The sequence below is a fragment of the Phoenix dactylifera genome, unplaced genomic scaffold, assembly GCF_009389715.1.
Source record: "Phoenix dactylifera cultivar Barhee BC4 unplaced genomic scaffold, palm_55x_up_171113_PBpolish2nd_filt_p 000532F, whole genome shotgun sequence".
Lineage (NCBI taxonomy): Eukaryota > Viridiplantae > Streptophyta > Magnoliopsida > Arecales > Arecaceae > Phoenix > Phoenix dactylifera.
Genome location: NW_024067941.1, coordinates 249475 through 321563, shown reverse-complemented (window position 1 = coordinate 321563; position 72089 = coordinate 249475). Strand labels below are relative to the sequence as shown.

At 43.9% G+C, this 72089-nt stretch overlaps 1 non-coding gene across 1 annotated transcript; it reads left to right on the top strand.

Moving 5' to 3' along the window:
- Positions 1–31732: 31732 nt before the first annotated feature.
- Positions 31733–31894, top strand: LOC113461006. Its single transcript, XR_003382881.2, has one exon. It is a non-coding gene; the product is annotated as a U1 spliceosomal RNA (small nuclear RNA).
- Positions 31895–72089: the final 40195 nt, after the last annotated feature.

The window sequence follows — 72089 nt, the reverse complement described above, 5'->3', positions numbered from 1 at the left end:
CCCGTATATAGGGGATGCCATACACAATTATACAGGCCCTAAAGCCACCAAGGCATGAAAAGATGGAAAGACCCATGAGACTGCCCACATGAAAGTAACGATGGCGAAGAACCAGCCATAGTTGATGGCGACTTGGCACATCACTTTGATAATCAATCTCTTGCCTTTGTTTTTTTAGTTGTTGAGGTTGCTTTTCAGGTAGTAGAACCAGGCTTTATAGAGAAGAAATAGTGCTTCCAACCTTAAGCACTGAAGAGTGACCGGTCTTATTGCTGGTGGTAGGGACAAGATTTATTCGAGGGGCGGCGTACTAAAAGTATATATTAGTCCAAAAACTTAAACATACAAATTTGTAAAAATACATAATGCTATAACAGATTGCACAGAAGATGGTTAAGCTGGCCTAATGAAATCAGTGAAGGATGTTTGAATCATGCTGAAACAACCAGTTAGGGGTGTACCAAACCAAACCGGTCAGAGACGGGCATGGTTCAACCTTTAAATTCGAGATGGCTAGCTAAGCTTTGTTAAATCCCTGGTTAAGCCCTAGCTCGCACTTATGAAACCCTCCTCCACTGCCTTTGCTCATGATTTTGAGAGAATACCCCTCCCCAGTCTCCAATAGCTCCCCTCCACTAATAGTTTCTTGCAATTGTCCGAAAGCATCTCCAGTGTATCTCTCCTCCCTCCCTCCCTCCTCTCGCTCCAAGGGTTAGGGTTAGGGTTCCCTTTGCCCTTCTTCTTCCCTCCCTCCCTCCCTCACTCCAAAGGTTGGGTTAGGGTTTCCCTCTACCCTCCCCCTCCCTCTCCCTCTCTCTCTCTCTCTTCCTCTCTTCTTTTCTCCCTCTCCCCCTGCCTCTCTGACTCTTCTTGTATTGGTACATCTCAGAATGACACAATATAGATCCGTAGTGTGTTTAACCGGTCGCCGGTTGATACGTCCTCTAGTATCAGTTCGGCAAATATGTCAATATATAGAATACCAAATCTTTGAAGTATTTTAATATTTGAGAAAATAATTTATAAACACAATTTGAAAAAATTGCAATACTAAACTATTAAATATTCATGTCTCTTAAGCTCTATCGTTGCCAATCACAAAAAAAAAGAGAAAGAAGTAGCTAAACAATAATTAAAAAAATACTATTTCTGCTTTTCTAAAAATAAATAAATATAATAAGAAAATAGAAGAGAACATCTCATACAAAACTCCATTACAAGAAGACGAAGTCTGCATCTGGTATCACTGTTACTTTTTTTAAAAAAAAAATAGTAACAAAAATTATGTTTCCATTTTTTTCAAATGTCTGCCAATAAAACATGTTTGGTAGTCGCTACTTGTCCTTTTTAACAACAAAACTAAGAAAATATATTTGGTAAACGAAGCCAAAGATGGAAGTAACAGAGGAAGAGCACTTGAGGATGTGCTCAGCCATGGCGACAGCCGACGACCATCTGCATGCGGGCGTTGAAGAAGGCACAAACCTAGTGGAGGTGTCGGAGAGGCTGTAGGCATTGAGGACAAGGAGGCTAACAATGGAGGGGGGGAACATGAGAAGTGAGGAGGTCGGTGATGAGGATTCACAGGGTGATGAAGAGGGCAGTGTTGGAGGAGTAGAGGGGTGGTGCAGTGGTAGGATGGGAGGTCACTGGGGATGCTAGAATGAGGTGGGAAGGAAGCCAAATGGGACAAGGAGTTGGGGGGAGTTAGGACGTCAAGTGGAGTAAGGACATTGGCCCTTGAACCTTTCAAGGCTCTCTCAGCAGTTACCAACATGTTTATCAGTTCAGTCTTAGTGCATTCAATCTTATTCATGTGGTAGTTTACTATAAACTGACCAAATGAATCAGGAAGTGACTGTAGAATCAAATCCACTTGCAATTCCTTGTGCATGTTCATTTCGAGCTTTCAAGCTCCTCTAGGTCCTTGATCATAGTCAGAGCCGTGATCATGGACAGACTGCCTTCACGCATGCTTTGTCTTGAAGAGTCTCTTGGACACTTCAAAACGAGCTGTGCGACTCTGCTCACCATACAACTCTTGCAGGTGTGCCAGTGTGTCCCCTAGCAGTCTTCATATTTTCATGCTGGCATTGGAGTTCATTGGACATGGATGCCATCATATAGCATTTAACTCTAATGTCATCATCCATCCACTTTTGATGCATCTGTCGCTGAACATCAGTAGGACGTGTTGGTAGTGTGGGGATATCTGAATCGAGTATGTAGCCTATTTTCTCACAGTTCAAAATAATTTTGAGGTTTCTAAGCCAGTCCTTTGGTAATTGGTTCCAGTCAATCGGTTGGTCTAAGAATACAGGTCAAAGGGTTTGAAGCTGACATTGTATCTGCAGAGAGGTAAAGATTCTAGTTAGACTTTTGTACTTGATCATATAATCTGTTCTAAGGTCTTTTAGAATAGATGTACCTCCCACTATTTTTTCGAATCCCCTTACACTCCCTGGTAAGTAAACGAAAATCCTACGCGACTAGGGTTTCTAGTAGGTACTTTTGCGGTCCTCACCAATCTACATGGCACCTCACCTAACAGTTATTGGTGACACATAGATGGATGAGTGTGCAACTCTTGTACAATGCTTCTCAAGCATGTTGCAATGCAACTTGGTCTCTAAGCCATGAAGACCTTAACCTAACAGTTATTGGTCCCATTTCTTTAGTTAAGTCAGACCCACCGTATAACCGTAGAAATAAAGTCATCATTGGGTCCTCACCTAACAGTTATTGGTGCCAACGCCCACCTTTACCTACAATATCTCATGTCTATAGAGAGGTTCCAGCCCCCCGATGCAACTTGACACTGTGTCCAGCGAGACAAATCAACATCAGAAGGCCTTTAGCAGCTCTACTGACAGTGGACAGACCTATTGACCTTAATATTGGTTAATCAGGTCTTAGTGTTTGCAATCTTGAGCTCTTCATAAGAGGTAATCGAACAATTGGCCAGGTAAGCAGGTGGGAGGCTCCCCTTACTCAGAGAGTAAGGTCCTAATTAAGTAACCACCCTTTCATGCTTTTCTAGACACCAATTAGATCAATTAATCTAATATGACTTGCCTCATGTTGGTTCACTCTCGACTTGATTGAGGAGGTTTTAATTTAGGTCTCAATTGGGTTAATGCTACATCACATGTAAACCTATCTACCCGACTCTCATTCACATCACATGCAAACGGCACATTGCAGGCAGTTATAATCGCAGCAATAATTTAAGCTAAACTTCAAATGGGTGATGATCATGGATTCTAATTAGGTCGTATTGCAAGCACATGCACGTCAATCGATCAATTAGTCTTCAACTCTTGAATTGGTTCCAAGCCTCCTTGATTCGATCCTTGACCAACTCTTTGATCCATTATCATCAACCACTTAGACCCCTGTTCATCTCATGCCTTGTCTTCAACTTGATCGTTGACGTACATCACATCACAGAAATATCCAGATGTAAAAATAAAATAATAATAAATTACATCTCCTTTTAGGAGGCACGCAGGCCTCTCAAAACATCAAATAAGATGCATGCAAGCATCTGAAAAATTATATGACATCACAGATCACATCGCAGGTCATTACATTTGATACCAAAAGGGTTTGAATCCTATGATCATCACCATATGCAGCAATTATAATTTTCAGATATGAAAACTAACTGATTATCTCATGACATAGGTTGCTGATCATGCTAATCATGATTCTAAACTTTGTAATCTCATTAACAATGCAATTAGAATCATCATCTTATCACATAAAAATCAGCATGCAAAAATCAGCACCCTAGAAAAATCTGCATGCAGAAAATTTTCAGCATGCATGATCATTTAATTTTCAGATCTAATAAGTCTATTAATAATTAATCCTTACCTAAATCTATGATGCCTAGGCTCTGATACCACTGTTGGAATACCCCGATCATGCCGCTGAAATTTACAAAATTCAGATGCAGCGGAAGAGGCATGCGCAGGATCAACCGTTCATCGCATGAACGTTGTTCAAAAACCGTTCGTAGATAGATAAGGATTAAAAAACTTTTAAAACATTTAGAAGATCAGATCTTCACCTTGTGCGGGTAGATGATCACCGCAAACTGAAGTTCGTGGTTTAGGATGAAGGTTCGCTTGAAGCCGTTCAAGTGCCCGGCCTCTACGGGTATCCACACGAAGCAGAGGACCGATCCAATTGCTCTAATCTCTCCGGGGTGCTAGCTCCCTTGCAGAGATTGGTTTTGATGGCTGATCACCTCCCTTTCTTTCAACTCTTGAATGCTAGAGGGAGGAGGAAGAAGATGGAACAACCAAGGAAGAAGATCACCAAGCTTTGCAGCCTTTATCTTTTCCCTGCGTTGGAAGAAGGAAAGGTGGAGGAAGGGAGCCGCCAACACCACCTTTGTTCTTCTCCTTGCTTGCGGCTGAAACCAAGAGAGGGAGAGGGTGGCCACGGCACAAAGAAGAGGACTTCACCTTGGGATGCCCTAGCTGTTGCCTCACCCCTTTTTAAAGCATGAAGGGCTCCTACAAGTTAGGAGCCCTTGATTGCTTTCCAAGAGGGGCGCCGGCCCTCTTGTGTTGCCGCACCAAGGAGGAGAAAGGGGAGGGGCGTGAGCCCCTCCCTTTTGTGTTGCCCTAATCCTCATCTAATAAGGATTGGGTGGCCCTAATTTGGTTTAGCCCTAATCCAATTAGGGTTTAACCAAATCATGAATCAATCGGGTTCAATCTTTGCTAGCCCTAATCCAATTAGAACTTGAATGAACCATGACTCAATTGACTCTTCAATCCTAACCCAATTAGGAGTCATATTAGATTAATAATTATTTAGGACTTAGGAAACCTTAATCGAATTAGGACTTATTTAATTTTAGTCCTAATCCAATTAGGACTCTAATTTGAATTCGAAGTCCTAATCTGATTAGGACTCTAGGAATCCTACTCCAAGTAGGAATCCAATTTTAATTCAAAACTCCTAATCTAATTAGGATTGTAGGATCCTATTTCAAGTAGGAATCCCAGTCCTACTCCAACTAGGATTTCCAGTCCTAATCCAATTAGGACTCTAGGAATCCTACTCAAAGTAGGATTTGTGTTTAAGTCCAATTAATCAATTCCCTTTGTTCCTTCTTCAATTGAAGATCAATCGAATTGATTACTTGTGATTCCTAATCACGATTCAACCATCGGATCGGTCAATACTTCTAGTGTGTGTGACCCCATAGGTTCTATTCTGACTGGTAGTTGGAGATATATTATGATCTCTATCACAATATCATTGAAAACTCCTTTCAATGGATTGGAACGATTCCAACCTCTACTCTTTAGGGTTTATCGATCATCGAGATAATTCCTGTGAGTCCCACCATCCACCAGTGATACCTAGCAGCATGTAGTGGCTATCCAGTAGAATAGAATGATGAACCTCTAGGTGCAGTTATCGTGTGATACAGTCCTACTATCGTGGATCCCTACAGGACGGAGGTCATGGATAACTCGTCAAACCCCTTCGTCTGTCATATGTCAAGATTTATTCGACTCGAGTTCGATAGTGGAAAACTCTTTCTCCACTTTATATTACTGCCCCTGGCCAAGGTCTTAGAACTCAGTCTAACAAATCACATAGGATCACTCCTCTTCTATCAAGGTCGATAGATTCCATGTAAGTGCATACCCTACTCCTACAGTGAACTACTGCAGCCAATCTACACTACAAGGACCCATATGACTAGAGACCATGTATACGTGTAGTCAAACTACAATAACCTCACAGTGAGTAGCGGAAGCACCGCAGGTCAAAGGACCAGTCATACTACTGCAACATCAAGCAAGTCACTGACGAGTGGATAGACATCCAAGTGACTTCTTGTCTTGGTCACGTTCAGTACCCTTGTTCTCTAACAAGCACCTGCACTATCACTTCAGTGTCCCTATACTGTGGACTTAAGTCTCGTCCATCCAGAAGAAAAGTGATCTGTGCACTGATCGGATCGATCACCGTCCTCGTGATGATCCATTGATCAGGAGCATTTAGAAATTAATCACCAATGATACATGGCTCAAATTCTCAACTCTTGAGAATATGCATCATCATCTTATTAATTTCTTGGACGATTCATAGACACATAAATAATATGAATGAAAAGATGCCTTTTATTTATTCAATAATAAATAGTCAAGTACAAAATTATGTCCCTAGAATTAACAATGTGTCAGCCAGATTGGCTTCTAGGGCATACATCTAACAGGGACCTACTCACTGATTCAAAATCATCTTATCTGCAGAATTTCGAGAGTTGTGGATGTTTACTTTAGTACCTCACGGGCTTTATCTGTAATATTCTAGTTTACTCGCATTTTACAACGACGGCTTTCACACTGTTGTCTTTTTCAAGGTCAATACAATATTTTTTTTAATATTTTTTTTTTAAAGAAAGATATATAAATTGTGCACTTTTACTCTTGTGGTGATTTCTCCGTGTAACGAGCAATCAGTCGACAACTCTCACACCAGTTGGCATAAGGTGTCGGGCATCAAGACTCTCCTACGGACTTATGCTCGAAGTCCTCATCACAAGCCCACTTGACCTGTGACAATAGGTAGCCCTTTTCGATGTTCCTGACTAAATCCATTTTTATTGATGATTTTTTTTTTTTGGATTAGATAAGTATGATTCATCAGGATCCAAGGTTGCTACTATATTATCAACATAATGTCGAGCCTAGACCTTAGAAGGGTCGGCCAGTGTGTAGTGAAATTCTAAAGTATTAATTAGCTTACAACTCCCTAAGAGAGACTTAATAAAAAGAACTTTCCAACTAGTCATTGGGCTTTTTAGATTTTATATACCTTGTGTGTTTATCATTCTCGCATTAATTTATAGAAATTAGGTAAAAAAAATATTTTTTTATTATTTATTATTTTTTTATTATTTTTTTTAATTCATAAAAATGAAAATGAACACTTTTTTTTTTGAATGAAAATCAAGATGAAGACTCCCAAACATAAACCTGACATTGTGAAGTGAAAACGAATGCAAGAGATGCAAATAAAACCAAAAATGCTTAAAAATACTTAAAAATACCCCCAAACCTAAACCTAACATTGTCCTCAATGTTAAAGAAATCTAAGAGAATTGGGTTGCCTCCCAACAAGCGCTAAGTTTATTGTCTTCAGCCAGACACAGTGCATCCTTAATTATTTTGATAAACAGGGTTCGTCAAATTAAGGGATTCGATCAATTGCCCATCGGTAATACAGTCCACATAAGGTTTTAACCTTTGACCATTGACTTTTAAAATATGTCCACCATTGAAGTGTTGGATTTCTACTGCACCATAAGGAGAAATCTTTTTCACTACGAATGGTCCATCCCACCTGGAGCGAAGTTTACCCGGGAAGAGTCGCAACTTGAAATTGAACAGCCAAACCTTTTGACCAGGTTCGAAGGACTTACGGTTAATATTTTTATCATGAAAAGCCTTAGTTCTTGCTTTATAAATTTTAGCATTTTCATAAGCCTCATTGCGTAATTCTTCAAGTTCACTTAGTTGGAGTTTTCGGTGAGGACCAGCTACTGCCATGTCTAAGTTAAACTTTTTGATAGCCCAGAAAGCTCTATGTTCAAGTTCTACTGGTAAGTGACAAGCTTTTCCAAAAACTAATCGGTAGGGAGACATGCCAATAGGAGTTTTGTAGGCAGTACGGTAGGCCCAAAGTGCATCATTTATCCTTTGAGACCAATCTTTTCTATCGGGACGTACCGTTTTCTCTAAGATGTGTTTTAACTCCCTATTGGACACCTCGACTTGTCCACTTGTTTGGGGATGGTATGGGGTAGCAACTTTGTGGGTGATGTTATATTTGCGAACCAAAGCCTCGAAAGACCGGTTGCAAAAATGAGATCCCCCATCACTGATGATGGCTCGGGGTGTGCCAAAACGACAAAAGATATTGTCATGTAAAAATTTAACCACAACTTTGTGGTTATTAGTTTTAGTGGCGACAGCTTCTACCCATTTTGAGACATAATCAACCCCTACTAGAATGTATTCGAAACCAAAAGATGGCGGGAAAGGGCCCATAAAGTCAATACCCCATACATCAAATATTTCTAAAATTAAAATCGGATTGAGAGGCATCATATCTCTACGGAAGATGGTACCCATCCGTTGGCACCGTTCACAAGTTTGGAAAAAGTTATGGGCATATTTGAAAAGTGTGGGCCAATAAAATTCACTCTGTAAAACTTTTGCTGCAGTTTTTCTACCCCCAAAATGTCCCCCACAAGCTTGTGAATGGCAGAATGAAAGAATACTTTGAAATTCGCATTCGGGGACACATCGACGGATTACTTGATCGGGACAATACTTGAATAGATCGGGATCATCCCAATAATAGAACTTTACTTGTGAAAAGAATCGGTTCTTGTCTTGAGTTGACCAATCATCAGGAATTCGTCCTATGGCAAGGTAATTTACTATGTTTGCAAACCATGGCGTTTTCATTCCTTGTACCCCAAATAATTGTTCATCTGGAAAAGCATCATGTAAGGGTGAGGTATTCTTAGAGGGCTCAAGAAGAATCCTAGATAAGTAGTCTGCTACGACATTTGCAGTTCCTTTCTTGTCACGAATTTCTAGGTCAAATTCTTATAGTAAAAGAATCCATCGAATCAGATGGGGTTTGGTGTCCTTCTTTGCAAGAAGGTGTCGAAGGGCAGCATGATCAGTGAATACGGTAACCTTGGATCCTAATAGGTAAGATCGAAACTTGTCTAGCGCGAATACTACAGTTAGCAATTCTTTCTCAGTGGTGGTGTAGTTCAATTGTGCATTTGAGAGTGCTTTACTAGCGTAGTAGATGACATGGGGTACCTTATCTAGCTGTTGCCCTAAAACTGCCCCAATTGCATAATCGGATGCGTCACACATTAATTCAAATGGAAGGGTCCAATTAGGGGGCCGTATGATAGGTGCAGTGGTCAATTTTGAGCGAAGATTTTCAAATGCCTCCTCGCATGCTTTATCAAAGACAAAGGGAGTGTCCTTGGCCAGAAGATTGCACAAGGATTTGGAAATTTTACTGAAATCCTGAATGAAGCGACGGTAGAAACCAGCATGGCCAAAGAATGATCGGATTTGTTTCACAGTTTTGGGTGGAGGGAGATTGGAAATAAGATCGACTTTGGCTTTATCTACTTCAATGCCTCTCTTGGACACGACGTGTCCTAAAACTATGCCTTCTTGAACCATGAAATGGCTCTTTTCCCAACTTAATACTAGGTTGGTCTCCTTACATCTTTTCAAAACTAAAGTCAAATTGTTCAGACAATCATCAAAAGATAGGCCAAAAACTGAGAAATCATCAATGAACTGTTAGATGTATGCCCTAGAAGCCAATTTGGCTGACACATTGTTGATTCTAGGGACATAATTTTGTACTTGACTATTTATTATTGAATAAATAAAAGGCATCTTTTCATTCATATTATTTATGTGTCTATGAATCGTCCAAGAAATTAATAAGATGATGATACATATTCTCAAGAGTTGAGAATTTGAGCCATGTATCATTGGTGATTAATTTCTAAATGCTCCTGATCAATGGATCATCACGAGGACGGTGATCGATCCGATCAGTGCACAGATCACTTTTCTTCTGGATGGACGAGACTTGAGTCCACAGTGTAGGGACACTGAAGTGATAGTGCAGGTGCTTGTTAGAGAACAAGGGTACTGAGCGTGACCAAGACAAGAAGTCACTTGGATGTCTATCCACTCGTCAGTGACTTACTTGATGTTGCAGTAGTGTGACTGGTCCTTTGACCTGCGGTGCTTCGGCTACTCACAGTGAGGTTATTGTAGTTTGACTGCACACATACATGGTCTCTAGCCATATGGGTCCATGCAGTGTAGATTGGCTGCAGTAGGTTCACTGTAGGAGTAGGGTATGCACCTACAAGGAATCTATCGACCTTGATAGAAGAGGAGTGATCCTATGTGATTTGTTAGACTGAGTTCTAAGACCTTGGCCAGGGCAGTAAAGTGGAGAAAGAGTTTTCCACTATCGAACTCAAGTCGAATAAATCTTGACATATGACAGACGATGGGGTTTGACGAGTTGTCCATGACCTCCGTCCTGTAGGGATCCACGATAGTAGGACTGTATCACACGTTAACTGCACCTAGAGGTTCATCATTCCATTCTGCTGGGTAGCCACTACATGCTGCTAGGTGTCACTGGTGGATGGTGGGACTCATAGGGATTATCTTGATGATCGATAAACCCTAATGAGTTGAGTTGGAATCGTTCCAACCCATTGAAAGGAGTTTTCAATGATATAGTGATAGGGATCACAATATATCTCACTACCAGTCAGAATAGAACCTATGGGGTCACACACACTAGAAGTATTGACCGATCCGATGGTTGAAATCGTGATTAGGAATCACAAGAAATCAATTTGATTGATAAGAAGTTGAAGAGGAACAAAGGGAATTAATTAATTGGACTTAAACACAAATCCTACTTCGGGTAGGATTCCTAGAGTCCTAATTGGATTAGGACTGGGAATCCTAGTTGGAGTAGGACTGGGATTCCTATTTGGAATAGGATTCCTACAATCCTAATGAGATTAGGAATTTTGAATTGGATTCCTACTTGGAGTAGGATTCCTAGAAATCCTAATTGGATTAGGACTTCGGATTCAAATGGAGTCCTAATTGGATTAGGACTAAAATTAAACAAATCCTAATTGGATTAGGATTCCTTAAGTCTAAATTAATTAATAATCTAATGAATCAACATGACTCCTAATTGGATTAGGATTGAAGAGTTCAATTGAGTCATGGTTCATTCAAGTCCTAATTGGATTAGGACTAGCGTAGATTGAACCCAATATGGTCAATCCTAATTAGATTAGGACTTAACCATAAGAGAGGCACCCAATCCTCTTTGGAAGAGGATTAGGGCAACACAAGAAGGAGGGATCACGCCCCTCCTCCTCTCCTTGTGTGCGGCATGAAGAGAGGGGCCGGCGCCCCCTTTCCTTCTTTGGAAAATCATCTAGGGCTCCTACTTTGGAGGAGCCCTTGATGGCTATAAGAGAGGCACTAGGGCCGGCGCCCTAGATGAGTCTTCTCCTCCTCTTCAAGCCGTGGAAGCCCCCTCTCCTCCTCTTTAGTTGCAGCCGCAAGCAAGGGAAAAGATCTCCAAGTGTTGGCGGCCTCCTTCCCTTCCCTTCCTTCATCCAACGCAAGGAACAAGAGAAGGCTGCGTAGAGGATCATCTTCTTCCTATTCTTCATCCTTCTTCTTCCTCCTTCTAAGCACAATCAAGAGTTGATTGAGAGGAAGGACATCAGCCATCAAAGCTATCTTTGCAAGGGAGCTAGCACCCCGGTGAGATAGAGAGCTTGGATCGGATCCTGCTTCGTGTGGATACCCGTAGAGGCCGGACGTTTGAACGGCTTCAAGCGAACCCTCTTCCAAAACCACGAATTCAGATTTGCGGTGATCATCTACCCGCGCAAGGTGAAGATTTGATCTTCCTAATAGTTTTAAAAGTTTTAATTCTTACCTAATTACGAAAGGTCTCGAAACAAGCGTTCATGCGATGAACGTCGAACCCGTGCATGCCGATTCCGCTGCCATCTGAAAAATTTTTGAAATATCAGCGGCATGGGCGGGTTCCCAACAGTGGTATCAGAGCCTAGGCTTCGTAGATTAAGTTAAGAATTAATTATCTAAAGGCTTATTAGATCTGAAAATTGAATGATCATGTATGCTGAAAATTTCTGCATGCAGATTTTTCAGGGGTGCTGATTTTTGCATGCTGATTTTTATGTGATAAGATGATGATTCTAATAGCATTGTTAATGAGATTACAAAGTTTAGAATCATGATTAGCATGATCAGCAACCTATGTCATGACATAATCAGTTAGTTTTCAGATCTGAAAATTATAATTGTTGCATACGGTGATGATCATAGGATTCAAACCCTTTTGGTATCAAATGTAATGACCTGCGATGTGATCTGCGATGTCATGTAATTTTTCAGATGCTTGCATGCATCTTATTTGATGTTTTGAGAGGCCTGCGTGCCTCCTAAAAGGAGATGTAAATTATTTTTATTTTTATTTTACATCTGGTTGTATTTCTGTGATGTGATGTACATCAACGATCAAGTTGAAGCAAAGGCATGAGATGAAAGGTGATCCAAGCGGTTGATGGCGATGGGATCAAGGGTTGATCAAGGATCGAATCAAGGAGGCTTGGAACCAATTCAAGAGTTGAAGACCACTTGATCAATTGATGTGCATGTGCTTGTAATACGACCTAATTAGAATCCATGATCATCACCTAGTTAAAGTTTAGCTTTAATTATTGCCGCGATTATAACTGCCTGCAATGCGCCGTTTGCATGTGATGTGAATGAGAGTCGGGTAGATAGGTCTACATGTGATGTAGCAAACCCAATTGAGACCTAAATCAAAACCTCCTCAATCAAGTCGAGAGTGAACCGACATGAGCAAGTCATATTAGATTAATTGATCTAATTGGTGTCTAGGAAAGCATGAAAGGTGGTTACTTAATTAGGACCTTACTCTCTGAGTAAGGGGAGCCTCCCACCTGCTTACCTGGCCAATTGTTCGATTACCTCTTATGAAAGGCTCAAGTTGCAAACACTAAGACCTGATTAACCAATATTAAGTCAATAGGTCTTCCACTGTAGTAGAGCTGCTAAGGCCTTTCTGATGTTGACTTGTCTCGGCTGGATACAGTGGTCAAGTTGCATTGGGGGGCTGGACCTCTCTATAGACATGAGATGTTGTAGGGTAAAGGTGGGGTTGGGCACCAATAACTGTTAGGTGAGGACCCAATGACGACTTTATTCCTACGGTTATACAGTGGGTCTGACTTAACTAAGAAATGAGACCAATAACTGTTAGGTGAGGTCTTCATGGCTTAGAGACCAAGTTGCACTGCAACATGCTTGAGAAGCATTGTACAAGAGTTGTACACTCATCCATCTATGTGTCACCAATAACTGTTAGGTGAGGTGGCATGTAAATTGGTGGGACCGCAGTACCCACTAGAAACCCTAGTCGTGTGGGATTTCCGTTTTCCTACCAGGGGAGTGTGAGGAATTCGAGAAAATAGTGGGAGTCACATTTGTTCTAAAAGACCTTAGAACAGATTAGGATCAAGTACAAAAGTCTAACTAGAATCTTTACTCTCTGTAGATACAATGTCGGCTTCAAACCCTCTGACCCGTATTCTTGAGACCAACCGACTGACCGGAACCAATTACAAAGACTGGCTTAGAAATCTCAAAATTGTTTTGGACTGTGAGAAAATAGGCTATATACTCGATTCAGATATCCCCACACTACCAGCACGTCCTACTGATGTTCAGCGTGAGATGCATAAAAAGTGGTTGGATGATGACATTAGAGTAAAATGCTATATGATGGCATCCATGTCTAATGAACTCCAATGCCAGCATGAAAATATTAAGACTGCTAGGGACATACTGGCACACCTGCAAGAGTTGTATGGTGAGCAGAGTCGCACAGCTCGTTTTGAAGTGTCCAAGAGGCTTTTCAAAGCGAAGATGCGCGAAGGGCAGTCTGTCCATGATCACGGTCTGACCATGATCAAGGACCTAGAGGAGCTTGAGAAGCTCGGTATGGACATGCACAAGGAATTGCAAGTGGATTTGATCCTACAGTCACTTCCTGATTCATTTGGTCAGTTTATCGTAAACTACCACATGAATAAGATTGAATGCACTAAGACTGAACTAAACAACATGTTGGTAACTGCTGAGGGAACCTTGAAAGGTTCAAGGGGCAATGTCCTTGCTGCTGAGTTGACTTCTGGTTCCAAGAGAAAGTCTACTTGGAAGAAAAAGAAGCCTGCAAAGAAGCAGAAAAAAGACAAGAAGCAAAAGAAGGAAGTTCAAAAGAAAAGGGCTAACGACAAAGGAAAATGTTTCCACTGCAATGTCGAAGGCCACTGGAAGAGAAACTGTCCTTCATACCTCGAGAGCCTAAAGAACAAGAAAGGTGACATACCTTCAGAAGGTATAGACTTGCTCATAATTGAAACTAATCTAACGGTTTCTTCTACTTCTAGTTGGGTTATAGATTCTGGTTCTAGTGCTCATTTGTGCACTACCATGCAGGGTCTAAAGGAAAGTAGAAGGCTGGCGGAAGGTGCGGTAACCCTTCGGGTTGGCAACGGGGCAAAAGTTGCTGCTGTGGCTGTGGGCACCTACCATCTGCGACTACCGTCTGGATTTAGTTTAATACTTAGAGACTGCTATTATGTACCTGTTGCTAGCAGAAATTTGATTTCTGTTTCATGTCTAGCACAGGAAGGTCATGTTTTTACATTTGACAAAGACTGCTGTTCTATTTATTTGAGAAATAAAATAGTCGCACGTGGTTTCATGATTGACAGTCTCTATCATTTACATATGGATGTATCTGTGAATGTTACCGAGCAAGATGTGAGTGCCAAAGGATCCAAAAGATCCAGAGATGAGATAAACCAAAGATATTTGTGGCACCTCAGACTTGGCCATATTGGAGAAGACAGAATGAACAAAATGGATAAAGATGGGCTTTTAGGCTCATTGACTTCCGAGTCATATCCAGTTTGCGAGTCCTGTCTTCAAGGAAAAATGACAAGACTGCCCTTTGTAGGACATGGGGAGAGGACCACTGAATTACTTGCCCTAGTACATACAGATGTATGTGGCCCATTCGATGTGCTAGCCAGGGGACGTTATTCTTACTTCATTACCTTTACCGATGATTACTCACGGTATGGGTATGTGTATCTTATGAGACACAAGTCTGAGTCTTTTGAAAAGTTCAAAGAGTTCAAGAATGAAGTAGAAAAACAAACTGGAAAACCTCTTAAGGCTCTTCGATCAGATCGAGGAGGAGAATACCTTAGTGGGGAATTCCGGGACTATCTCAAAGAAAACGGCATAGTCTCACAATGGACACCTCCGGGTACACCTCAACTCAACGGGGTGTCAGAGAGGAGGAATCGGACCCTATTGGATATGGTCAGGTCCATGATGAGCTTCACTGATTTACCTATGTTTCTTTGGGGAGATGCCTTACTCACAGCGATTTATTTATTGAATAGAGTTCCCTCTAAATCCGTTCCTACCACACCGTATGAGATATGGCATGGTAAGAAACCAAGTCTGGGTCATCTCAAGATTTGGGGGTGTCCGGCCCACGTCAAGCGACTACAGGCGGACAAGTTAGAGGCTAGGACCATAAGTGCTCGTTTTATAGGATATCCTAAAGAGTCATTAGGATACAATTTTTACGTCTCAGAGGATCACAATGTGTTTGTGAGCCGTCATGCCATCTTCTTGGAAAATCAGTTTATCCTTGATAGAGGCAGTGGGAGGAAAATTGAGCTTGAAGAGAAAGTCTCTGAAAAGCAACGAGTCATGGATCCTATAGAACCTATTCATAAGGAGCCAGTACACGATGTCCCTCAACCACCTCGTAAATCTAGTAGGGTCTCCCATCCTCCCGATAGATACTTAGGTATACTAGAAGAGGATACCGAGGAAATGTTCCTAGTGGGAGATAGGGATCACATACAGGATCCCAAAATCTACAACGAGGCGATATCTGATATCGATTCCGAGAAATGGCTGAAAGCTATGAAGTCAGAGATAGACTCCATGCATTCCAACCAAGTCTGGACCTTAGTAGATCCACCAGAAGGTATTGTACCTATTGGATGCAAATGGATCTACAAAAGGAAAATAGGTTCGGATGGAGAAGTAGAGACCTATAAGGCAAGGCTTGTGGCGAAAGGGTATAGTCAGCGCGAAGGTATTGACTATCAGGAGACCTTTTCACCTGTAGCCATGCTAAAATCCATCCGGACATTGCTTGCCATTGCAGCATTTCATGACTATGAAATCTGGCAGATGGATGTGAAAACTGCTTTCCTGAATGGATATCTTGATGAAGATATCTATATGGAACAGCCTTTGGGTTTCACTTCCAGTGATGGAGATCACAAGGTCTGCAAGCTGCAAAGGTCCATCTATGGACTAAAGCAAGCATCTCGGAGTTGGAACACTCGTTTCGATGAAGCAATCAAAACGTTTGATTTCATCAAAAACGAAGAGGAACCGTGTGTTTACAAAAAGGTTAGTGGGAGTGCTGTCGTTTTTCTCGTACTGTACGTAGATGACATTCTCCTAATTGGGAATGATATTCCCATGCTAACCTCGGTCAAGGTCTGGTTGTCAAAAGAATTCTCCATGAAAGACCTTGGGGAAGCATCCTATATTTTGGGAATAAAGGTCTATAGAGATAGATCTAAAAGGATGCTTGGCCTTTCACAGAAAATGTACATAAAGGAGGTGCTGAAGAGGTTCAGCATGAAAAACTCCAAGAGGAGTCTCTTACCCCTAAGGCATAGAATTCATCTCTCCAAGAAGATGTGCCCCAACACATCTGAAGAGATTCAACGCATGAGCAAGATTCCCTATGCATCGGCAATAGGAAGCCTCATGTATGCCATGCTGTGTACACGACCTGATATAGCTCTTGCTGTGAGTGTCACAAGCAGATATCAGTCGGATCCAGGCAAGAAGCACTGGATAGCTGTGAAGAACAGTCTTAAGTACTTGAGAAGAACTAGGGACATGTTCTTGGTCTTTGGAAAAAGATCAGAGTTGAAGGTAGAAGGATGCACACATATTGATGATAGAAAGTCTACATCAGAATATGTGCAATTGTGGTTCAGTAAATTGGAAGAGTTCCAAACAACCGATCATTATAGATTCTACCTTAGAAGCTGAATCTTAAGCCGTATCTAAGGATGCAGTGGAAACCTTCTGATTAAAAGTTAATTGCAGAGTTGGGTGTAATGTCATTAGATGCCATAACACTTTACTGCGATAACATTGGCACCATAGCACTAGCTATGGAGCCATGGTCTCATCAGAAGTCCAAGCACATAGAGCGGCGCTTCCATTTCATACGCGACTATGATGTAGAGGTGCAGAGAGTAGACTCCGCGGATAACGTGGCAGACCCTTTCACTAAGCAGCTGAGTCAGCAAAAGACTGAAGCCCACCTTGAGAAGATGGGCCTAAGATATATGACCAATTGGCTTTAGTGCAAGTGGGAGATTGTTAGATGTATGCCCTAGAAGCCAATTTGGCTGACACATTGTTGATTCTAGGGACATAATTTTGTACTTGACTATTTATTATTGAATAAATAAAAGGCATCTTTTCATTCATATTATTTATGTGTCTATGAATCGTCCAAGAAATTAATAAGATGATGATACATATTCTCAAGAGTTGAGAATTTGAGCCATGTATCATTGGTGATTAATTTCTAAATGCTCCTGATCAATGGATCATCACGAGGACGGTGATCGATCCGATCAGTGCACAGATCACTTTTCTTCTGGATGGACGAGACTTGAGTCCACAGTGTAGGGACACTGAAGTGATAGTGCAGGTGCTTGTTAGAGAACAAGGGTACTGAGCGTGACCAAGACAAGAAGTCACTTGGATGTCTATCCACTCGTCAGTGACTTACTTGATGTTGCAGTAGTGTGACTGGTCCTTTGACCTGCGGTGCTTCGGCTACTCACAGTGAGGTTATTGTAGTTTGACTGCACACATACATGGTCTCTAGCCATATGGGTCCATGCAGTGTAGATTGGCTGCAGTAGGTTCACTGTAGGAGTAGGGTATGCACCTACAAGGAATCTATCGACCTTGATAGAAGAGGAGTGATCCTATGTGATTTGTTAGACTGAGTTCTAAGACCTTGGCCAGGGCAGTAAAGTGGAGAAAGAGTTTTCCACTATCGAACTCAAGTCGAATAAATCTTGACATATGACAGACGATGGGGTTTGACGAGTTGTCCATGACCTCCGTCCTGTAGGGATCCACGATAGTAGGACTGTATCACACGTTAACTGCACCTAGAGGTTCATCATTCCATTCTGCTGGGTAGCCACTACATGCTGCTAGGTGTCACTGGTGGATGGTGGGACTCATAGGGATTATCTTGATGATCGATAAACCCTAATGAGTTGAGTTGGAATCGTTCCAACCCATTGAAAGGAGTTTTCAATGATATAGTGATAGGGATCACAATATATCTCACTACCAGTCAGAATAGAACCTATGGGGTCACACACACTAGAAGTATTGACCGATCCGATGGTTGAAATCGTGATTAGGAATCACAAGAAATCAATTTGATTGATAAGAAGTTGAAGAGGAACAAAGGGAATTAATTAATTGGACTTAAACACAAATCCTACTTCGGGTAGGATTCCTAGAGTCCTAATTGGATTAGGACTGGGAATCCTAGTTGGAGTAGGACTGGGATTCCTATTTGGAATAGGATTCCTACAATCCTAATGAGATTAGGAATTTTGAATTGGATTCCTACTTGGAGTAGGATTCCTAGAAATCCTAATTGGATTAGGACTTCGGATTCAAATGGAGTCCTAATTGGATTAGGACTAAAATTAAACAAATCCTAATTGGATTAGGATTCCTTAAGTCTAAATTAATTAATAATCTAATGAATCAACATGACTCCTAATTGGATTAGGATTGAAGAGTTCAATTGAGTCATGGTTCATTCAAGTCCTAATTGGATTAGGACTAGCGTAGATTGAACCCAATATGGTCAATCCTAATTAGATTAGGACTTAACCATAAGAGAGGCACCCAATCCTCTTTGGAAGAGGATTAGGGCAACACAAGAAGGAGGGATCACGCCCCTCCTCCTCTCCTTGTGTGCGGCATGAAGAGAGGGGCCGGCGCCCCCTTTCCTTCTTTGGAAAATCATCTAGGGCTCCTACTTTGGAGGAGCCCTTGATGGCTATAAGAGAGGCACTAGGGCCGGCGCCCTAGATGAGTCTTCTCCTCCTCTTCAAGCCGTGGAAGCCCCCTCTCCTCCTCTTTAGTTGCAGCCGCAAGCAAGGGAAAAGATCTCCAAGTGTTGGCGGCCTCCTTCCCTTCCCTTCCTTCATCCAACGCAAGGAACAAGAGAAGGCTGCGTAGAGGATCATCTTCTTCCTATTCTTCATCCTTCTTCTTCCTCCTTCTAAGCACAATCAAGAGTTGATTGAGAGGAAGGACATCAGCCATCAAAGCTATCTTTGCAAGGGAGCTAGCACCCCGGTGAGATAGAGAGCTTGGATCGGATCCTGCTTCGTGTGGATACCCGTAGAGGCCGGACGTTTGAACGGCTTCAAGCGAACCCTCTTCCAAAACCACGAATTCAGATTTGCGGTGATCATCTACCCGCGCAAGGTGAAGATTTGATCTTCCTAATAGTTTTAAAAGTTTTAATTCTTACCTAATTACGAAAGGTCTCGAAACAAGCGTTCATGCGATGAACGTCGAACCCGTGCATGCCGATTCCGCTGCCATCTGAAAAATTTTTGAAATATCAGCGGCATGGGCGGGTTCCCAACATGAACACTTCTAGAAAGTTTTCCACCATATCTGAAAAAATGGCCATCATGCATCGTTGAAAAGTTGCGGGTGCATTGCATAATCCAAAAGGCATCCTCCTATATGCAAATGTTCCAAATGGACAGGTAAAGGTGGTTTTCTCTTGATCGTCTGGGTAGACAGGTACTTGATTATATCCAGAATAACCATGTAAGAAGCAGTAGAAACCTTGACCGGCCAATCGTTCCAAAATTTGATCTATGAAAGGTAAAGGGAAATGGTCCTTCCTAGTCATTGAATTAAGTTTTCTGTAATCAATACACACGCTCCAACCCGTAGTTGTGCGTGTTTGTACCAATTCTCCTTCCGTATTTTCAACCACAGTGATGCCTGATTTCTTAGGTACCACTTGTGTCGGACTCACCCACTTACTATCAGAAATTGGATAAATGATTCCGACATCTAATAACTTCACCACTTCTTTCTTGACTACCTCCTTCATGTTAGGATTGAGTCTTCCTTGCATTTCTCGGGTGGGCTTTGCATCATCTTCGAGGTGAATTCGATACATGCAAATGGAGGGGTCAACCCCTTTCAAATCGGCTACAGACCATCCTATGGCATGTTTATTCTCTTCTAGCACCCTTAAAAGTTTAACTTCCTGTTCCGTAGATAAGTTGGCCGCGATGATTACAGGGAGAGTATCTTCTGGTCCTAGAAAAGCATACTTAAGAGTTGTCGGAAGTGGCTTCAACTCAAGTTTAGGTGGAGAATCAATGGAAGGACAAAGTGGTGCGCTAGCAATGGGGGGAAGAGGTTCAGGTCGGATCTTCCAAGAAAGGGAACTCATGGGAGATTGATTGTCGAGTAAGATGTTGACTTCTTCTATGGCCTTGTCTATGTCAAAGTTGTCAATGTCAAAATGGGCCAAGCATGCCTCTAGGGGGTCATCTGCTAAGATATAGGGAAGGGCTTCCTCTACAAGATCATCCATTTCGTCAATTAGGCAACACTCATCTTCCCTCACATGTTGGTCAGCGGCATGAAACACATTCCACTTAATTTTCATGTTCCCAAATGACATATCCATTGCCCCAGTTCTACAGTTGATACATGCATTGGCTGTTGCTAAAAAGGGACGACCAAGGATCACAGAGATTTGTTTTTTAAGGTTGGGCACATGTTCCATGTCAAGGACGATAAAATCTACTGGAAAATAGAATTTGTCTACCTTGACAAGAACATCTTCAATCATCCCCCTTGGTATCTTCACCGATCGATCAGCCAATTGTAAAGATACCGAGGTAGGTTTCAATTCACCCAACCCAAATTTTTCATAGACTGAATAGAGTAGAAGATTCACACTTGCCCCTAGATCTAAAAGTGCTCGATCAATGGAGTTATCTCCTATGACACAGAAAATAGTGGGGGCACCAGGATCTTTGAACTTTGGAGGGGTGTTGTGTTGGAGAATGGAACTTACCTGCTCAGTTAGGAGGACCTTTTTAGGCACATGTGTTCTAGATTTCCGCTTTTGGGTGCAAAGGTCTTTGAGAAATTTGGCATAGGAGGGAACTTTTTTGATGGCATCAAGGAGTGGGAGGTTGATTTTAACTTGTTTGAAGACCTCCATCATCTCTTCTAATGAAGTTCCCTTCTTGCCAAAGGGAGAGGGTGCATTAAGTGCTTCAGGGAATGGAGCCTTTGGAATGTGGGTTGTGGCAGATGGTGGACTAGCTGAAGAAGGTTTTGGATTTTCATGTGATACATTCCTCTCCTCTTCTTCACCTTCCTTATTGTTACCCTCCCCAACCTTATTATCTATTATACGTCCACTCCTTAGGGTAGTCAAAGCATTGGCTTGCTCATGATTTAATCGAGTTTCTTGAGCTACGTATTGTCCCCTAGGATTACTCATTGGTTGACTTGGAAGCTTACCTTCCTCTCGCTTGTTTAATGCATTGGCTAGTTGACCTATTTGGGATTCTAGCTTAGCAATTGATTGCGTGTGAGAGTGCAATAGTTGTGTGTTTGCCTCCAAACCTTGAAGGGTAGTCAACACTTTCTCCTCAAAGGCTGTATTTCTTTGGGTTGGAGGAGGAGGATGCTGAAATTGAGTTGAGGGACGGTAGAGATGAAAATTCTGAGAGTTTTGAAAATTTTGGGAGAAGGGTTGGGACGTATTAGAAGCTTGCTGCCTCCAAGAAAAATTTGGATGATTCCGCCAACCCGGATTATATGTATTGGAAAATGAGTCATTACCCGGTCTGGGCTGTGTTTGGGCAGCATTGATGTGTTCTTGCACGAATTCGGGGAATTGGGGTGCTGAAGGGCACTCATGAATAGGATGCGATGGGCTAGAACAGATAGCACACACTTGTGCTTGGAAAGAGCTAACGACATGTCCTCCTATTATCAATTGGTCAATCTTATGGGACAATGCATCTACCTTGCTAGACAGGTCCATAGAATGACTTTTTTCACAAATGGCCCCTTTTCTTTGAAAATTCGGAGGTGCTTGATGAGAACATGAAGCATGGTGGAGGGAGTTTTCATTAAGATTTTCAAATAGTTGCCATGCTTCATGCTCATTTCGAAGCATGAAAGTCCCCCCACATGCAGCATCGATCATCTGATGGTTTCGTTCAGCCAAACCGTCATAAAAACATTGCACTAGCTGCCACTTAGGTATTTGATAATGAGGGCATTTACGGATTAGGTCCCGAAATCTCTTCCAAGTTTCATGAAATTCTTCTCCCTCAGTTTGGGAGAAGCTTGTAATGGCACGTCTAAACTGGTTCGTTCTTCCTATAGGAAAGTATTTTTTAAGGAATTCTTGTTGCATTTGATCCCAAGAACGAATCGAGTTAGCTTCTAAAGAATTCAGCCATTGTTTGGCTTTATCTTTAAGGGAGAAGGAAAATAATCTAAGTTTCAGAGCATCATCAGTGAAGTTCTGAATCTTGACAGTGGTGCAAATCTCAAGAAATTCATCTAAGTGTTTATATGGGTCTTCGTTGGTGAGCCCATAAAAAGATGGGAGCATTTGGATCACACTAGACTTTATTTCATATTGTACCGCTGCTACTTCAGGTAATCGAATGCAAGATGAGAAAGTGTAAATGGTGGGAGTAAAGTACTCCCTCAGGAGTTTGGGTTGTTCTTCAATCATCTTAAGAGGTGGGGATGATCCTAATGTTTTGATCTTAGCTCGAATGTTCCTAAGGGTTCGTTCTATTTCAGGGTCAAAAGGTAATAGGTTTCGTACTCTAGAACGACTACCTTGCATACACTAGTCCTCGATCAATCAAGCATGCAATAAAAGAGAAAAGCACATCAATCCTAGTCTTTGTCCTAAAATCACTAGACAGCTCCTAACTGGTTTGAAGAGGGCACCTAAGCCTCCAATCCGGTCTAATGAACCGAGTTGACCAGGTAAGCTCCCAGGTAAGTGGAGGGGTCACGATGCGTTCGCAAAGGTCCCACTTAAAACCCACTTGCCTCGAACAGATGAACTGTCTCCCTTATAGGGACAAAGCTTGCCTAGACATTAACTAAGCCACAGAGCGAAATTGGTGCAACTTTCGGTGATCTTCGTCCTATTGAGCTCGAATATCCTTAGGGGCCAATGTCTAGTTGATTTTAATTAAAGTGACACTATGTGAGATTGAGTTCAACTAAATTGGGCAAGAGTCCGGTGATGAAATCCGGCTCTTATCTTGTTGGGGTGATTGCCCTTACTAAGTGCAGATTAATTGGTGTATGTGTATCAGGCATGCATTCACACTTTTGCTGAAATTAAAATCAAACAATCACCACAAAATTTCAAGCTAATACTTAATTTAAATAAGAAAGGTTTAGAGGTTACCAAAGGGAATTTTCCCAGCAATTTAAATTTTTTTAAGCAAACCTCTAAAGCATTCCTTTTTGATAGCCCAGATCTCCTCTTCGATTCCTGATCAAATAAGACCAAAAGAAAAATTTTAAAAAAAATTAGTAGAAGAGAAAAAGGCGATAAAAAAAGTAACAATAATAGAAAATAATTTATTTTATTTTATTTTAGATATATATATATATATATATTTGAAAGTTTTTTTAATTAATTAATTTTTTTTTAATGATAGGAAAAATAACTATGCTAGCAATCCCCGGCAACGGCGCCAAAAATTGATCGGTTATTTCAATTTCAAAAATAAACCACGCAATAGCACGTATCCTGTAGGATAGTGATTACGGATGTCGGTCCACAGGGATTGGAAACAAGTTATTTTTCTTTTAAAAATAAATCACGAAGAAGAATTTGCTAACTTGATTTAACTAAATTAATCTATGAGTACGAATTGAAATTTATCAAAGTAGATGGATCTAGGGTTTAGAATCCACCGCGTAGCATGGCATTAGGGATTGTGTTCTTAATTTTTATCTTTTGGAGAGGCATGCAAATTGGCTACAAGCCTTTTAAAATAAAAACATAAAGAGTTTTAGGAACATCCATCTTCGGTATAGCATGAAGTGTCTACCTAAGTATGCTAATCTAGGGTGCAGCACACCTCATCTTCCTAGGTATAGATTATCTTAGACTACTTTAGCAAACACGAATAGTAAATGGCATGCTCAAGGTTTAAACATCATAAAAGAAATATTTCATTGAAGATAAGAATTTAAATAAGCTCCAAAATAATTAAAAAAAATAAGAACCACAATGCCTTGATACATTGCTAGGGCTTCATCCAGCCCTAGATTGGATGTTTAGCCAAGCATGGCTTCCGGACGACCTCCCATCTTCAAATGAAATTGATCAACTCCCATTACTCCCAAAATATCAAAACTATTCTCTTTCCCCCTCCTTTCTCTCCTTTTTTTTTTATTTCTTTTTCCCTTCTTCCCTCTCGGCTCTCTTCTTCTTTTCACCGAAACAAAGGGTCTCCCCTGTTTTTCTCCCCCAAGCTCCACCTCCATCGAACGCCCCCTCCCTCCTTTTATAGCCGTCCGGCGCACACGGAGAGAGGGAAGAAGGAATCACGGCGGCTGATTCCGGGGCATGGTGCCGGGATGCAGATCGCGGGAGAGAAGGAAGAGGGGCCGCGGGATCTGGTCGATGATGGCGGAGAGAGGTGCCGACTGATGAAGTGGCGGGGGATCTGGTCGCTCCGGATGCGCCACAGGCGGAAGACTGGGCGACGATGCTGGGATTTCGACGCGGCTGGTTCGCTGATCTTGGAGGAGAAGACGCCGCACGCGGTGATGGCGAAGGGGCCGGATCTCCGCTGCTGGGAAGAGTCGACCGCACGGGCACGGTGGGCACGCGGCTGATTGCGGCCGACTGGAATCACGGAGGACTGGTCGCCGGCGGATTTGGTCGCGGGATCGTCGGGAGGACCCTGCGGACGGTGGGTGGCCGCGGGATCAACGGGGAGACGCCGGGATTTCGACGCGGCTTGATGGCGGAGCTGGATCTCGGCTGCGGATGAAGAGGCGGAGGAACGGGAGGTGGCTGCGCCGCGTGGAGGATTTCGTGGAGGATTTCTCAGGCGACGCCATCTCCTGAATCTCGGCCGTGATACACTGCGGGGGGTGGGGGAGGAAGATGAACAGTGTTTTTATCTTTTATATATTTATTTTTTTTTAACACTGTTCATATGAACAGTGTTTTCACGGGACACTGTTCATATGAACAGTGAATCCAATAATTCTTCCCGAAATTATTTTTATTTATTTATTATTTTTTTCTTCCCTTTTTTTTTGTTTTGTAATTATAAATTTTATATGAAGGCAGGTAAGGAATTAGTTGGGAATTGACTTTGGATTTGAGGTGGGTCATGATCGTTGCTTTGCTTGAACTTATTCTCGAGCCCAATGTCATTTAAATTTAATTCTTGCTAAACTGCTTCAGACCGGACTCGACAAGACTAAAAGTAGGACCATGACTTAATAAAAAAAAGGGTTAATCAAACCTTTTTCTTCATACAAGAATAATTATCTAATCAGGACCAAAACCTATTTAATCATAGCCTTAGCTTGATTACAACTCCATCAGGTTACTAAACCGAGTTAACACAATCTCCTTTTTATATGTTTTCATGAAAGATCGCAACCAAGGGAGAGACAAGTTCATATTCTGGTTTAAGAAAAGAATTATTTACTTCTTACCATATTTTAAATTTATTTCAATGATTATTCAATTTCATGGTAAAATATGTATTTATCAGTTTAAGAACATTGATAAGTGCTATGGAAAGATAACTAAATTATAAATTATTAAGCACTTATCAAGCCACTGGACCAATTCTACCAGATGGAACACGCCTTCAGCGCATGACACCTGCTGAACGAGAGCGCTACCGACATGAAACATGTCAAATTTGTGGGAAAGAAGGCCATATTGCGACCATCTGTTGGGAACGATACAAAAGGAAGCCTGTTCAATCTGAAGAGATTCCACAAGCCTTAGCTGCTCTCACACTCGATACTTCAGTGCAGGATACTGAATGGACAACTGACACAGGTGCTTCCAATCACATGACAGGTAATTCAGATCTCCTATTTAATTTACGTTCTTATTTTGGGAATGATTCTGTACTAGTTGGTAATGGGGATGCTCTAACCATCAAAGCAATTGGTGATACACAGATTAAACATGGTAATGCAAACTTAACTCTGAGAGATGTATTATTCGTTCCTTCATTAGCTCGTAATCTTCTTTCAGTGAGTCAACTTACAGATCAGTTTCCATTGAATTGTGAATTTTCTAATATAAATTTCTGTGTAAAGGAACGAGAGACAGGTCGAACTCTGATGACAGGACAACGCAAGGGTGACTTATATGTGCTTTCACCTCCTCATCAAGCCCAGTTCTCAAACCGGTTTACAAATGCAACGGAAGAGGTGTGGCATCAGAGACTTGGGCATCCACAAGTTGCTGCCATTCGTATGTTAAAGTCTAAGGGATTAATTAGGAGTAATGGGTCGAATAAAACAACTACTCCTTGTGAGAGTTGTCAGTTAGGAAAATTAAGTAAACTTCCCTTAAATCAGTCTGAGACTGTTAGTTCTGATTTATTTGATAAAATTCACTGTGATCTCTGGGGTCCAGCTCCAGAGTTATCAATTGGAAAATTTCGGTATTATGCTTGCATTGTTGATGATTACTCTAAATATTGTTGGTTAATTCCTTTACGTCTCAAATCTGATTTCTCTTCTGCTTATTTGGCTTTTGAGCGTTATGTCTACAGGCAGTTTGACAAGAAAATAAAAATATTTCATTCAGATGGAGGAGGAGAATTTATATATGCAACACTGATTTTACATTTCAAAAACGAAGGGATATTACATCAAATCTCATGTCCAAATACTCCTCAACAGACAGGCTCAGTTGAACGAAGACACCGAGTGATAAGAGAACTTGGCATGACCATGCTCTTTCACAGTGGTGTACCTAAGCAATTTTGGGTGGAAGCTTTTCATACAGTAGTGTTCTTAATGAATAGATTACCTTGCTCTGCAATTGAGTTCCACACTCCTTACTTCAAGTTGAATAAACGGCATCCTGACTATTCTAGTCTAAGGGTCTTCGGCTCACGATGCTACCCTTATACTTGGGAAACAAGAAGAAACAAGTTTGATCCTAAAACAATCCCTTGTGTCTTTGTAGGTTACAGTGACAACTACAAAGGTTACAAATGCTATCACCCCCCTACACGAAAATTTCTGATTTCACGACATGTTGCGTTCGCTGAGAATATCTTCCCATATCGAAAACAACTCAACAAATTCCTCTCCATCTCCTCACATTACCAATATCTGAATTTAACGAATGGATTGTTCTGCATGACACTCACAATAATGGTTGCTCATCTTTGCAGGATATGTCACACCAAGACAGCCCATCTTACATACCTCTGAGTGATATCAATGTCTCCAGAACTCTCTATCAACCAGCCCAAATTACTTCTTCTGCAGATAATACACCTTCAACAGCTGCTAGCGAGATTTCCAGCCTACCCACAACTTTTGAAGAGAATGTAGACATGGTCCGCACTTCACCTACTGGTCAGCAAGAACAACATCATGATGCTGTTATTGCAGCACCTGAACCACCTTCGGAATCTCTTCATCTTGCACTCGAGCAACTGACTTCCGCTGCTTCCACACATCCCATGATCACGAGACTCAAAGATGGTATTGTAAAACCAAATCCCAAATAGGCACTCATTGTAACTCGGCATGATATTCCACAGGAACCCAAAACAATCAAAACAGCACTCCAACACCCTGGATGGCGAGCTGCAATGGTAGAAGAGCTAGATGCTTTGCATCACAACAAAACATGGAGATTAGTTTCTCGCACGACAGACATGCATGTGATAGGTGCAAAATGGGTTTTTAAACCAAAGCTAAAAGCTGATGGTTCCCTTGAAAGGTTGAAAGCTCGTCTTGTAGCTAAAGGATATCATCAAGTTGATGGTGTAGATTACTCCGAAACATTCTCTCCTGTGATCAAACCAGGCACCATTCGACTAGTCATCAGCCTTGCACTGGTTCGTCATTAGGAAATGCGTCAACTAGATGTAAAGAATGCCTTCCTCCATTCGAATCACAGAAGATATATACATGGTTCAACCACCTGGAATGACGGATCCCGCTTATCCTAACCATGTGTGCAAACTTGAATGTGCTCTCTATGGCCTAAAACAGGCTCCAAGAGCATGGTTTGATCGGTTCAGTTCATTTCTTTTGCAGTCCGGTTTCTTTTGCAGTCTAGCTGATCCATCCTTATTCATTTGTCATTCATCTCATGGAACACTAATTCTCCTCCTTTATGTTGACGATATGTTAGTTACAGGATCTAGCCCCGATTTGCTAACTGAGTTCATTGCAGTTTTGAACAAAGAATTCGCCATGAAAGATCTCGGCTCACTTCATCACTTTCTTGGAATGGAAGCCATTTCTACTTCAGATGGTCTTCATTTATCCCAAACTCACTATGCTTTCACAATTCTGAACAGGGCCCAAATGATTGACTGCAAACCCATGGGAACACCAATGGAGAGCAAAACCAGTGGTCTCAAGGATGATACACCACTTGAAGATCCAAGTTTCTTCCGTGGTTTAGTTGGATCTCTACATTATCTCACACTTACTCGACCAGATTTAGCATTTAGCATTAATTTTGTGTCACAATTCATGCATGCTCCTTGCTACTCCCACTTAAAAATGGTTCGACGTATTTTGCACTATGTAAAAGGGACGTTAGATCTTGGATTAAACTTTAGCTCCCACTCTACACTTGATCTCTTTGCCTTCTCTGATGCAGATTGGGCAGGATGTCCTAACACTAGACGATCTACCACTGGATATTGCACTTTTCTTGGCCGTAATCTCATCTCCTGGTGTGCCAAAAAGCAGAATACTGTGTCTAGATCTAGCACAGAAGCAAAATATAGATCCATGGCTTATACCACCGCAGAACTCATGTGGCTCACCTTTATCTTGCGTGACTTGCGTGTTCCTCAATGCACTTCTCCAGTTCTTTTTTGTGACAACCTGAGTGCTCTCTATATGACAGTTAATCCGGTTTTTCATGCTAGAAGCAAAACATTGAGCTAGATTATTACTTTGTTCGAGAACGGGTTGCTCTTGGTCAACTTGTCACACGCTATGTCTCCTCTACGGAACAACTTGCTGATATCTTCACCAAATCTCTCCCCAAAGCCGCCCTTCAACATCTTTGCAACAAGCTGTGTCTCACGACCCGACACATCTTGAGGGAGGATATTAGCGAAACACCATCCGATCTCAAGCCACGTAACATGGAGTGATAAGATGAGGGCTTGAGAATCGGAACAAACACCCATCCAAAGAGAGGCATGATGTTGGGATAAGCTTGGTTCGAGGTAATCTGTCTCCAACAAATCTGATCTTCAAACATCAGCTTCAGCCCAAGCAATCCAATCGGATATTTAAACTTTAAATTCACTATTGTTGTAACAGCAAATCAGTTGTTGTAACAGCAAATTAGAGAGTGCTTGTTTCTCACAACAGTCTATGGTTTCAATCTTGTAAACAATATATATATATATATTGAACCATACAGAATAATAGTTTAGTTCTGGTGCTCACGTTTCAGAGTTCAGAAACTCAAAATATTTTTTTTCAGATTTCTTCTCTTTTTTAGTTCTATCTGCTCTAGAGGCAAATTTGGCTAAGGCTGTACCAAAATAAAATTCCAACGAATAGCTCTACATAACCTGGTGCCTGGCTTTGCATGACAAGATCAGTATATTCTGCAATTTGTTACAAATTCTCAAATAAATAGATTCAAAAGAAATCACAAAGTCTTTGTCCTCTTATCTCTCTCCTGAGCACCATATCGATCATAAAATATTGTGACATTAGTACCTTCTAAAATGTTGAAAAGTATATCAAAGTGTATCAAGAACACATGGAGTGAGCATGTTTATTGAGTATGGGACTATGTGTTTAAAATGGTTCATGCATTAAAAGCTCACTTGCCTCTGTTGCAATGTTTTGGATAGTGTTGGTCCCTGTATGTGAACAAAATGTGCTTATTTTTTAAAAATCCAGAGTATCTCTTGTGAAATTCATCGGCTGCTGATCTTGTAGTGTGCACCAACAACTCTAGCTACAACTCAAACCTGCATCTAATTTATTTAAAAGATCAGTTCTAGATGCCCCTGCATAGCTCCCTGTTCCCCGGCAGACATATTTTTACCACTCGAGAACTATAATTTTTTTGAGAAAAAAAAGGGAGGGAGACCGACCCATATTATAATTATCGAAGTTCAGATTTTTGGAGATGTATCATCCAAGACTCATATATGACCATGAGGATAAGCACCAATTCGCTAAATAATTGCCTTTTTTATTTTGCGCGTCAATAATAGCACCAAGAACCTTACCAAAAACAGTAAATCACATTGGCTATTTTCGGAAAATGCGAAACCATGGATATAAATTGATGGTAGCTAAACATTGAACATGAATTCTATAAATTTCTAGGATCAGGCTTTCAGTAAAGTGGTGTTAGTTGTACTCCAATTCGCAAGGTGTCAATACCATATAAACCTAGTTGTACAAATTTCCCATGGATTTTGGAAGATCTTATTAATTTGATATGCTTTTCCTGTGGATTTTTTTTTTTTTTTTTGAAGTCAATTAATCACTTCTCCAAATGACTAGGAAAGATACTGGACCTTATATATATGTTGAAATTAATTTGTCAATTCATAGAGGAACTGCTGCTCTAAGTTTTCAACATATTTAGCTCTATCTTCATTGTCCATTAATAGAGTAGGATGTAGAACACTAGATCTACATGACCATTTATAAGAGACATTTACAAAGGAGGAGAAGACAAAATCATCTCATTTTATATCCATGGCACATCTAGCTAGTCATATGACATGGTACGAGGAGGTGCACAGAGAGATGAATTGTGGGCTTTATTTGAGAGAGGGAGGGAGACCTCTCCATGATTAACAATTAGATCTAAATATTTAGGGATGCACCATCTAAGTTTCAAACTTAGAATCTTTTCCAAGGAGAGAAGATGAGTACTCAAAAAATGTTACTCTAGAAATCACTCCACCGGTGTATTTAATGACATCGTTTGCCTTTAATTAACACCGTGAAATGTGCCACTGAATGAAACAAAGTAAAAGGCGAAGAGAGATCACATTCAATGACTCGAATTATCGATGTGGGATCCTTATTATAAAATCTAGACTTGATCGGATTTGAATAAAGATTCACCAAGTTTGACTCCATACATATGGTATCCTTGTGGATTCTCAACGTTAGGTTTCTGGTCTTAGAAAGCAAATGCGTCTTCCTACCAAACTTGCTGTCCTGATGAGTTCACCAAGTGGTTTTTTTGCCATCTAATCTAACCAAACTGTATTACTTCAATCTAAGCAATTTACGATCGAACAGGCACATTCACTTATCTTGTTCAAGATGACTATATGAAACTAAATCAAACATGCACTGTAGTATAGACTTAGATTACCAAGTCAAGAAACAATTATAGTACTTTAAAATAATGAACATATATGTGCCAATCAAAATAAGTATAGTAATTTGTGAGAGCCTTTTCTGCGGTAATTAAGCTTGCATCAATAAACACTGACAGCTTTTAGTCCCATATCGGATGTGAGCAGAGCATGAGAGGACGGGGCTCTCCATAAGTAGAGAAGCTGGGGCGCCTAGAAGCCATACTTACCTGGACGGGGTCAATGGGTGAACAAGAAGGCCCATGGCCTGGGTCAGGGGCCCTCATTGCACTTGGAGGGAGCCTTGGCCTACCATCTCCCTAAGTGGGAGAGTGGACGTCATAATTTGTGGTAGAGGGGGATTCGCGTTCGCGCGGCCCCTGCCCAAATCCGAAGCCAAATTTTGTTTCGCCTATCCGGGTCTTCGTTCTTTGTTTTCCTTCGTTTATTGTTCTTCCAAGAACTTAGTACCTGCCACGGTATCAGTGCTGTTGGCAGCCATCGAGATCTCTGGGTGGCTGCACACCGTCCATTAGATGTACTCGTACACGTTAGTTATGATTTATTCAAAAAAAAAAAAAGCTCTAAACATATGGCCAGATAACAGTATGCACACTTTAAAGATATAAGAATACCGCTGGAGGAGCAGTGGATCGAGTATAAGGCCAACATAGGCTTAGTCTAATTCACCATCTCGGGATTAAGTTCTGACCATAAAATGCAATAATTGTGCTTTGATGGAAGGAGTATTCAATACTATTGAGGTTGGATGGAGGCATCTGTTATCAATCGGAAGTAAGTTGTGAATTATAGTGATTTGGCTTGTGATCTTTGATCTAAGATATTCGGAACAAAGATTCAGATGTAATTGTTGGCTTTCTCAACCGGAAGAGCAACTTCTAATTTATATGTTGGTACAGAGGCTAATAATGCTTCTTCAGAAGGGACAAAGGGACTGATCTGCCTTATTTAAAAAATAAAAAAAATACGTCTTTCTAGGTAGGAATATTTAATTCTTAACTTTCTTATATTGCACGAGGTATCGATCTTTCTTTTCATTCCCTTTGACTGGTGGGATAATTAGGACTTATTTGATGACAGAGGGAAAGGCCCCAAACCCATCATCAAGGATGATGAGGACTTCTGGGAGTCTTCCAACTCTTAACAAATGCAACTAGAGGGGTGTGCAGTGTGTGAACCAGTCTCCCAAGATTGGCCTCCGTGGTTCCCTGGGAGCACCCCTCCAGAATGGCTTTGATGGAAGGTTTTTTTTTAATCTTTTCAAATTTTACATATTAATGACTTTGCCACTTGATAGAGCTTCTAATTTTTTGCAACAGTGAATGATTTTTCTTCATGTAATCTTGCAGTTTCCCTGGAGATTTTGGCTTCGATCCTCTTTGATTGGGTAAGCGTTCGGTCTCAGTCACAGCAAAGTTATATACATTAAGGTTCCGAAACTTTGCAAATTAGTTAAAATTGTAGTACTTATATCTGTCGCTGAATGGCCCGAGAAGCTCAGTTTATCAAAAACTTCCCCTTTATCTTGATTCTTGAAGTAGCAGCAGACAAACAAAAAGAAGGGCTCAGCGGAGGAGGAGTAATTCATCAATCAAATTAATAGAACTTCTCATGGTATGAAGCCAGGGCTCGGCAGTACTTTGCAGACCCTGTAACATTTATTTGAGTGCAGATGAATTATAATGAGATGGGCAGAGCAAAGGAGATGTGCTGACTATATAAAATATGGGTATCTTTGACGCTGACCCAAGTTGCCAAATGGAATGCATCCCAAACCTGATGTTCCTATAAAATTATGATGTGGGATCGCAGGTCGCTGGAGCCGGTGATGGTGGTGTGGACAAAGAAGATTAAGAATAGCAGAACTATCTGCATGATCAATATTATGAGATATGGGTGTCTTGGTAATGCTATGGTGCTTATTGTACCGGTCCGGTTCGCACCAGTACCGGGCTTATACCGCTCGACTAAAAATGATATGAGTTCGGGCTTATACCATTTTCCACGCTTGAATCGGACCGGTCAGGGACCGAACCGGTCCGATACGAGCTGGTTCAGCATACCATGCTATCTACATGATCAATATTATCAACATAGGTTAATGATTCAATTGAAGGATCACTTTTTGAGCTTATTGTCGTAGAACTTGTCACTCCAACTATAAAATATTCTCTGCACTCCAGGAATCTTTGTTTTCTCCTTTTCCGAAAAAAATAATGTTGAAACTATTATTGATTCCTCATATACATATGAAAAAGGATGATAAGGGAGGAGCATGCAAGGATCAATTTAGTGGTTTTTTGCCAATAAAACTCTCTTTTAAGTAACTACCTATGACTCGCCAACTGCCTTTTTTATTCTTTTCTTCTTAACTTCCCGATTTTTTATATTCAGCATCTTTTGGACACATCAGCTTCACCCAAGGATTCTCTTCTTCTCCACTAGGCCAAGATAGCCATGCCCTCTCCACTAGGCCAAAATGATGAAAACCAAAATACATGGAAAAGGAGAAGGGAAGTCGAGCTCCTCCATTTGGATGGGCAGCTTCAAGAGAGCTCCTATTACCACTCACCTTCTTAGTCATTGTCCGGCTCTCTAAGAGGTTCAACCATCTGAGCCTCAGCAGAGAGTCCTCCAATGTCAAGAACATGATGCCATTGATAAATGTGAGGGGGTTTGGGTCGTATCTTTCGCGCCAAAAAAATGATTGACCGTCTTTTCGCGACGTCGACCGTTGGATAGCTCTTGGCATAATTCTTAAAGCGCCCGAGCACCATTTGTTCTCTGCACAACGCTCCAAGAGGACATTGCACGATGCAATGGTGGACGGACATTCATAAGGCTGCAGATGGGTTGGATTGACCTGTGATTCAACTTGGCCTGACCCGTTTAGACCCCGATCCGATCTGATTTAAAGGAACCATGGGGTCGAATCAAGTTCTAAAATTGAACTCGTTCAATTTTTTGGGTTGCGTTTGGGTTTATTAAATTCTGACCCGATCTGATCTGACTCAACCCATTTTAATGGGGTCTTATTTCTTCTTTCTTGCCGAGAGGAGTCGCTTCCAATCAGGTACCGCAGCTTTTCTAGAAATCCTTCAATTCTTTTATTCTTTTTGAAAGTTTGGTTTTTTTTCTTTTTACTTTTGTTTAAGGAATTTTCTGTTTTCCCTTTCTTTTTTGATTGGGGTTGCAATATCTCGAAACATACTGATGGAGAACCACTACAGGGAGAAGAGGAAGAAGAAAAGAGGAGGAAGAAGAAGAGAAGAGGAGGAAAGAGGAGAAGAAAGGGAGGCTAGATTTTATTCAATTCTTCAATGCCCTAATTCATGAAAGGGATGGCTTTTATATAGGCTCTACATCAGGTCAATCAATTGACTACATACCAAACTTGGACCTTTACATCAACTCAATCAATTGACAAAGTCAATTAATTGATTACATACCAAAATCGATCCAATCACTCAACCTAATTACATGACTTAACAGCTAACCCAATTGACTTGTCTGATAATAAAACAACTGACCAAATTGACTTGACTAAAAGCAAATGGCCAAATTGACTCGATCAAATAAAAGCAAAATGCAAAAATAAAAATGAAGCAGATTCAAATGGATCCAATCTAGGCCTGACTCAAACCGGTAGCTCAAGATCATCTCCTAGCCATAATGATGTCAACCTCTGGTGCGAACGCAAGTGAGTGGCTATGATGGCTCGATCGTTTGAACGAATGGCTCTGATATCCCCATCACATACTAGAGAAATATGCTGAAAAGCAGTTTTAAAAGAATTATCCAGAAAATAAGATGATTTTTTTAGTCTTTGCAACACTTGAAGATCGTTATGGTATTGATTCTTTGTTACTACGTCTCTGTGCCAAATTCATTCATGTTTGTGTTTATTTTGAAAAGTTAAATGGCGTCTGGACTAGACCCGAATCAGATCCAAATTTTTTGGGTTAGGACCGAATTATACATAGATCTGACCCGACCCGAATGAGTCAATGGGTAAAAAATTATAGCCGTGGACCTGATCCGATCTAACTCGATCTTCAATTGGCTTGGGTATAGGGCCAAAATTAGAATCCGAACAAAAAATAAATTGGGTCGGGTTTCTTATGACCCGGTCCAACCCGACCCATTTGCACCCTTATGGATGGTGGCCATTTCGGCCGGCGGTGTGATAATCGGCCTGAATTAGGTCCATATTGGACTAAAGTCGGCAAGCTCAACTGACTTCAACCTAACAAAATGAAGGAGGGTCGGGAAGGGTGGCGATCGGAATAGGGGATCGCGATCCTTCGCTCGAGCATCTGCTGCTGGGGGATAAGGTCGTCGTTGCGAGCTTTCCAAGGCAGGTACGAACTGTTGGGAATTATATCCTAAATGTCAATCGTCAGCATATTGATGATTGAATTTTATAAATGAATTGACAAATTAATATAGTGTTATTTGGCATTATTCATCATTTCATCTTCAAATGAACTCTTATATGATAAAATCCTTAAGACTTATATTATGATAAAGGAGGATTTATCTTTGAGTCCTTAAACTTGTTCGCGACCAAATGATATGTTGTTACAAGGACGACAGCATTATCGAGATTAAGTCGTTGTGTGACATATACGTTGGTTGTCCTCTTAACCAAGAAGTATGGAGACACTGCATGCCACACAGGTGAAGTGTAGGAGTACATTTCACTGAACGTAACCAATTTCGGAACACTCTACTGTCAAGAGATGATCCAAGTAGATATGGGTATGAGTTTGGCCCTCTGACCTGAGACCGCAACCTATGACTAGCAAGCAACTCATTGTACTCTGATACCAGACTACCTGGATTTCTAATTCAGTGACGGAAGGTCACTGGGTGCAGTCAAGTACTTGCCTAGTCAGTTGTGAGTCGAGATGGAATTGACCCCTCCTGGAAATAGGAGATAATGTCTTGTGAATAATTTAGCAAAACCTTGGCCAGGGTAATTCCAGTGAGGAGTCACGGGATATCTAAAGTTAATCACATAATGGATGTACTAATTATAGGGTTGACAGTGAGCTCTAAGTCATCCTGGCATTAGGAGTCAAAGTGTTAGAAAACCCTGATCATGCCGCTGAAATTTTTAAAAAATTCAGATGCAGCGGAAGAGGCATGCGCGGGATCAACCGTTCATCGCATGAACGTTGTTCAAAAACCGTTCGTAGATAGATAAGGATTAAAAACTTTTAAAACTTTTAGAAGATCAGATCTTCATCTTGTGCGGGTAGATGATTACCGCAAACTGAAGTTTGTGGTTTAGGATGAAGGTTCGCTTGAAGCCGTTCAAGTGCCCGGCCTCTACGGATATCCACACAAAGTAGAAATCGATCCAATCGCTCTAATCTCCCCGGGGTGCTAGCTCCCTTGCAGAGATATGCTTTGATGGCTGATCTCCTCTCTTTCTTTCAACTCTTGAATGTGCTTGAGAGGAGGAAGAAGAAGGATGAAGACTTGATGAAGAACCAAAGCCCTGATTTCAGCCTTTTCCTTCCTGCGTTGGAAGAAGGAAGGGAGGAGGAAGGAGGATCCGCCAACCACCTTTGGCTTTCCTCCTTGCTTGCGGCTGAAAGCAAAGGGGAGGGAGAGGGCCACGGCACAAGAGAGGAGAGGGCTTCAATTGCTTGCCCAAGCTGCCGCCCACACCCTCTTTTAAAGACATGTGGAGCTCCTAACATTTAGGAGCTCTTGATGTCTTGCCTAAGAGGGGCGCCACCCTCTCTTCATGCCGCACCAAGAAGATAAGGAGGAGGGGCGTGATCTCCTCCTTCTTATGATGCCCTAATCCTCATCTAATGAGGATTGGGTGGCCCTAATTTGGTCTAGCCCTAATCCAATTAGGTTTTAACCAAGTCATGAATCAATCGGGTTCAATCTATACTAGTCCTAATCCAATTAGAACTTGAATGAACCATGACTCAATTGAACTCTTCAATCCTAACCCAATTAGGAGTCATGTTGATTCATTAGATTAATAATTAATTAGGACTTAAGAAACCCTAATCCAATTAGGACTTATTTAATTTTAGTCCTAATCCAATTAGGACTCTAATTTGAATCCGAAGTCCTAATCTGATTAGGACTCTAGGAATCCTACTCCAAGTAGGAATCCAATTTTTAATTCAAAACTCCTAATCTCATTAGGATTGTAGGAATCCTATTCCAAGTAGGAATTCCAGTCCTACTCCAACTAGGATTCCCAGTCCTAATCCAATTAGGACTCTAGAAATCCTACTCGAAGTAGGACTCTTGTTTTAAGTCCGGTTAATTAATTCCCTTTGTTTCTTCTTCAACTGAATATCAATCGAATTGATTACTTGTGATTCCTAATCACGATTCAACCATCGGATCGGTCAATACTTCTAGTGTGTGTGACCCCATGTTCTACTCTGACTGGTAGTGAGATATATTATGATCTCTATCACAATATCATTGAAAACTCCTTTCAATGGATTGGAACGATTCCAACTCTACTCATTAGAGTTTATCGATCATCGAGATAATCCCTGTGAGTCCCACCATCCACCAGTGACACCTAGCAGCATGTAGTGGCTACCCAGTAGAATAGAATGATGAACCTCTAGGTGCAGTTATCATGTGATACAGTCCTACTATCGTGGATCCCTACAGGACGGAGGTCATGGATAACTCGTCAAACCCCTTCGTCTGTCATATGTCAAGATTTATTCGACTCGAGTTCGTTAATGGAAAACTCTTTCTCCACTTTATATTACTGCCCTGGCCAAGGTCTTAGAACTCAGTCTAACAAATCACATAGGATCACTCCTCTTCTATCAAGGTCGATAGATTTCATGTAAGTGCATACCCTACTCCCACAGTGAACTTACTGCAGCCAATCTACACTACAAGGACCTATATGACTAGAGACCATGTATATGTGTAGTCAAACTACAATAACCTCATTGTGAGTAGCTGAAGCACCGCAGGTCAAAGGACCAGTCATACTACTGCAACATCAAGCAAGTCACTAACGAGTGGATAGACATCCAAGTGACTTCTTGTCTTGGTCACGCTCAGTACCCTTGTTCTCTAACAAGCACCTGCACTATCACTTCAGTGTCCCTACACTATGGACTCAAGTCTCGTCCATCCAGAAGGAAAGTGATCTGTGCACTGATCGGATCGATCACCGTCCTCGTGATGATCCATTGATCAGGAGCATTTAGAAATTAATCACCAATGATACATGGCTCAAATTTTCAACTCTTGAGAATATGCATCATCATCTTATTAATTTCTTGGACGATTCATAGACACATAAATAATATGAATGAAAAGATGCCTTCTATTTATTCAATAATAAATAGTCAAGTACAAAATTATGTCCCTAGAATTAACAATGTGTCAGCCAGATTGGCTTCTAGGGCATACATCTAACAATCTCCCACTTGCACTAAAGCCAATCAGTCATATATCTAAGCCCCATCTTCTCAAGGTGGGCTTCAGTCTTTTGCTGACTTAGCTGCTTAATGAACGGGTCTGCCATGTTATCCGCGGAGTCTACTCTCTGCACCTCTACATATTTCTTCTCAACATAGTCGCGTATGAGGTGGAAGCGCCGCTCTATGTGCTTGAACTTCTGATGAGACCTTGGCTCCATAGCTAGTGCTATGGTGCCAATGTTATCGCAGTAAAGTGTTATGGCATCTAATGACATTACACCTAACTCTGCAATGAACTTTTAACCAGAATGTTTCCACTGCACCCTTAGATACGACTTAACATTCAGCTTCTAAGATAGAATCTATAATGATCGGTTGTTTGTAACTCTTCCAATTTACTGAACCACCATTGCACATATTCTGATGTAGACTTTCTATCATCAATATGTGTTCATCCTTCTACATTCAACTCTGATCTTCTCCCAAAGACCAAGAACATGTCCTTAGTTCTTCTCAAGTACTTAAGACTGTTCTTCACAGCTATCCAGTGCTTTTTGTCTGGATCTGATTGACATATGCTCGTGACATTCACAGCATGTACTATATCAAGTCATGTACATAGCATGGCATACATGAGGCTCCCTATTGCTGATGCATAGGGGATCTTGCTCATGCGTTGAATCTCTTCAGATGTGTTGGGGCACATCTTCTTGTAGAGATTAATTCCATGCCTTAGGGGTAAGAGACCCCTTTTAGAGTTTTCCATGCTGAACCTTTTCAGCACTTCCTCTATGTACATCTTCTGTAATAGGCCAAGCATCCTTTTAGATCTATCTCTATAGACTTTTATTCCCAAAATATAGGATGCTTCCCCAAGGTCTTTCATGGAGAACCTTAGGGGTAAGAGGCCCTCCACCGAGCTCTCCTCCCCTCTGTTCTTTGGCTCAACACCCAGCTGAGAGCTTCCCCTCTGTTTCTTTGCCTCCACCGAGCCCTCCTCCCCTCTTCGTCTTCCCCTCTTTATATAGCCAACTCTCACTCGGCTCATGCCTGATCTCATGGGATGCTGGAAGGATTGATCACGGAAGAGATTTGGTTGCGGGATTGCTGGGCGGATCGCTCCGGACGACTTCCTTCTTTGGCCACGGGATGATTCGGAATGGAGCTTGGAATCGCTCGGAACGGCAGCTGGTTTGGCACGTGGACGTGCTGGAATGGAAGGTTGCTACGGCTGGAGGTGCGGACGGAGGCGTTGATCGCGGGAAGGCTGAGATGTTGGGATCACGCGTGATCCGGATTGCTGGGATGGGGAGCTGTTGCTGCATCACGGGCGGAAGAAATGGGAGCAGGGAATCATGGAAGACACGGATGGAAGGTTGCCAGCTTGTACGCTCGGAAGGCAGGGACGCGGTTGGGACGCTGGCAGCGATGCGGAACGACGGGCTGATTGCTGAGATGGGGGGAACGTGATCACAGAAGATGCTTGGGGGATCCGATTGCTGGGGCACGGAAGAGATCTTGGAAGCTTCACGGCTGGAACGGAAGGGAGGATGGCCGAATTGGAAGCTTCGTGGATGGCTGGGGCGGCTGTGAGGCGCTGGGATCACGGAATGGATTTGGGACGCATGCGGAAGGTGGAGACGCTGGCTGGTGAATCCTTTCTTCTCCCCTTCTTTCGCACGGGATCTGGCACGCGGTTGATTTGGAGACCCTGGGACGTTTGCTGCTGGCTGGCACGCTGGGGACGCGGGCGCTGCGATGCGGACGACGGGCTGATTGCAGAATCAATGGCTGATACACGCGATTGGGAGCCGGAATCACAGTTGGGCTAAAACAACGGTGGGATGGCAGTCGGCAGTGACTTGACTCCATCAGGGTGATGGCTGTGGGAATTAAGAGAAGTCAGATGTAGCTGGGACTTGGTTGAACCTGGACATGGAATGTGGGATGCTTGCACGAATAAAACATTAATTAGTTAATTTTATTTTTAATGATTAGCTAAAATACTGATTAAAATGGTCTGACAATTGCACTTTTGTGCTCTCATCACACCCCCCAACCAGCTTATTGCTAGTCTCTAGCAATTTAGTGCGACAATGATAAAATGGGAGTGCAAAAGTTTTATTTATATACATGAACTAAGATAAATACTCACTTTCGTATAGCATTACGATTGTACTTAGCACGTGCAACAAGCTGTTAAACCCTTAGGTTACCCTAGTGGACGAGTGTTGTCTCGTGAAGGTTTGTAGTGAAGTTACCCACAAACTTCAATCCTAAAATAAAATTTGTTTTATGAAATGAAAGTCTAATTTCAAGTACATAACTGATAAGAATTTCGAAAGCACACAAGGTTTTAATTACTAAGTAGCCCAAATTCTAGGTTAGTATGCAATTTAAGTTGAAGTTATTAAGTTTTCTGTTAGGGAGTCGTAATACTTATTTATACTTGAGTGCTCAGTGAAGTCTGGACCATGCACCAGCTAAGGTTTTGGATCTCCAAAATATCGCTAATGCTAGTAGTTTCCAAGAATTGGTCGGACAAGACCTATTTACTGATTCAAAATCATCTTATCTGCAGGATTTCGAGAGTTGTGGATGTTTACTTTAATACGTCATGGGCTTTATCTGTAATATTCCAGTTTACTCAAATTTTTGCAACGACGGCTTTCACACTATTGTCTTTCTTAAGGTCAAAATACATTTTTTTTTACCTTTTTTTTTTAGGAAACATGAAAATGTTTATATTGTGCACTTTTACTCCTGTGATGATTCCTTCATGTAGCGAGCAATTAGTTGACAATTCTCACACCAGTTGGCATGAGGTGTCGGGCATCAAGACTCCCCTACGGACCTATGCTCGGGTTCCTCATCACAAGCCCGCTGACCTTTGACAATAGGTAGCCCTTTTCGATGTACATGACTAAATCCACCAAATAGTTTTTTTTTTTTGGATCAGAAACAGATGGTTCATCAGGATTCGAGGTTGCTACCATATTCTCAACACAATGTCGAACCTATACCTTAGAAAATGCAGGCCAGATGTGTTGTAAAATTTAAAGCACTAATTAGCTTACAACTTACTAAAAGAAACTTAATAAAAAGAACTCACTTTGCACTACTTCCGACTAGTCATTGGGCTCTTATGCCTTGTGTGTTGTAATTTTTTTTTTAAAAAAATTAACTAAAAACTTTTTTTATAAAATTCCAAATGCTTAAAAATACCCCCAAACCTAAATCTAACATTGTCCTCAATGTTAAAGAAAATTTAAAGCAGTAAGAGGACAGAGGATAGACATTACCTGATATTGGACCTTGATATGGCTAATAACTTGAAGATTGGGGAAAATACCCCCAAACCTGCATGTTAGTAATTTTTTTTTAATCTTTAATTTTAATTATTTAATTTTTTTTAATAATATTTATATGTTGGGTTGCCTCCCAAGAGTGCTAAGTTTTATGTCTTCAGCCAGACAATTCTAATTCATTCATGACAGACAGGGTCGGTCAGAAGTGTCTCCTCAACTTCTGGACTCAGATACTCAAGGTATAGTTTTAAACGATGTCCATTGACTTGAAAGGACCTACCATCCTTGGTATTGCATATTACTACTACACCATGCGGGTGCACTTTCTCTACTGTGTATGAGCCAGTCCAGCGAGATTTAAGTTTTCCAGGGAATAGATGTAATCGAGAATCATATAGAAGGACTTTTTGTCCTTGGTGAAATTCCTTACGAATGATCATTTTGTCATGCATGATCTTCATGCGATCTTTGTACTTCTTGGCACACTCGTAAGCATCGTTTCTAATTTCTTCAAGCTCATCGAGTTGAAGCTTCCTATGTTCTCCTGCTTTGTCAAGATCGAAATTTAAATGTTTAATAGCCCAATAGGCCTTGTGCTCTAACTCAACAGGTAAATGGCAGGTCTTGCCATAGACAGTTCTATATGGAGACATTCCAATTGGTGTTTTGTAAGCCGTCCGATATACCCACAGTGCATCTGTTAGCCTAAGAGACCAATCCTTCCGAGATTTATGAACAGTTTTTTCAAGGATGGTTTTGATCTCTCGATTGGAAATTTCGACTTGTCCACTTATTTGTGGATGATATGGTGTACTGATCTTGTGATTAATGTTGTACTTTCTCATAAGGGCTTTAAAGATTTTATTACAAAAATGTTTTCCCCCATCACTAATGATAGCACGAGGGGTGCCAAAACGAGCAAAGATAGATTCTTTAAGGAACTTGATCACCACTTTGTGATCATTGGTCTTACACGCGATAGCCTCAATCCATTTTGATACATAGTCAACTGCCACAAGAATGTACTGATGCCCAAACGATATAGGAAAAGGACCCATAAAATCAATACCCCAAACATCAAAAATTTCTATAATTAAGATAGGGTTCAGGGGCATCTCATTCTTTCTCGAAAGTTTTCCTAATCGTTGACATCGATCGCAAAATTTACAATAGTCATGCGCATCTCGAAAAAGTGTGGGCCAATAAAATCCGCACTGCAAAACTTTTGCAGCAGTTTTCTTCCCACTAAAATGACCACCACAAGCATGGTCATGACAAAAGAAAAGGACATTCCTTTGATCCTGTTCAGGGATGCATCGTCTAATGATTTGATCAGGACAGTATTTGAACAAGTATAGTTCATCCCAAAAATATCATTTTACACGAGCTAGGAAGCGGAATTTCTCTTGTTTGGTCCATGAACGGGGCATTCGTTCAGTAACTAGATAGTTGACTACATCAGCATACCATGGAACATTGGTATGGGAAATCATCATTAATTGTTTATCAGGGAAGGTCTCGGACACAGGCATGGATTCTCCGGATGATTCAACAATTAATCTGGACAAGTGGTCAGCTACAACATTTTCAGATCCCTTTTTATCTTGTATTTCAAGATCAAATTCTTGAAGCAATAGGATCCAACGAATGAGTCTTGCCTTGGCATCCTTTTTTGTGAGAAGGTACTTAAGGGCGGCATGATTAGAATAAATAAGGACCTTGGATTCTATCAGATAGGGACGAAATTTGTCAAGAGCAAAGACAACAGCCAACAACTCTTTTTCAGTTGTAGAATAGTTAAGTTGGGCGTCATTCAGAGTTTTGCTCGCATAATGAATCACGTGGGGAAGCTTCCCCACTCGCTGACCTAGGACGGCACCTATTGCATAATCAGATGCATCACACATGATTTCAAATGGCAGATTCCAATCAGGGGACCTTATGATGGGTGCTGAGGTTAGTTCAAACTTCAGTCTTTCGAAAGCAGTTATGCAAATCAACGAAAAATTAAAAATAGCATCTTTTGCCAACAGATCGCATAAGGGTTTCGACAATTTACTAAAATTCTTGATAAAGCGGCGGTAAAAACCCGCATGCCCTAAAAAGGATCTGACTTCTCTAACAGTTTTGGGAGGTGGTAACTTGGCAATTAATTCTACTTTGGTTTTATCCACCTCGATTCCCCTTTGTGACACAATATATCCCAAAACAATACCTGATTGGACCATAAAATGGCATTTCTCCTAGTTAAGAACTAAATTTTTCTCTTTACATCGTTCTACAACAAGGGTCAAGTGATGGAGACATTCATTAAAATTAGATCCGAATACACAAAAGTCATCCATAAAAACTTCTAAAAATTTCTCCACCATGTCGGAGAAAATGCTCATCATACACCGCTGGAATGTAGCCGGTGCATTGCATAACCCAAAAGGCATGCGACGATAGGCAAAAGTGCCATAAGGACCGGTGAATGTGGTTTTCTCTTGATCCTCACGTGCAATTGGAACTTGGTTATATCCAAAATAACCATCAAGAAAATAGTAATGAGAGTGGCCAGCTAGACGTTCTAACATTTGGTCAATGAAGGGTAGTGGGAAGTGGTATTTCCTAGTCATGGCGTTCAACTTTCTGTAGTCGATGCACACTCGCCATCCAGTTTGGATTCGAGTCGGGACTAACTCATTTTGGTCATTCTTGATCACAGTAATTTCAGATTTCTTGGGTACGACTTGAACTGGGCTCACCCACTGGCTATCAGAAATAGGATATATAATCCCTGCATCTAAGAGTTTAATGATTTCAGCTAGAACCACATCCTTCATGATTGGGTTAAGTCGCCTTTGTGGTTCTCTAGAGGTTTTTGCATCCTCTTCTAGATGAATTTTATGTTGGACCACAGAAGGGCTGATCCCCTTAATATCAGCTATAGACCAGCCGATCGCTTCTTGATTTTTCTGAAGGATATTTAACAACTTCTCTTCCTGTTCTTCAGTTAAATTTGATGCAATAATAACAGGTAAGGTGTTGTTGTCCCCTAGAAATGCATATTTTAGGTTTTCAGGCAGATCTTTAAGTTCAAGCTGGGGAGGTTTGACACTTGAAGGTACTAGCTGGGATTCAGGTATAGGTAATGATTCAAATTTAGTAGCCCATCTGCTAGTATCCATTACAGGAATGGAATCTAGTAATGCATTAACCTCCTGATTCGACTCTCCTTCCTCACAATCTTGACTGAATTGGGCCAAACATCTTTCTAGTGGATCAGAATAACTTGATTCCTCGAAGGACTTGCTGATTATGTTTTCAATCATGTGAATTTCTTCTAAATCGTCCATCTCAGATGGTTGATTACTACTGTGAAAGACATTGAGTTGGACGGTCAAGTTTCCAAATGCTAAGGTCATTATCCCATTTCGGCAACTGATCACAGCATTTGAAGTGGCCAAAAATGGTCTACCAAGGATTACCGGGATGTGACTACCTGGGTTTTTCACTGGTTCAGTTTCGAGGACTACAAAATCCACAGGGTAGTAAAACTTATTTATCTTTACAATTACATCCTCTACAATTCCCTTAGGATACTTCACAGTCCTATCTGCTAATGACAAAGTAATGTTTGTGGGCTTTAATTCCTCCAAACCTAGTTCAGTGTAGACAGAATAGGGTAATAGGTTTCCACTTGCTCCTAAGTCTAATAGGGCTCTCTGAATGATGGTTTCTCCTATTTTAATTTCAACAATGGGGCAACCAGGGTCCTTGTATTTTGGGGCAATCTGTTGTTGAATAAGAGATGAGGCTTGTGCCGCCATCACAGCTGGCCTAGGAATACTGGTTTTTCTTTTCACCGTGGTTAAGTCTATTAAGAATTTTGTATAGGAGGGGATCTGTCTGATGGCATCTAGGAAGGATAAATTTATTTGGACATTTTTTAAAGACTTCCATGATTTCATCGTACTGAGATTTTTTCTTTGAATCTTGTAGTCTATTAGGAAAGGGAGCCTTGGGTGTGTACATCTCTATTGGTTTCTTCTCTATTCCTTGTGTTCCCTGTTCTTGTGCCTTTTTCTGGGTGGGGTTCGGTTCATGCTTTTCTTCTTTTTCTTGTACAAGAAGTTGGACCTTGTTGTCCACTTGTTTGCCAGACCGTAAAGTGGTAATTGCCTGGACTTCATGGGTAGGATTTTCATTAGAATCAATCTGAAACTGACCTCTCGGCCCTTGATTCTGTTGCCTACTAGGGTTAGGCACTGGCTGACTAGGTAGTTCACCTTTCTTTCTATCCCCTAGAGAGTTTGCTATTTGGCTTAGACTAACCTCAAGTTTTGCAATTGCTTGCACATGGAATTGGTTAGTCTGGGTTTGAGCCATGTTGGTCTGTTGTTGCTGTTGGATGAAGTCTTGTTGCTGCTTCATCATGTTAGCCATCATGGCTTCCAATGATGTAGTTTGCTGAGGGATAGGGGCACTATAAGTAGGAATAGGTGGAGCCAATGATTGGTTTATTTGTGATGGACCTATCCTGGAAAAATTCTTCGGAAAACCTGGTGGACCACCTTGATGCTGAATAGGTTCATTTTGCTTGTATGAGAAATTTGGGTGGAACCTATTATCAGGGTGGTAGACTGGGCTGAATGAATTGGGAGTGGGCTTCTTGAAGGCACTATATGAGTTTAGAGCATTTGCCTGCTCAGCCTTAATATTGGGTAAACTAGGACAACACTCCACTAGTGCTCAGAACTATTACACAAGATACATAAGCTATGTGACTCGTGATCCACTTTCATGATGGGATTTAGCTCTTTGTATGAACTCGAGCTAGTGGAAACAGTGAAAGCATCAAACTTTTTGCTTAAGTTGTTCATTCCAGTCACCAGATTGGACATGACATTTTTGAGTTCTGGGCCTGCTTTCATTTCATAATTACCTGGTTTTCTAGACCCGAACTCATCTCTATTTACTTCCTCACCATAGCTACTCCAATTTTGGGCGTTCTCGGCTAAGTCAACAAGAAATTCATAGGCTTGATCCGGGGTTTGGTTTATGAACCTACCCTTGTGCATGGACTCGATTATGTTTCTATATGCCGGAGGTAGTCCTTTGTAAAAGAAGTGGACTAGATCAGCCTTGTCAAGCCCATGGTGCGGGCACTTGACCAAAAGATCATGGAATCTTTCCTAAAGTTGAAAAAATTCCTCTTCAGATTTTCCTCTAAAAGTTCTGATGGCATCCTTAATTTTTTCAGTTTTTACCATGGGATAGAACTTAGCCATGAACTTCTTAGATAGTTGTTCCCATGATGTGATGGAATTAGAAGCAAGAGAATACAGCCATGCAGCGGCACGATCCTCTGAAGTCATGGGAAACAACCTTAATTTAATACCCTCTTCATCTAAGTTTTGATTTCTAAATGTTTGACAGATTGTCAATAATTTGTTTAGATGAATGTAGGGTTGTTCCCTCTCGAACCCATGAAACTTGGGTAACATGTTTATTGTTGCAGCCTGAATCTCGAATTGGGCTGCATTATTAATTGGTAATACTATGCAAGTAGGGGGACTAGCAGATGCGGGTGCAAACAACTCATTCAAAGTTCTGATATGTTCACCCATTATAGAGATTGACGGTTGGTTTACAGTTCGCAGGTTGTGATGAAAAGTTCTATCAATCTCGGGATCAAATGGGGTTAACTTATCCCTTAATGACCTTCTACCATGCATACATTATCAACAATTCATTAGATTTGACTCCTAAAATAAATGAAATCCTAAGAGAAGAGAAGGGCTAGACATAGATGACCACAACCAACACCACACAACAATTTGACCCTATTAGTCTTAGAATTAAGTGAGGTTTAGTAGCTTCTTAAATCTAGTTGCATAGAGATTTATCAGGTTAAGAAGTTTCTGAAATTCTCTCTAGATTAGACAGCTCCTAATCTCCCTTTCAGATTAAGCTTGAGCTTACCAGTTAAGCGATCCAGTAACCAGTGACCAGAAAAGTCCCGGGGTGTGTGGTGGTGCCAGAAGAGATACACCGATACCACAATATCCGTAACAGTTCTCACTGTTGTAAAACTTTCCTAGACATTACCAATTACTAAATTCTCACTGGAGTGGCTTTCAGCCGCTTTTTTCCAAGAGCCTAATTGAGCTCGAAAATCCTAAGGCCAACGTCTAATTTGATTTTAATTTAATTTGGCTTAGGATATGGGTGCAAGGTGGTGATTTTTGGGCTAAGGACAGGTAATGACTTCCCAACCTTATCTTTTTAATGGGTTTTGCCCTTAAATTCTTTTATGCAAATGCTTAATACTAAATGCAGCAAATAATCAATAATTTTTTAAAGTTTTTGCAATGTCATTAGGTTGTACTGATTAAATGAGCAAACAAATTTTTTTATTATTATTATTATTTTAATTTTTTTATTTTTTTATTTTTTTTAGTAATAACTTGAATGTAAACTAAACACAATCCTTATGCGTCAGTCAATCTCCGAATGCCCGTTGAATAAGCCCTGGAGATTACTCCGTGAGGAGTCCCAATAGAGGTATGATAACCTCGGGAGATTGCACCCTATCAATTACTAGCAAAAATAATAATTTTTTAATTTTTTTTTAATTTAATTTTTTTTTAAACTTCAAATTTTGAATCTCAGAATTCAAATTTTGAATTTAAAATTTTTTTGAATTTTTGAATTTTTGAATTTTTTTAATTTTAATTTTTTTTTTGAATTTTAAATTTTGAATTTCAAATTTCAGAATTTAATAACTACGAAATTATTAACTAGAGATTATCAAAATAAGGAAAATTAATAATAAAAAAAACTTACTACCGGAGTGCGTTTACTCCGGGCATCCAAAATCCGATTTGATCTTCGTGATCGTTCTTGCTTCTCGATTTGCCTCCCCGGCAACGGCGCCAAAGTTTTGTTGTCCGTCCACCTCCTATTTACCCAAAAATACGCTAAACAGATCGTTGTTAGAACCGACAAACAAAATTTAATTTAATTCTGCTCTTACCTTTCCTACTCGAAGAATAGCGGTCGTAAGAGGTCGATCCACAGGGAGGCGATTGGAGTTGCTTAAAAAAAAACGTTCACTTGGATTCGAAATCGATTTTTGAATAACGAAAGAAAAATCTTACGTTGGAGATGTTGAATGATTCTCTGGGCTACCAGAGAATGTTTTTTAATTGAAATTAACTACAAGACAAGTAGTCAGATTCAAAGAGCATTTATGTATTTAACTAATTAAAGAAAAAACTTTGACATAAATTAAAATGGATGAAAACAGTGTTAGAAAAATTGCAGACTAAAATATAGATTGCATGAAAGAGGATTTAATGGATTGCAGAACAGAAATTAAAATTACAGAATAAATATAACTTTCTACCCAAATAAACTCTCAAACAAAATTAAAACTCAAAACAAAACCTAAAATAAAACTAAAAATAAGAACAATATGCTTTCAAACTCAAAATATACTTCTCAATAAAAACTTTCAACTAAAGTACAACTAAAACAAAAAAAAATATACATTGCTCTCCTAAATAAAAAAAAAAAACTAAACTCAAACCGAAAATCAAAAAAAATTGCAATACTCTGTTTTCAATGAAGTTGAAAACAGAGTAAGGCCTTCTCTCTCTCTCCCTCGTTCGCCTCTTCCCCTGTTTCTTTGGCCCTCCACCGAGCTCTCCTCCCCTCTGTTCTTTGGCTCAACACCCAGCTGAGAGCTCCCCCTCTGTTTCTTTGCCTCCACCGAGCCCTCCTCCCCTCTTCGTCTTCCCCTCTTTATATAGCCAACTCTCACTCGGCTCATGCCTGATCTCATGGGATGCTGGAAGGATTGATCACGGAAGAGATTTGGTTGCGGGATTGCTGGGCGGATCGCTCCGGACGACTTCCTTCTTTGGCCACGGGATGATTCGGAATGGAGCTTGGAATCGCTCGGAACGGCAGCTGGTTTGGCATGCGGACGTGCTGGAATGGAAGGTTGCTACGGCTGGAGGTGCGGACGGAGGCGTTGATCGCGGGAAGGCTGAGATGTTGGGATCACGCGTGATCCGGATTGCTGGGATGGGGAGCTGTTGCTGCATCACGGGCGGAAGAAATGGGAGCAGGGAATCATGGAAGACATGGATGGAAGGTTGCCAGCTTGTACGCTCGGAAGGCAGGGACGCGGTTGGGACGCTGGCAGCGATGCGGAACGACGGGCTGATTGCTGAGATGGGGGGAACGTGATCACAGAAGATGCTTGGGGGATCCGATTGCTGGGGCACGGAAGAGATCTTGGAAGCTTCACGGCTGGAACGGAAGGGAGGATGGCCGAATTGGAAGCTTCGTGGATGGCTGGGGCGGCTGTGAGGCGCTGGGATCATGGAATGGATTTGGGACGCATGCGGAAGGTGGGGACGCTGGCTGGTGAATCCTTTCTTCTCCCCTTCTTTCGCACGGGATCTGGCACGCGGTTGATTTGGAGACCCTGGGACATTTGCTACTAGCTGGCACGCTGGGGACGCGGGCGCTGCGATGTGGATGAAGGGCTGATTGCAGAATCAATGGCTGATACGCTGATACGCGCGATTGGGAGCTGGAATCACAGTTGGAATGAAACAACGGTGGGATGGCAGTCGGCAGTGACTTGACTCCATCAGGGTGATGGCTGTGGGAATTAAGAGAAGTCAGATGCAGCTGGGACTCAGTTGAACCTGGACATGGAATAGAGTTTTCAAGTTTCAGATCTGATAGTTAATCATGCATGAAAGTTTTAGCATAATTGTTTAAACGATTCCGGCATAATCCTATGTGTTCTTAAGGTGCTGATTTCTAGATTTGATCTTGTAAACATGCATGAATTAAATTATTTGATTCGATTTTTTGCTGTATTTTTTAAAACTTAAAAAGAACTACGTATGGCTTGATCCCCCTTATGAAGAGGTACGTAGGCAACCTGATCAGGTTCAGCCATGATTTTTTTTAAAAAATAAAAATTTCAGCATGCTAAACACCGAAGAACCTAGGATCCACTTTTAGTGGTATCAGAGCAAAGGTTCAAGAGTTGTGACCGATCTCCGGAAACTCTCACGCGTGATCGTGTGATGAAGCGTGGCTCTCCGTCCGAAGGCATATAGAGATGCGTTCTTTGATAGGTATACATGGGTGTCACCCTATTTTTAATAGGACCGAACCCATGTAGGAGTGGAGACTCTCCCACTTTCAGTGGTATCAGAGCCAGGTTCGTGTTTAAACTTTTATATTTTAATTTTTGTAATTAAATCTGAAATCATGAACATGTTTAGATTAGATCTAAAGTATTTTTATGATTGATTTAATTGCTGATTATACATGATTAACTAGATCTGAAATTTTGGATGCAAATGATGCATGTTTGTGTTAGGATTAGTAACATGAATAAATCTGAAATCATAATATTGTTTAGATTAGATCTAAATAAAGTTTATGATTCATATGATCTCTGATTTTAATGAACAAATCAGATCTGAAAGTAAAAGTGAAAAAAAATAAATACATAAGATGTATGTTGTTTGAATTAATTCATATTGTTATGTATATGTGATGCATGAACATAAAATATAATGACTTAAACATGAATTAAATCTGATTACATGTGATTAATTACAAAAACTCAGATCTGAAAATGTGTTTTAAGAACTGAAAGATTGTAATTAATATGTAATTAAAAAGAAATATGCAATGATCAAAACTTTCATAAGTCTAAACTTAATTGAGAATTAAGTGTTATGAAATAGAATTGTAATTTAATTAATTGACATTGCATAATTCTTTGGGCATATGGGTTAGCTTGAATCAAGTTTCTAGGATTGGGTTAGACCTAAGGTTAGAATCATACATGGACAAATAGAATTAATTGATCAAATCTAATTAAGTAGTACTAGATTAGGTCAAGAAAATTCTAGATCAATTTACAATAGTTGTAGATGGATCAAGTCCATGTCTTTGATTAGACCAAGATGGAACTTGATTTAGGCTCAGAGGTGTAACCCGAGTCATTTGAGTAATCAAATCGAAATTGATTAACCAATCGGTGTCTAAGGTAAGTTTGGCAGTTTTTACCGGTGATTTTTAATTGGGAGCTACTCGCACTGATTCATCTTTGTCGAGTTAATGGCATATCCCTTCCACCGATCTCACTTACCTGGCCGACATGGTCAATCACATTTTGATTGGATCACTTAATTATTCGAGTTAGCCCATGCCTATAAGAAAAATCAGTTTGACTGATTTAGGTACCTCCTTAACTGGTTTGAGTCTAATCTGATTTGGTGAAGTCAGTGGAAGAAATTAGACTAACCGGATCCTCTTATCTATCCCAATTATGAAATTCTCTAAAATTATTAGGTCCTTAAAATGAAATGGTTATGGGGATAACTAGGTCATAGCCTCCCATTAAGTTGGGTGATAATGGGTCCAATATTTTGATAATTATTGAAGGCGCGACACGCCTGGTACTTATCAAGCATTGGAATTGTCATTCAATATATGATGAGTTAAGTGTACCTTCAATAGGCGGTCAGGTGAGCCGAGCCACACTCGGACTTGGTTGTCTATTAGTTGATTAGACTTAACCCTATCATTTAATGGTTGGACCTGACTAGGGTATTCGGTGGAGGCGCCACACGCCTGCCGAAGAACTTAGGGCAAAATCATCACTAGAAGTTGCTTGGTGAAGCAATTGGTTAAGAACTTACCAATAGGTGCATATGGGTTAGCCGAGCCACACCCGGGCCTATATGCGATCTATTGGGTTCTAGTGCCTACTAAAGAATTAAGAGTAATTTTTCGAATTGAAGGTAGAGGCTACTAATTTGTATAAAATAGTGGGAGTACCTTTAGACTAAAGTCCAAGTCTAATGTGTTTGGTCAATTCATATACTAATAGCCAAATTTTCTTTTATGCAGAATAGCCACAAGTTTGTCACTTCGCTCATTATTGGATAATGACAAGTTGACTGGTCCTAACTTCAATAATTGGTATAGAAAACTGAAAATTATGCTAGAGCATGAACGGATCCTTTATGTGATAACGGATCCGGCACCTGAACAGCCCACTGCTAATGTACGGGGTACGGTCAGAGATACTTATCAGAAGTAGCTCAGTGATCATATTGTTGGGGTATGTGGAGACCATTGGTGATGAAGAGAATTGAAGGAGAATCAATTCTGCATAATTCTGTCTGGCGGACTGTCGGAGTCGACTCGAGCTACAGTCGAGTCGACTCGGGAACAGTCGAGTCGACTCGGGAACAGTCGAGTCCACCCGGGAGGAGAAAGACCAGAAGACCGAGAAACCCATGTTTCTGTCTGGACTGTCAGAGTCGACTCGAGCTACAGTCGAGTCGACTCGAAGCATCGTCGAGTCGACTCGAGCTACAGTCGAGTCGACCCTAGATCGTGCCAGTTTTGTCCAGACGTGCCAGAGTCGACTCGAACCACAGCCGAGTCGACTCGGGCTCGCGGAAAATCGTACGGACGATTTTCTTTTGGTGTTTTTTGGTAGCGTTTCGACGGCTATGATCATCTGAAGGTCTTGAGACTATATATAGGACTCATGAGAGCCCTAGGAGGTGAGATATTCAAGGATATTTTGAGAGAGAGACTCTTGTTTTGTGCGGCTAGGGTTCTAGAGAAGAAGAGGATTGAGATCCTACTTCTTGTGCAAGGAAAATTCTGTGTGAATCTCTTGTAGAGCGATCGCGTGTGATCGTTCGGGTGTGTGCTATCTCTGTAATCTGTTCATCCTAATTGAGATTTGGAGCGGTAGAGGACGTAGGCTACTTGTAGCCGAACCTCGTTACATCTTTGTGTTTGCTTTGCTATTTTCTTCCTATTTCTTCTTCCTTTGGTTTGATAATCCGCTGTGGTGCTCAAGTGTTTTACCCTATTGAAACCACGGGGTAATCTTTTGCCTTTCGTAGCGGAAGCGAAGCGGTGATCCTTGAGTCCGGTGTCGAGGGAGCGAGAGAGTGCTTATCCGTTTGCTTCTCTCTTTGCTTGTCCGACGTTGGTGGTTGTACCGGTGTGAGTGGGTTCCGGTGCAGGGCGTCGCCAACAAGTGGTATCCGAGCTATTGGTATTCTGCAATGGCGGATGAAGGAAAGTTGCGAATTGAGAAGTTCAATGGCACGAACTTCGGATTTTGGAAGATGCAAATAGAAGATTACCTTTACCAGAAGGATCTCTATTTACCTCTTGGAGGTAGAGCGAAGAAACCAGAGAAGATGTCCGATGAAGACTGGGAGATCCTCGATCGGAAGATGCTCGGCACCATAAGATTGTCACTTGCATCCCAAGTGGCATTCAACATCAAAAACGAGAAGACGACGATGGAGTTGATGGCAACATTGTCGCGAATGTACGAGAAACCCTCAGCATCAAACAAGGTATTTCTCATGAAGAGGTTGTTTAATCTTCGTATAAAAAATGGCGGCAGCGTAGCAGAATACCTCAACGAGTTCAATGGACTCACGGCCCAGTTGGAGTCAGTGGAGATTAGTTTTGACGATGAGATTCGGGCATTGCTAATCCTCTCCGGATTGCCTGATAGCTGGGAGGGTGTTGCCCAAGGTGACAAGCTAAGAGGGGGGGGGGAGGGGGTAAATTGGTTTCTTTTAATTTTAACTATCTTACTTGTGTTAAATGATGAGTTAGTGAACTTAAACAAATCACAATGCAAACAACAAGAAGTATAGTGGTTCGGTGCCCTCCTTAGCACCTACGTCCACTCCCCAAGCAACCCCTTGGGAATTCACTATAATCCCGCGGATTACAGTTGGATTGTTTTCCGGGCTCACAATCCAAAAACCTTTACACTTTGGTTTTCCGGATTCACCAAAAACCTATGTTGGTTTTACGGGCTCACCAACGAACCTATGTTGGTTTTACGGGCTCACCAACGAACTTATACAATTGGTTTTACGGGTTCACCAACAACCTACGTTGGTTTTACGGGCTTACCAACAACCTATGTTGGTTTTACGGGCTCACCAACGAACCTTTACAATTGGTTTTTCGGGTTCACCAATCAACCTATTCCGTTGGTTTTGCGGGTTAACCAACCAACCTTTACACGTAGTTTAATAAACAAAGGAAGAAGATTTAAACTCCTAGATGAGCAAATATAACAATATAATCTACAAAGAAGAGTTTAGAGAATATTTATCGCTTGATGTGACTTCTCTCTTCTTTGTCAAGGATGCTTCACTCTTCAAGGGTGGATGGAGCTCTTGATGACTCTTTGAATCTGCTCAACCACTTTCTTTTGATTCTTGAATGAAGCACTTGGATGAAGCTTGCCTTGCTAGGGTTCTCTCTTGAATGCACTTGATGTATTTTCCAAAGCTTACTTCCTCTGATGAATACTCCCTCTTAAATAATTCTCCAACCTCCAAATAGTCCTTCCTGACCGTTGGATTGAAGAAACTAGCCGTTTATAGCCGTTGGGAGTCCAAAAAGCACTTCTGCACAACTAGCCGTTATGCTTCTGCCCGTGCTTGGGTCGACCCAAACCTTGGGTCAGCTCAAACTTTTTCTTGGGTCGACCCAAACCTTGGGTCAGCTCAAACTTTTTCTTGGGTCGACCCAACCTTCAGAAACACAGAAACTTGGAATTCAGCTTTCCTTCACTTGGGTCGACCCAACCTTTCCTTGGGTCGACTCAAGGTTCAGTTGGGTCGACTCAACTTCTTCTTGGGTTGACCCTAACAGGGTTTCCAGAGAACCTTTTCTGTCTTCTGTTCTGTCTTGCCTTTGGGTCGACCCACACAGGATTTGGGTCGACTCAAGCTTGGGTCGACTCAACTTCATCTTGGGTCGACCCTCTCAGTAAATCCAGAGAACCATTTTCTGAGTTGTTTTGAGGATCTTGATGTTTGGGTCGACTCATGCTTTCCTTGGGTCGACCCAACACACTGTTCATCTGTGCCATTTTTGCAGAAGTGTGCCAAATGATTTCTTGATGTGCCGGGGTCGACCCAATCATCCTTTGGGTCGACTCAGTCCACACTTTGCTGCATCTCAAGGTTAGATTCATTCAAATAAACAATGAAATGTATCTATATCAATTTATACAAATATACTGAGAGTAACAGACTTATAAATGAAGTATCGTTTTAACTTATAACATACTCTTGTTAAATGCTTGTTAATCATCAAAATAACACTATTATCCTCAATCTCCCCCTTTTTGATGATTACAAAATAAAGAGTATGAGCTTATTGATACTTGTCTTTAAAATCAGTTTTTTGAAAGGGCTTAACTTGCTGAATTTCAGCTTTTCATATATAAGAGTGAAGTCTCCCCCTATATCATTCAAATGTTGCCAATTTGACTTTTTGAATTACTCCCCCTTTCATTTATAATTCATTAAAGATGAAACTCCAAAAATTTGAGATAAAACATGAGTTTCAGGTTATGTATCGAGGTGTGAAAGGTGCGTGCCAAATTCTGAAATTATATGTGCCAAATTCTGAAATTTGATATAAATTTTTGACTTGATCATTTTCATTGTTGCAAATTGCTCCCCCTTGGATGTATATGCTTTCCTATATGATTTTCAATTTGTTTTACAAATTATTTCTCTTTCTTTCTTTACTTCTCCTCTTATTACTCTATCTTTACTTCTCCCCTATTACTCTTTCTTTACTTCTTCCCCTTTTTGTTACTCTATTTACTCTATCTTTACTTCTCCCCTATTACTCTTTCTTTACTTCTCCCCCTTTTTGTTATCATCAAATAGGTACATGGGAAAGGACACAATAACAAACATTCAAACTTCATTGATCAAAATAGGAACATTTTAGTACAATCATGCCAAAAACAAAAGCAAATACAATGTTCCTCAATCAAGGTTCAAAATACATGATTAACACAAAATACATATGAGAACTAGATACATATCCTAGGCTCTAAACAAGATCGGGAGACTCTCCCGGATCGCTTGGCTACGGCTCTCTTGGGTCCCATTTCTCCAAGATATTGAAGTAATCTACTGTTTGGAGATGATTGGAGAAGATTTGAGAGTGGGAAATAGGATTTTCGAAAGAGGACAAAGGGTAAACAGTGGCCTAGATAGCTCACGGGTCCCCCTTTTAACAGTGGGGTCCCGACGTTGGGTCGACTCAAGAATTTTCTTGGGTCGACTCAACGTTGGGTCGACCCTATTCTGGGTTGGGTCGACCCAAGTTCAGAAATTTTTCCTTTCTCTTCCTTTTCGCTTCTAAAAATTTTCCTTGCTTCCAATCCTTACAAATTCTTTCTGGGACAATGATACATGAGTAAGGAATCTATAGATTACAAGTTTGATCATGTTTCATAGGTTTTTAGAAATGGGAGGAATGTATCATGAGACTGCTTGCTCCCTTTTATATCTCTTCAATAAAAAGGATCACATATGCCTAATTCCCTCCTTAGCATGCAGAATCTATCTTCACTCAAGGGTTTTGTGAATATGTCGGCTAATTGTTTTTCAGTCCATATATGCTCAATACATATGTTTCCATTTTGCACACGATCCCTAATAAAATGATATCTTATTTCTATGTATTTGGCTTTAGGAATGAGATATTAAGGATGTAAGCCAGAAGTGATCTCTAAATGTAGATTCCAAAGATAGTTTTGAAATCAAGTGTAGATAGAATCTTTTTCAAATTATTTCAAAGAGTATCAAGAATAATATTCAAAGAAAGCACGAATGAAAATCCAATACCCTTTTTTTTTTAACATATTAAGTATATAGCAACATGAGAGCAATCTAATTAATTTTTAGAGTATAGTATAAGAGCAGATAAAGATCAAAACTTATATACTCGAAAAACATAAGATTATGTTGAATCCTTAATTCTTAATGACTTCAAAGTTCTTTCATGATATAAAAGTATTGGAGCATAGATACCAAAATATGAATTTATGCAATGCAGGATACATAAAATTCAGGACTTTGAAAGTTCTTTTAAAGCTCTCTTAAAGACTTTCTTTTACTCCTTTAAAGATCATAGAATCAAAATCAATTAAAATGAATTGGCTCAGGATTGAAACACTAAAGTGCAAGCCAATAAGAACTCATAAGTAGATTTCAAGATAAATTTTCGAAACTAAGACAGATGGAATCATTTTCAATTAAATTTTCAGAAATAAATGATTTACCGATGAATACAGATGGAAATCCAACTTTCAAAAGATATTCAATGAAGCACAATGTTTAATACCACTTTATATTTAGTATTCTTTGTCTCATCTTTAGATGCGAATTTATACGATTAAGTTCTATATGATCTCTCACTCTGAAATTTTCTTTCTCCCCCTTAATTAATCATTCCATTTGAGAGTTTAGAGTTTGAAGATAATTTTCAATAAAGAGATTGAGTATTTAAAGCTCCCCCTCAAAAGATGCATTTTCTTTCAAACCTTTTTTTTGTTCTTCTATAATATCAAGAATGTAGAGTGATCTAGAATTTTTCAAAATTTATAGCAATCACTCTTTTTAATCTTTCAAGAATAAATTATATTTCCTCTTATTTTTTTGAATATGTATGGAGATATTAATCAGAAAATAATTCTTTTGAAGCTCAAATTTCTTTCAAAAGTAATTACATTTTCTTTCCTATAAGAATTATTGAAGTGAGTTGAAATATTCTAAGCTTTAGGATCATTAACTCTCTTCTTAAAAATAGCTTTTTTTTTTAATGATAGAAGCATTTAATTATGTAGGAGTGTATATTCAAAATATTAATTTCTTAGTCATAGTTTTTCAGCAATGTATATATGAAGCACCATAAATCTTTTTAATATCAAAATAATATCATATGTTTAGAACCATTTATTTGCAATCAAGATCATTGAAAAATACATCATTTAGACTAATTTCAGTACACTTATAAGATAAAAAATGATATGTTTCAGATGCGTATCGGAGCAAACAACCAAGGTATCCAAAGTAATTCTATTTTTCTTAAACCGTAGTTTTCATCTAGAAATCATATTGAGTTATTCTCTAAAATGATGCAATCATTGAAGTATATAATGAAAGTTACAAAAATGCAATGATAGAAGCATTTTTAAATTAAGTTTAAGCTTTTATCCTTAAGGTGTGTTTTCAAGTGATCGAAACTTCATTTGGCTTTTTACAAGCTTTTTATATACTTTCATTTATCTTGTCATTCATTTCCTCATTCTTGAATTTCTTCCTTTAACCACTCAGTGAATATTCTAATCTTCATTTCTTTTGGTTTTACTTTTCTATGCTCTATACTCTATTTGCTCCCTATCCGGTGGAGTTGGAAGGGGCACGAGGTACTACCACTAGCCTTCCTCTTGTGCCGTCCCTAATATACCCTACACCGAATAGTTGGGTCAAATAGTGCCGGGTACTACCACTAGCCTCCCCATTGGCACCATCCCTATGATGAGCAAAATAGAAATGTTAAAATGTTCACTTCAAACTCTCCCTGTTTAAGTGTAATTAATTACGGATTTTATCCCTTTCACAAGTCTCACAAATATGCCGAATGTATTATGCTTGTTTTTCTTTTTCTTAAGATTGAAGTATTTGCCTTTACTTAGATTTTACTTCTCTTGAATAAGATCCATTTTCTTTTCTTTATCTCTCTCTCTTTTTGTTATTCTCAAGTAATTTACATGAAAGAGCAGAATAAAGAAATAATCTTATGTATCATATAGATGTTGTTACGGGAGAACTTAGCCACCATGCCCCACGTGACCGGCACGCGCGCCCGGGAAGACTACGGCAGCCCCTTGATCCAGCAATCCGACCCCGAGTCGGACATCTTCGGCTCCGCAGCCCGACCCCGAGTCGGCAGCCCCTTGATCCAGCAATCCGACCCCGAGTCGGACATCTTCGGCTCCGCAGCCCGACCCCGAGTCGGCTGCCCCTTGATCCAGCAATCCGACCCCGAGTCGGACATCTTCGTCTCCGCAGCCCGACCCCGAGTCGGACATCTCTCGACAACGACAGGCTATTCCCCAGAGGCACGTCGCAGCCTCCTGCTCCACTACTCCCTGCAACGGTTGTATCTGGCGCTGCTCCACGATCCCCTGTAACAGCCGTACAAGGTGGAGCTCCACTACGCCCTGTCATGGCCGTACCCAGCGCTGCCCCACGACGCCCTGTAACGGCCGTGTCAGTGGCAGCTCCATCGTGCCCCACGATGACGAACCCCCCTGAAAGACCCCCCAGCCTGGTATATATGCGGCTGGGAGGAGGAGGGGGGGAGGTAAGCAAGAACTTCCAGAGCATTCTCTTACTTGCTACTATTATCTCTCCTTCTCCTCCAATCTCCTCTGACTTGATCGTCGGAGGGCCCCCACTATCCCAGTGGTGGTGCGAGGCTTGCTTGCAGGTTTCCCGGTGGAAGGTGGAGCGCAATCAACACCAACCAAGGCAACTCAAACGGAACCCCGTTCACACCGCTGTGCCAATCGTTCTCGGTTTGGACCACCAGCAACAGTTGGCGCTAGAGGAAGGGCCCGAATCTCAGAGCGATCGTAATGGCACGGCGAGGTGGTCGTGGAGCTTCCAATGCCTCCGGTCGCGGGGCCTCTCGCGCCTCCGGCCGGGAGGCCGCTGCGTCTCCAACACATTCTCAGCAATACTCCACCGCTCCACCTCCCATTCAGATGGTCGAAGCCGCTCAGTTCGACCAGTTAGCCCAGCAGGTTCGCACCCTCGCGGAGGCAGTGCAGAACCTGCAGGGTGTGATGTCTCGGGCGCCACAGCGGGCCCAGGAGCCGCTGCTCCCTGAGTGCTCACCTGTCCTCCTCAACCCGCGCTCCTTCCTCTCCCATGGGGAGGAGCGTCGGCGCGAGGAAGATTCTCGAGCACGGTCCATTCTGCCGGGACCTTCCCATCGGAGCTGCGCGGGGTACGAGAGGCGGGCCCGGGCGCGTTCCCAGATCCCCCAGTCCTCAAGGAACCCGCGCTCCAGTCGGTCCCCCTCTCGGTGCTCCTTGTCTCCCACCCATCGGTCGCGCTCCCTGGACCGGCGGGTGGACGATCTCCACCGACAACTCCAGGTCCTGAAGGGCCACTCCAAAGATCCCTTCGCCGACTTGGAGATCTCCTCCCAGCCGGCGCTTGCCTCGAGGATCCTGCGGACCCCGAATCCGCCGGGGTTTAAAATGCCGGCGATCGAGCCCTATGACGGGGCGGCGGACCCGCGGGATCACGTCGAGAGTTTCAGGACCCTTATGCTCCTCCACGGAGCATCAGATCCTCTCCTCTGCAAGGCCTTCCCGGCGACCCTCCGTGGCCCGGCAAGGGCGTGGTTCGCCGGCTTGGAGGCTAACTCAATCCAGTCCTTCGACCAGTTTACTTGCCTCTTCATCACCCATTTCGCCGTCAGTAGCCGGCGGCGACTGGTCTCCGACTCCCTCTTTGATGTCCGGCAAAACGAGGGAGAAAGCTTGCGGGATTATCTTACCCGCTTCAACAAGGCTACGCTGGAAGTCCGGAACCTGAGCCAGGAGGTGGCTCTTTCAGCCCTGAAGCGTGGCTTCCGAAAGGGCAGACTCACCTTCTCCCTAGACAAACGCCTGCCGCGGAGCTTCCCGGAGCTGTTGTCCCGGGCGAACCAGTATGCGGACGCCGAGGAGGCGTCCGCCCACCGGAGCAAGGAGGCCGCCGAGATCCTTCCAAAGCTCGGGAAGAAAAGGCGAAAAGAGGCACGCCAGAGGAGGAGCCCGACGCCTCAACGTCGGCGCAGAAGCCTGTCGCCGGCGAGGAACAACGGCGCCCTACGCCCTCGTTCTCCGCCCCGACGTTTCAACCGGTACACTCCTCTCCTGACTCCCCGGGCCCAGATCCTCATGGAAATCAAGGGGCGGGAGGACCTCCCGGTCCCGAGACAGATGAAGAAGATTCCTGGGAGGAGGCCCTCTCGGGCGTACTGTGAGTACCACCGGGACCACGGCCACGACACCGAAGACTGCTTCCAGCTTCGGGACGAGATCGAGGCTCTCATCCGCCGAGGGCGTCTCGGTCGATATGTGAACGACCGACGTCCCCCCGCAGACACGCGTCCGGCCGACCCGGCCCCTCAGGAGCCTCGGGAGCAGAATCGACCCGTCGCGGGCGTGATCCACACTATCACTGGGGGCTGCCCCCGGCCCGAGAGGAACGCAGGGGGCTCGATTGAAGCGTCAGGGGCAGCCGTCGCAAAGAGGCAGAGGGTCGGTAATGTAATCACTTTTTGTGATGAAGATGTAAAGGGGGTTCAGACCCCCCACGATGACGCCATGGTGATCTCCCTCACTATGGCAAACTATGATGTAAGGCGTGTTCTTGTGGATAGTGGAAGCTCAGCTGATATTTTGTTTTACGAGGCCTTCCAAAAGATGAGCTTGTCCAGACAATTGTTGCACAAAACATCCACCCCCCTCATAGGATTCACTGGTGACGCTATCTCGGCCGAAGGTGTCGTTGAGCTGCCTGTGACTGCGGGCGTTGCACCCGCAGAAGCCACGGTGCGGCTCGGGTTCTTGGTCGTCCGTGTTCCCTCGGCCTACAACGCTATCCTCGGACGACCCGGACTGAATGCCCTTCGCGCGGTGGTCTCTACGTACCACTTGCTCATGCGGTTCCCCACGGCGGCCGGGATTGGAGAGGTTCGAGGTGACCAACCGACCGCAAGGCAATGTTTCCTAGCAACTCTCAAAGGGAAGAAGCCCGTAGAAGCCTTAAGCGTCGAATCCCTCGACGCCAGAGACGAGGTGGCCTTGCGGCACGGGGAGCCGGCCGAGGGTGTGATCGAAGTTCCCCTCGAGGAAGGTCGCCCGGACAGGACGATCCGGGTCGGCGCCAATCTCGACCTGGGAGCTCGGGCCCGGTTGGTGGAATTCCTCCGAGCCAATGTCGATGTGTTTGCCTGGTCGACGGCCGATGTACCTGGGATCGACCCGGAGGTCATTTCTCACGCCCTCAACGTCGACCCGACCCACCGACCGGTAAAACAGAAGAAGAGACACTGTGCCCCGGATCGGATCCGAGTGGTCGACCAGGAGGTAGACAAGCTCTTGGAGGCAGGATTCATAAGGGAGGTCAGCTACCCCGAATGGCTGGCAAATGTCGTACTTGTCCGGAAGGCGAGCGGAAAGTGGAGGATGTGCGTCGACTACACCGACCTGAACAAGGCATGCCCCAAGGATAGCTTTCCGCTTCCGCGGATAGACTAACTGGTCGACGCGACTTCCGGATATCAGCTGCTGTCTTTCATGGACGCCTTCTCCGGCTACAACCAGATAATGATGGCTCCACAGGACGAGGAGAAAACTGCCTTTATAACAGACCGGGGGCTGTACTGTTACAAGGTAATGCCCTTCGGTCTGAAGAATGCTGGCGCCACTTACCAGCGCCTCGTCAACAAAATCTTCAAAGAGCAAACCGGCCGGAACATGGAGGTGTACGTGGACGATATGCTGGTGAAGAGCCGCCATGCAGACCAGCACATCACGGATCTGGAGGAGACTTTCGCCACCTTGCGGAAGTTTCGCATGAAGCTGAACCCAGCGAAGTGCGCCTTTGGCGCTTCGGCCGGGAGGTTCCTCGGTTTCATTGTCAACCAGCGGGGGATTGAAGCCAACCCAGACAAAATCAAGGCCATCCAAGATATGTCCCCTCCGACCAAAGTGAAGGAGGTTCAGGAGCTCGCTGGGAGGGTCGCCGCGCTCGGACGATTTGTGGCAAAATCGGCCGAACGCTGCCAACCTTTCTTCAAGGTGTTGAAATGCCCGAAAGACTTCCTCTGGACGGCCGAATGTCAAGCAGCATTCGACCAGCTCAAGGAATACTTGGCGTCTCCTCCCCTGCTGTCCAAGCCGCAAGAAGGGGAGATGCTCTACCTCTATCTGGCGGTCTCCCCAACCGCAGTCAGTGCGGTACTAGTTCGGGAAGAGGCAAAGCTCCAGAAGTCTGTGTACTACATCAGCCGGGTCCTACGGGATGCCGAGACGCGGTACACGAAGGCTGAAAAGATCGCCTTCGCGCTGCTGACCGCGACCAGGAGGCTTCGCCCCTATTTCCAGGCCCATTCTGTCACCCTCTTGACCGATCAACCGCTGCGGCAGATCCTCAGCAATCCAGAGAATGCGGGACGGCTGGTGAAGTGGGCAGTAGAACTTGGTGAGTTCGACATCCGCTACCAGCCCCGACCCGCCATCAAGGCCCAGGCGCTCGCGGATTTCCTCGCTGAGTGCACGGTGCAGGAGGCGGAACCTAGGTCGCCGGAAACACCCAGCCTCGACCTCCCGATTTGGACGCTTCACATCGATGGGTCGTCAAACCCCGAAGGTGGAGGGGCCGGGCTGGTCCTTACCAGTCTTGATGGAGTGATAGCCGAGTACGCCTTGAGGTTCGGATTTCCAGTGACCAACAATGAGGCGGAGTACGAGGCCCTAGTCACGGGACTCAAACTCACCAAGGAGCTCGGCATCCGGCGCCTGAAGGTCTTCACCGACTCCCAGCTGGTGGTCGGGCAGGTCCGTGGGGAGTTCGAGGCCCGGAACCCGACCATGCAGAATTACGTCCGGAAGGTGCAAGCACTCATTCCCGACCTCGGCAGTGTCGACATCCAGCAGGTCCCAAGAAGTGAAAATGCCAGGGCCGACAGGTTGTCCCGCTTAGTGGGCGCAGACGCGCACAACTTGTCGAGGGCGATCTACCTGGAGACCCTAGATGCCCCGAGCATCGGCGAGGCTGAAGCGGTGATGGCGATTGATCCAGAGCCATCTTGGATGGACCCGCTTGTCGCCTACCTCGCCGAAGGGATCCTCCCTGAAGACGAAGATCAAGCTCGGCGACTTGTTATGAAGTCCGCCCACTACGTACTCTATGAAGGGAGGCTGTATCGGACCTCGTTCACCGCCCCCCTCTTAAAGTGCCTCCGCCCCTCGGAAGCGGCCTACATCCTCGGCGAAGTCCACGAAGGCGTTTGCGGATCACACTTGGGGGCTAGGTCCTTGGCGCACAAGATCATGAGGCAAGGCTATTATTGGCCTACCTTGTTGGAGGACTCAAGGGATCGTGTACGGAAATGTGACGCCTGCCAGCGCCACGCCAACGTCCAGAGAGTCCCTTCTGTCCCCTTGGCACCAATCACTGCACCCTGGCCCTTCGCCCAGTAGGGAATGGATATCCTCGGACCATTCTCCGTCGCTCCAGCTCAGCGAAAATTTTTGATTGTTGCAATCGACTACTTCACCAAGTGGGTGGAGGCAGAGCCGCTGGCCACTATCACGGAGGCGCAAGTCCGGAAGTTCGTGAAGAAGAACATCATTGTCCGATTTGGGGTACCTCGGGTCCTCATCTCGGATAATGGTCGACAGTTCGACAACAAGCATTTCCGTGACTTCTGCGAGGAGTTCGGGATCGAGCATCGGTTCACATCTGTGTCGCATCTCCAAACCAACGGCGAGGCCGAGGTCACAAATCGGACAATCCTCCAAGGAATCAAAGCGCGAATCGATCGGACGGGGCAAGCTTGGGTCGAAGAACTCGAGAATGTCCTTTGGGCGTATCGGACCACGCATCGGACCCCTACCGGGGAGACGCCTTTCAGCCTAACCTATGGCACGGAAACCGTTGTCCCCGTGGAGCTCGGACTCCCCTCACCTCGGGTGGCCGCACACCGACCCGAGGCCAATTCGGAGCAACTCCGAGGGAACCTGGATCTCTTGGAAGAAGCGAGGGAAATGGCGCAGGTTCGGATGGCGATGTATCAGCGGAGGGTGGCCCGATATTACAACTCCAAGGTCCGACCGAAGCTTTTCAGAATTGGAGATCTGGTGCTAAGGCGAGCTAAAGCATCTCAACCTGCGGAAGGTGGGAAGCTAGCGCCAAATTGGGAAGGCCCGTATAGGGTTCGCTGGGTAAACCGACCTGGCTCCTACCAGTTGGAGGCCCTAGATGGTCGAGAAATTCCAAGGAGCTGGAATTCCGCTAACCTGCGGATGTATTACCAGTAGAACAACAATGCCAGAAAGACAGTTCAAAAATGTATAACACTTTTCATTTCAATAATTTCTGGTTACAATGGCGTGCTCGTGTGATTACAAGGAATTCCCAGAGGGGAATTAGGGTGTAAAGAAAGTAAAGAAGAGGTGGAGACTCCGAGGAGCTGAAGATCTGGGATTCCGAAACCTCCATCCGAAGCGGCTGCAATCCCACCGAAAGTGGGTGCTTCCAACCGGAGGCGCCATCGACGTCTCACGAAAAAGACGAAGAGCCGGCGCGGATGAAGAAGAAGTGGACGAAGGAGAAGTCCACACTGCTCCTACCCAGAGGCGCCATCCACGCCTCACGAAAAAGATGAGGAGCCGCCGCAGAAGAAGCTCCCGCTGCCTCCAGGGGAACGCCACCTCCAAGGGATATTCCGGTCCTCCCCAGTGTTAGGGGAGAGAAGGGATACAAGGGAGAAGAGCATATGGAGGCGCGGTCCCGGATCAAGCGTCTGGTGCGGAGCTCAATCGGGAGGCTGAACTTCAAGGAGGGGAGACGTGATCCCGGATGAAACGCCTAGAGCGGAGTTCCGCCGGGGAGAACCTCCTTGTTGATCCCAGATGAAACGGCTAGTTGGCGGAAGTCGCGAAGGGCGCGCCTCCCGTTCCTTCGGTAGGGGTCTCTCAACCATGCGCCGGAGAGGAGGCCCACGATCCATGGCAACCTGAACAGCTCCGGCTTGGCAGGCTCCATCGCACCTGCACCTATATTTATAGCCAAACTGCGGCCCCCCGGTCGTTCCGATGCGGATGGCTCCAATAAATGCGGGCGCATTGAATCCGGAGCCGATCCGGCTCTCGAGGCGTATCTTCCCGCGATTTTCTAAGCGTTATTCTCCTTAATCGCATTCTTTGTGCAGGACACTCCGGGTGGCCTGTACCCCTAGGTCCACATATCTCCGCTCGCGCCCAGGCCGCATCCGCCTCGAAGAACGCGCGTATCGCGGCCGCTTAACTGACACTCCTCGCAAGCAGCAACTGGTGATCCGATTTCCCAGGTAACCCCTCAATTAGCATTTAATGCCCATCTGGTGTTCCCCAGGCGATGCTTGGAGAGGAGGAGAAACACGATCGCAGCTAGCCACGGAGAAATCCCGTCGGGCGGCAAGCGACAGGCGCACGACCAGCGAGCGGAATTTCCCGAGGCTTGGCCCTCGGATGCCAGGCTAACCCGATGATCATCCCGGGAGCAGACTAGCCTGAAGCCCCGACCGGTCGCCTCGGCTTGCGCCAGCCTTGGCCGACCAACGAGCGGAATTTTCCGAGGCTCGGCCCTCGGATGCCAGGCTAACCCGATGATCATCCCGGGAGCAGACTAGCCTGAAGCCCCGACCGGTCGCCTCGGCTTGCGCCAGCCTTGGCCGACCAACGAGCGGAATTTCCCGAGGCTCGGCCCTCGGATGCCAGGCTAACCCGATGATCATCCCGGGAGCAGACTAGCCTGAAGCCCCGACCGGTCGCCTCGGCTTGCGCCAGCCTTGGCCGACCAACGAGCGGAATTTCCCGAGGCTCGGCCCTCGGATGCCAGGCTAACCCGATGATCATCCCGGGAGCAGACTAGCCTGAAGCCCCGACCGGTCGCCTCGGCTTGCGCCAGCCTTGGCCGACCAACGAGCGGAATTTCCCGAGGCTCGGCCCTCGGATACCAGGCTAACTCGATGATCATCCCGGGAGCAGACTAGCCTGAAGCCCCGACCGGTCGCCTCGGCTTGCGCCAGCCTTGGCCGACCAACGAGCGGAATTTCCTGAGGCCTAACCCTCGGATGCCTGGCTTAGCGCCGGAAGAAGTTCCTGAGGCCTAACCCTCGGATGCCTGGCTTAGCGCCGGAAGAAGTTCCTGAGGCCTAACCCTCGGATGCCTGGCCTAGCGCCGGAAGAATTTCCTGAGGCCTAACCCTCGGATGCCTGGCTTAGTGCCGGAAGAATTTCCTGAGGCCTAACCCTCGGATGCCTGGCCTAGCGCCGGAAGAATTTCCTGAGGCCTAACCCTCGGATGCCTGGCTTAGTGCCGGAAGAATTTCCTGAGGCCTAACCCTCGGATGCCTGGCCTAGTGCCGGAAGAATTTCCTGAGGCCTAACCCTCGGATGCCTGGCTTAGCGCCGGAAGAATTTCCCGAGGCCTAACCCTCGGATGCCTGGCTTAGTGCCGAAAGAATTTCCTGAGGCCTAACCCTCGGATGCCCGGCTTAGCGCCGGAAGAAGTTCCTGAGGCCTAACCCTCGGATGCCTGGCTTAGAGCCGGAAGAATTTCCTGAGGCCTAACCCTCAGATACCTGGCCTAGCGCCAGAAGAATTTCAAGAGTCGGGAGTCAGCGAGACGCTACCAAGAGTTAAAAAGAAGAAGGACGAAAGTGAAATGAAGAAACTCTATTTGCATTAACTTTCATTGTTTCAGGGCCGAGACCCATACAACTTGGCAAAACGCCAACACACAAAGAAAAGAACAAAAATACAGAAGGTCAGCTTGGAGGAACCCCCGGGTCGGGAACGCCGGGCACGTCCACAGGGGGTAGGGAGGCGGTTGGAGAATCAGCAGGCAATGGCGCCGGAGAGGAGTCTAGAAGAGAGATCCCACTCAGGTCAATTTCGGGGTACTTAGCCGACACCCTTGTCAGGCCTTCCTCGAAGCCTAAGATAAAGGAGTCGGACCCCGCGTCCGACATGTCACGGACGAACTCGTCAGACTGACGATAGGCCTGTACCGCCTCCGACATATCACGGGTGAACTCGGCGGACTGACGATAAGCCTGTACCGCCTGACGCCCGATTTCTGCACTCTTCTCGACCAGCGCCGCCTCTGCCCGCTCCATAATCTGAGCTTTCGCCTCCAAGACCTTCGCCACAATCCGGTCGTCCACCTCGGAGGAGATCCTCAGCAGATCAGCCTGAGCCTCCTTGTGCTTCGCCTCGGCAGCAATGCGAGCAGCCTCAGCCTCCTCCAGGCGCGACTGAAGCTCCTGGTCGCTCGCGCGGGACTTCTCCAAGGCCGACTCTAATTCGCCCAGCTTGGCTTCAAGAGACCGGGTTCGGTTGCGGGCGTTGTCGGCTGACCGCTGGGCCTTCTCCCACCTCTCCCGGTAGTCGGCAGCCTTCCGGGACTGCTTCTCGGCACGCTCCTCCGCCTTCTTGATCTCGCCCTCGAGACCCGAGGCAACCTTGAGTTGCTCCTGAGCCTCCAACAGTTGCTTCTCGAGGGTGACGAAGCCGAGTGCCCGCTCTTCGGCCACCTGGAGCCTCATCTCGAGGTCCCTGGTCGTCCTCCCCGCCGCAGCCTGACCTCCCTCCTCTACTGCCTTCAGTTGGCTCTCGGCCCTCGCCAGAAGCCTCGCCTGTTCCTCGTAGCACTCCTCCAGGCGGATCATGTACTGGGCGAGCTAAGAGATAGGAAAAACGAGGGCGTCAGGCGGGGATCAACAGAGCCTATAAATGATGAAAGCGACCAAAAGAACACTCACCGACATGAGACAGACGCAGCTGGCAGCCCCAATGTCAGGGACCCTCATCTCCCGGACCTGCCTGCGGTCCTTCTCCAGCAGCACCGTCTCGATGAGGTTTCGGGCGCCGGCGAAAGTGAAGGCCGACCCCGACTTCTCTCCGGAGTCGGACGGTGGTTCTGCAGCCTTACCCTTACCCATCGCTTGGGGAAGAGTCATGCTGACCATGCTCGGGGCGGGGACCGCCCCTGGAATTGACAGGGTCCCGCACGGCCAGGGCCTCGGCGCGTCCCTCCTCGTATCATCCGGAGCCGACCGAGTCGAAGGCTGGGCTGGGGACCGATCACGTCCGACCCGTCCATCTCGGGCGCGCCCGGGTGATGCCTCCGGAGAAACGGTAGTCTCGGCATTGGAGGGCTGATACAGCGTCAACTGCCGGTCCGCGCCCGCGGCGTCCCCCTGATCGGTGGGTCCGGACCCGTCTGTCGGCGTCGGAGTCGCCTGCCGGCGGGACTTCTTCGCCGGTGGGGCCCCGCTCGGAGGAGCTCGTTTCTTCCTCCGGACTGCTTCCAGTAGAGACGTCCTACCAACAGCCGTTGCCTTGTCCGACCGCATGACGTCGTCGATCTCTGCAAAAAGGACGAGGTGGTCGGAGGTTGAGAAACTGAAGGAAAGAACGAGACGAAAGAGGAGAAAAGAGCTAAAAAAGAAATGGTGGCGGGCTCACGGTCAGCGGGGACCGAGCTCAGACCGACGTTCACCAAGGTATCCTCGGAAATAAGGCGAGCCACCGAGGGGAGCCGGCCCTCGGCAACCAACCCCTTCAAGACGGCGACGCCATCGGATTCCTCCCTCGACAACCTCGATAGGCCAATCGGGGACTTCATCGGCGTCTCCCAGGTTGCCCTGATTCCCCAAGAGGGATCTGCGTCAACGAAAAAGAAGCGCCCCTTCCAGCCGTGAATGGAGGTAGGAGCCTCCTTGACGAGGCCGCACCCTCGCCGCGCCGCAAAGCACCACCACCCTTTGTCCTGGGGGTGGCCGCTCAGGCCGTAGCATTCCCAAAAGACATTCAGGGTGGCGGGAACCTCGTGCATGCGGCAGAGAACCTGAAAGGCCGTCAGGGCGCGCCATGAGTTCGGCACCAGTTGCGTCGGCGCCACTCTTAAACCCCGAAGCACCTGAACGACTAAGTCCGAGGGGGGAAAGCGGAACCCGGCCTGAAGAATGCCCTCATTGATGGCAACCTTCCCTGGAGGAGGATGGGACATCCTCTCCTCAGGCCCCGGGAGCGTAACATTGCAGGCCTCGGGAAGGTGGTATCGAGCCACGAACCTATCTAGGTCTTCAGCGACCAGCTCCGACTTAATGCGGTCTGCTCTCACTTCGCCCATCCCTAATGGCCAGTGAATCTACGGTCAGGACGGGGTCAAGAAGGGGGAAAGGACCGGAACGACTGGAGTACACTAATACAAAAGGAGAAAGTATGGAGAGCCTTAAATTGAAGAATGGGGCAACTCACCGGAAGAGAAGGAAGAACGGCTCCGAGAGCGTCAAAGGAGGAGCAAGCGAACAGTCCGACGGCAATGACGGCAGCGCAAAGGAGAAACTCGAAGATGTCTGTAAAGAGAAAGGCGGACGGAGGAGGGCCCCCGGTTAAATAGGCGGAAAGGTGGGTGACGCCTCGGTGACGCCAGAGGACGCCTGGCTGCCAAAGGGTCGCTCGCGCCCCAAAGGCGAATCGACGCCATTAAGGAAGGATGTCCGCCGAAATCCTCAGACTGCCAGGTCAGCAACAACCGCCATACGCCATAAAGAAGGCGGGGAGCTCGAAGCGCGCGCGCCTCTCCGAGGGATGGCGGCAATCTCGAAGCATCACTCCCTTCACCCGTTTCCCTTCTGGTTCCAGGCTCGGAAGTGGGGGGCTACTGTTACGGGGGAACTTAGCCACCATGCCCCACGTGACCGGCACGCGCGCCCGGGAAGACTACGGCAGCCCCTTGATCCAGCAATCCGACCCCGAGTCGGACATCTTCGGCTCCGCAGCCCGACCCCGAGTCGGCAGCCCCTTGATCCAGCAATCCGACCCCGAGTCGGACATCTTCGGCTCCGCAGCCCGACCCCGAGTCGGCTGCCCCTTGATCCAGCAATCCGACCCCGAGTCGGACATCTTCGTCTCCGCAGCCCGACCCCGAGTCGGACATCTCTCGACAACGACAGGCTATTCCCCAGAGGCACGCCGCAGCCTCCTGCTCCACTACTCCCTGCAACGGTTGTATCTGGCGCTGCTCCACGATCCCCTGTAACAGCCGTACAAGGCGGAGCTCCACTACG